The 72089-nt window shown below is 37.4% G+C and overlaps 3 protein-coding genes, 2 non-coding genes and 1 pseudogene across 5 annotated transcripts; 2 read left to right on the top strand and 4 right to left on the bottom strand.

Moving 5' to 3' along the window:
• Positions 1-9592: 9592 nt before the first annotated feature.
• Positions 9593-9696, bottom strand: LOC148581232 (small nucleolar RNA R71). Its single transcript, XR_015899710.1, has one exon. It is a non-coding gene; the product is annotated as a small nucleolar RNA R71 (small nucleolar RNA).
• Positions 9697-16396: 6700 nt separating this feature from the next.
• On the bottom strand, positions 16397-17220 carry LOC107620820 (uncharacterized). The gene is made up of 3 exons (XM_016322933.1): positions 16930-17220; positions 16753-16831; positions 16397-16671 (listed from the first exon to the last, which is right to left on the bottom strand). The coding sequence occupies exons 1-3, from the start codon at positions 17218-17220 to the stop codon at positions 16397-16399; spliced, it is 645 nt and encodes a 214-aa protein (XP_016178419.1).
• Positions 17221-41715: 24495 nt separating this feature from the next.
• Positions 41716-43432, top strand: LOC107623279 (uncharacterized). Its single transcript, XM_016325481.3, has 2 exons — positions 41716-41906; positions 42581-43432. The coding sequence occupies exon 2, from the start codon at positions 42648-42650 to the stop codon at positions 43083-43085; it is 438 nt and encodes a 145-aa protein (XP_016180967.1). The 5' UTR covers positions 41716-41906; positions 42581-42647; the 3' UTR covers positions 43086-43432.
• Positions 43433-44710: 1278 nt separating this feature from the next.
• TRNAT-AGU (transfer RNA threonine (anticodon AGU)) lies at positions 44711-44784 on the bottom strand. Its single transcript has one exon. It is a non-coding gene; the product is annotated as a tRNA-Thr (tRNA).
• Positions 44785-47664: 2880 nt separating this feature from the next.
• LOC110267761 (PR5-like receptor kinase) lies at positions 47665-48482 on the top strand (annotated as a pseudogene).
• LOC107624301 (DNA-binding protein BIN4-like) lies at positions 48191-50933 on the bottom strand. Its single transcript, XM_021113560.2, has 8 exons — positions 50872-50933; positions 50674-50728; positions 50419-50536; positions 49874-49920; positions 49704-49730; positions 49404-49479; positions 49169-49302; positions 48191-49073 (listed from the first exon to the last, which is right to left on the bottom strand). Coding segments are annotated over exons 1-8 (573 nt in total). The 5' UTR covers positions 50874-50933; the 3' UTR covers positions 48191-48959.
• Between the last annotated feature and the right edge of the window lie 21156 nt (positions 50934-72089).

The following is a 72089-nucleotide window of genomic DNA, read 5'->3' as shown; positions in this document are numbered from 1 at the left end:
AACTCAAACAGAAGACTCAAAGAAAAATTAAAAATTAATAACGAAAAATAGTATTTTTGAAAGGAAAATAGCAGATGCAATTCTAGTGACTCTAAACCAACAAAAATAAATTATTCCTAATCTAAGCAACAAAATAAACTGTCAGTTGTCCAAACTCGAACAATCCCCGGCAACGGTGCCAAAAACTTGGTGCACGAATTGTAAATCACACTTTTCACAACTCGTACCACTAACCAGCAAGTGCATTGGGTCGTCCAAGTAATACCTTACGTGAGTAAGGGTCGATCCCACAGAGATTGTCGGCTTGAAGCAAGCTATGGTTATTTTATAATTCTTAGTCAGGAAATCAATGATAAGAGTGATTATATTTATGAAGAGTAAAAAGCATAAATTAAATAGTACTTGTTATGCAGTATTGGAGAACAAATTGAGGTTTTGGAGATGCTCTGTCTTCTGAATCTCTACTTTCCTACTGTCTTCTTCTTCACGCACGCAGGTCTCCTTCCATGGCAAGCTGTATGTTGGTGGATCATCGTTGTCAATGGCTACCATCCGTCCTCTCAGTGAAAATGGTCCAAATGCGCTGTCACCACACGGCTAATCATCTGTTGATTCTCACTCATGTTGGAATAGGATCCATTGATCCTTTTGCGTCTGTCACTACGCCCAGCACTTGTGAGTTTGAAGCTCGTCACAGTCATCCCATCCCAGATCCTACTCGGAATACCACAGACAAGGTTTAGACTTTCCAGATCTCAGGAATGGCCGCCAATAATCCTAGCCTATACCACGAAGACCCTGATCATGAACCAAGAGGCTAAGAGATACACACTCAATCTAAGGTAGAACGGACGTGGTTGTCAGGCACATGTTCATAGGTTGAGAATGATGATGAGTGGCACGGATCATCACATTCATCACGGTTAAGTACAAGCGAGTATCTTAGAATAGAAACAAGCGTGATTGAATAGAAAACAGAAGTAATTGCATTAATTCATCGAGACATAGCAGAGTTCCTCACCCCCAACCATGGGGTTTATAGACTCATGCCGTCAGAAATACAATATGAAATGTGTAAAATGTCATGAGGTGCAAAATAAATCTCTAAAAGTTGTTTAAATACTAAACTAGTAACCTAGGTTTACAGAAAATGAGTAAACTACGATAGATAGTGTAGAAATCCACTTCCGGGGCCCACTTGGTGTGTGCTGGAGCTGAGACTTGAGCTTTACATGTGCCTAGGCTGTTTCTGGAGTTAAACGCTAGGTTGTAACCTGTTTTGGGCGTTTAACTCCAACTTGTAACCTGTTTCTAGTGTTTAACGCCAGAATGGAACATGAAACTGGCGTTAAACGCCAGTTTACGTCGTTTATCTTTGAGCAAAGTATGAACTATTATATATTGCTGGAAAGCCCTAGATGTCGACTTTCGAACGCAATTAAGGGCGTGCCAGTTGGATTTCTGTAGCTCCAGAAAATCCATTTCGAGTGCAGAGAGGTCAAAATCCAACAGCATCTGCAGTCCTTTTTCAGCCTCTGAATCAGATTTTGCTCAAGTCCCTCAATTTCAGCCAGAAATTACCTGAAATCACAGAAAAACACACAAACTCATAGTAAAGTCCAGAAATGTGATTTTTATTTAAAAAATAATAAAAATATACTAAAAACTATGTAAAAATAATGCCAAAAAGCGTATAAATTATCCGCTCATCAGTAACCCTCAAAAATACATGCTCACCCACTTCAAATTCCAATGGTTTCCTTCTTTGATCTGTATAACTTTTCTGTTGGCTTTGTGCAGTCAAGATTCTAGTTCTAATCTATTTAACCTTCTCAATGGTCTCGGCTACCCGATCCGGACCCAACACACTTACTCACCGGCTTCATGTCAACACAGTGGAGATTGGCACTTCCGTCCATACAAAGCCTCATACGGATCCATTCCGATACTAGCATGAAAGCTGTTGTTGTACCCAAATTCTACCAATGGCATGTATTGGTCCCAACTTCCCAGTTCATCCAACACACGCCCTTAGCATATCTTTTAACGTCTGAATAGTCCTTTCCAACTGTCCATTCGTTTGCGGATGATATGCCATGCTGAGACATAGTCTCGTACCGAAAGCTCTTTGAAAAGCTCCCCAAAATCTTGATGTGAATTGGGGATCACGGTCTGACACTATGCTCGACGGCACCCCGAGCAACCTCACAATCTCCTTGATGTACAACCTTGCCAATTCCTCCAATGAATAGTTCACTCGGATAGGCAGAAAATGAGCGAATTTGGTTAAGTGATCCACGATCATCCAAACTGCATCAAATCCTGACCTAGTCCTCGGCAAACCGATCACAAAATCCATTACGATTCCTTCCCACTTCCACTGAGGAATCTCAAGTGGTTGTAACATTCCCGATGGTCTCTGATGCTCTATCTTCACCTTATGACACGTCAAACACTTAGATACAATTGTAGCTACATCATTTTTCATCCCAGGTCACAAGAACATCTTCTTTAAATCATGTTACATCTTCGTACTTTCTGGGTGAATAGAAAATCCGCTACTATGAGCTTTTGCAATAATTCTTGCCTCAAACTTTCGACATCCGGCATACAAATCCTTCCCTTATACCTCCATATCCCTTCACCGTCCTTAGTGAACTCTCCATGCCTCTCTTTACTAATGGGTTGAAACATCTTCTGAAGTTCTTGTTTATCTTGTTGATCCCTCTGAATTCCTGACTTAAAAGTACTTGAAATGCACAATTGGTTCAAACAGGCTTGTCCGTCAACTTCACCAATATCCAACTTGAGTTCTGCAAACTTATCTACTAACTCCTCTTCCTTGATCCTCATCCAAGCAACAGTCAAAGACTTTCTGCTCAAAGCGCCTACTACCACATTAGCCTTCCCAGGGTGATAACTCAGTTCAAAATCATAATCCTTCAGTAGCTCCATCCACCTCCTCTGACGCACATTGAGGTCTTTCTGATCAAAGATGTACTTAAGACTCTTATGATTAGAAAAGACTCTAAACTTCACTCCGTACAAGTAATGTGTCCAGATCTTTAACACAAACACAACCACTGCTAATTCCAAGTCATGAGTTGGGTAATTCACCTCATGTGCTCTTAGTTGACATGAAGCATAAGCCACCACATTCCGGTGCTACATTAACACAACCCAAACCCTTCAATGAAGTATCATAGTACACTTCAAGCGGCTTGTGCGGTTCCAACAGAATCAAAATAGGCGCTGAAGTTAATTTCTCCCTCAAGGTTTAAAAGCTTTCCTCACTGGTGTACGGAATTGTGATCACACTTTTCACAACTCCGGTACAACTAACCAGCAAGTGCACTGGGTCTTCCAAGTAATAAAACCTTACGCGAGTAAGGGTCGATCCCACAGAGATTGTCGGCTTGAAGCAAGCTATGGTCATCCTGTAAATCTTAGTCAGGCGGATTCAATTGGTCATGAATTTTGATAATTGAAAGATAAATAAAATGTAAATTAAAATAAAGATACTTATGTAATTCATTGGTGGGAATTTCAGATAAGCATTTGGAGATGCTTTGTTGCTTCTGAACCTCTGCTTTCCTATTGTCTTCATCCAATCATGCGTGCTCCGTTCCATGGCAAGCTGTATGTTGGTGGATCACTGTTGTCAATGGCTACCATCCGTCCTCTCGGATGAAAAATACCAGGTATGGTTTCTGCACGGCTAATCAACTGTCGAATTTCTTGTCTCGGATGAAAAATACCAGGCATAGCTACCGCACGGCTAATCATCTGTCGGTTCCCACTTGTATCGGAATAGGATCTCTCTATCCTTTTGCACACTGTCACTGCGCCCAACATTCGTGAGTTTGAAGCTTGTCACAGTCATCCCATCCCAGATCCTACTCGGAATACCACAGACAAGGTTTAGACTTTCCGAATCTCAGGAATGCTGCCAATTGGTTCTAGCCTCTACCACGAAGGTTCTAATCTCACGGATTCGAATGCTCTGTTGTCAGGAGAGGCAAGTCAAATCTGTGGATCAGAGACCCAAGAGACTATACTCCGGCTGTCGTCCAATGACTACGTTGAACATCATGTAGACCGCTTGTGGTTGTCAGGCACGCAGATCTTGGCTAAGCGAGTAACGAAGATAGTGGGTGATTGGGTCACCCCTTCATTATGACTTAACTGAACTAAGTACGAGAGTATATCTTGGAGAAGAAGTAAGCGTGAATTGAAAGAGAAATAATAGTACTTGCATTAATTCATGAAGAACAGCAGAGCTCCACACCTTAATCTATGAGGTGTAGAAACTCCATCGTAGAAAATACATAAGAGAAAAAGGTCTAGGCATGGCTGAATGGCCAGCCTCCCAAATGTAACATAAAAGTCCACAGATCGATAAAACAATAGGAAAGACTAATATTTATACTAAACTAGTTACTAAGGATTACAGAAATTGAGTAACTAAGTGCAAAGAGTGCAGAAATCCACTTCCGGGGTCCACTTTGTGTGTGCTTGGGCTGAGCATTGAGCTTTACACGAGCATAGGCCTTTTCTAGAGTTAAACGCCAGCTTGGATGCCAGTTTGGGCGTTTAACTCCAATTCTGGTGCCAGTTCCAGCGTTTTACGCCAGAAAAGGGTCTCTAACTGGCGTTTAAACGCCAGTTTGGCCATCAAATCTCAGGTAAAGTATGGACTATTATACATTTCTGGAAAGCCCAAGATGTCTAATTTCCAACGCAATTGAGAGTGCACCAATTGGGCTTCTGTAACTCTAGAAAATCTACTTCGAGTGCAGGAAGGTCAGAATCCAACAGCATCTGCAGTCTTTTCTCAGCCTCTGAATCAGACTTTTTCTCAGGTCCCTCAATTTCAGCCAGAAAATACCTGAAATTACAAAAAATACACAAACTCATAGTAAAGTTCAGAAATGTGATTTTTGCATAAGAACTAATAAAAATATAATAAAAAGTAACTAAAACATACTAAAAACTACCTAAAAACAATGCCAAAAAGCATATAAATTATCCGCTCATCACTCACACTCTGCCGTCCACACAAACGGTGTCTCTTTCCTTGTTAACTTAGTCATTGATAGTGCAATTTGTGAAAACCCGTGAATGAACCTTCTGTAATACCCGGCTAACCCCAAGAAACTCCTAACCTCAGTCACTGACGTCGGTTATTCCCATTCCATCACTGCCTCCACTTTTGAAGGATCCACTGATATTCCACCCTTCCTCACTACGTGACCTAAGAATTTCACCTCTTCCTTCCAGAACCCACACTTAGATAATTTCACATACAATTTCCTCTCCTTCAAAACTTGTAGTACGATTCTCAGATGTTCTTCATGCTCCTTTGCCATCTTTGAGTAAACTAAAATGTCATCTATGAATACTACCACGAATTTGTCCAAAAAGGAACGAAACACTCGATTCATGTAATCCATGAACACAGCAGGTGCATTTGTCAACCCAAAGGACATCACCGTAAACTCGTAGTGTCCATAGCGCGTCCTAAACGCAATTTTCGGAATGTCATCCTCCTTCACCCTTATCTAATGGTAACCGGATCTTAAATCAATTTTTGAAAACACTCCAGCTCCTTGCAACTGATCCATTAAGTCATCTATCCTCGGCAACAGATACTTGTTCTTCACAGTCACTTTGTTCAACTGTCGGTAATCTACATAGAGTCGCATTCTGATGAGCGGATAATTTATACGCTTTTTGGCATTGTTTTTAGTATGTTTTTAGTAGAATCTAGTTACTTTTAGGGATGTTTTTATTAGTTTTTATGTTAAATTCACATTTCTGGACTTTACTATGAGTTTGTGTGTTTTTCTGTGATTTTAGGTATTTTCTGGCTGAAATTGAGGGACTTGAGCAAAAATCAGATTTAGAGGTTGAAGAAGGACTGCTGATGCTGTTGAATTCTGACCTTCCTGCACTCAAAGTGGATTTTCTGGAGCTACAGAACTCAAGATTGCGCGCTTCGAATTGCGTTGGAAAGTAGACATCCAGGGCTTTCCAGCAATGTATAATAGTCCATACTTTGAACGAGTTTAGATGACGTAAAAGGGCGTTGAACGCCAGTTCTACGCTGCTGTCTGGAGTTAAACGCCAGAAACAAGTCACAAACCAGAGTTGAACGCCAGAAATATGTTACAACCTGGTGTTCAACTCCAGAAAGAGCCTCTGCACGTGTAACATTCAAGCTCAGTCCAAGCACACACCAAGTGGGCCCCGGAAGTGGATTTATGCATCAATTACTTACTTCTGTAAACCCTAGTAGCTAGTTTATTATAAATAGGACTTTTTACTATTGTATTAGACATCTTTGAACATCTTTGGATGCCTGGTTCTTAGATCAGAGGGGCTGGCCATTCGGCCATGCCTGGACCTTTCACCTATGTATTTTCAACGGTAGAGTTTCTACACTCCATAGATTAAGGTGTGGAGCTCTGCTGTTCCTCAAGAATTAATGCAAAGTACTACTATTTTTCTATTCAATTCAATTTATTCCGCTTCTAAGATATTCATTCGCACTTCAACCTGAATGTGATGAACGTGACAATCATCATCATTCCCTTTGAACGCGTGCCTGACAACCACTTCCGTTCTACCTTAGATTGAATGAGTATCTCTTGGATCTCTTAATCAGAATCTTCGTGGTATAAGCTAGATTGATGGCGGCATTCATGAGAGTCCGGAAAGTCTAAACCTTGTCTGTGGTATTCCGAGTAGGACTCTGGGATTGAATGACTGTGACGAACTTCAAACTCGCGAGTGCTGGGCGTAGTGACAGACGCAAAAGGAGGGTGAATCCTATTCCAGTATGATCGAGAACCTCAGATGATTAGCCGTGCTGTGACAGAGCATTTGGACCATTTTCACAAGAGGATGGGACGCAGCCATTGACAAGGGTGATGCCTCCAGACGATTAGCCATGCAGTGGCAGCGCATCGGACCATTTTCCAGAGAGGATCAAAAGTAGCCATTGACAAAGGTGATGTCCTTACATAAAGCCAGCCATGGAAAGGAGTAGGATTGATTGGATGAAGACAGCAGGAAAGCAGAGGTTCAGAGGAACGAAAGCATCTCTATGCGCTTATCTGAAATTCTCACCAATGATTTACATAAGTATTTCTATCCTTATTATATATTTTCGAAAACTCCATAACTATTTTATATCCGCCTAACTGAGATCTACAAGGTGACCATAGCTTGCTTCATACCAACAATCTCCGTGGGATCGACCCTTACTCACGTAAGGTTTATTACTTGGACGACCCAGTGCACTTGCTGGTTAGTTGTATCGAAGTTGTGAATGAAAAACAATTTATTAAGACGTGCGTACAGAATTTTTGGCGCCGTTGCCTGAGATCACAATTTCGTGCACCAAGTTTTTGGCGCCGTTGCCGGGGATTGTTCGAGTTTGGACAACTGACGGTTCATCTTGTTGCTCAGATTAGGTAATTTTCTTTTTGTTTTATTTTCAAAAATTTTTTTCGAAAAAAAAATATATTTTCAAAAATTTTTCAAAAATCTTTCAAAAATTTCTCCTTTGTTTTCGAAAAAATTTTAAAATAAAAATGTTTTCAAAAATATATTTTTCTTCAGAATTTTTAAGAATGAATTCTAGTGTTTCATGAAGCATGTTGAAGCCTGACTAGCTGTAAAGTCATGTCTAATTCTTTTGGATAGGGAATGTCAGGCGTGTCATGTCTGAGTTACATACTAAAGCTTGGCTGGCTATTAAGCCATGCCTGACCCTTTGATTGGAGCTTTAGACTAAAGAGCATAAGATTCCTGGAATTCATGTTAAAAATTTTGGAATCCTTATTTTTCTTTTTCAAAATGATTTTCGAAAAAATTTAAAGAAAATACAAAAATATCATAAAATCATAAAAATCAAAAATATTTTTTGTGTTTCTTATTTGAGTCTTGAGTCAACTTCAAGTTTGGTGTCAATTGCATACTCATCTTGCATTTTTCGAAAATTGCATTCATGCATTGCATTCATCATGATCTTCAAGTTGTTCTTGATAAAACCTTCTTGATTGATCTTCATATTATATTGTTTTGTATTGTATGATGTTTTCAATATGCATTCTTGAATTCTTAGTGCCTAAGCATTAAAGATTTCTAAGTTTAGTGTCTTGCATGTTTTCTTTGCATTAAAAATTTTTCAAAAATATGTTTTTGATGTTCATCATGATCTTCAAAGTGTTCTTGGTGTTCATCTTGACATTCATAGCATTTTTGCATGCATTCATTGTTTTGATCCAAAATTTTCATGCATTGCATCATTTTCATGTTTTTTCTCTCTCATCATTAAAAATTCAAAAATCAAAAAAATATCTTTCCCTTTTTCACTCATAAATTTCGAAAATTTGAGTTGACTTTTTCAAAACTTTTTAAAATCTAGTTGTTTCTTATGAGTCAAATCAAATTTTCAATTTAAAAATCTTATCTTTTTCAAAATCTTTTTCAAAAATCAAATCTTTTTCAAAACTAATTTCAATCATATCTTTTCAAAAATATCTTCTTATCTTATCTTTTTCAAAATTTGATTTTAAAATATCTTTTCTAACTTCTCATCTTCTTATCTTTTCAAAATTGATTTTCAAATTTGTTTTAACTAACTAACTAACTTTTTATTTGTTTCTTATCTTTTTCAAAACTACCTAACTAACTCTCTCTCTCTAATTTTCGAAAATATCTTCCCTCTTTTTCAAAAATTCTTTTTAATTAACTAATTATTTTAATTTTCGAAAATTACTAACCTTTTTCAAAAACTATTTTCGAAAATCACTAACCCTTTTTCAAAAATAATTTTCGAAAATCCTTCTCCCTCATCTCCTTCTAATTATTTATTCATCTACTAACACTTCTCTTCATCTCACATCACTGCTCCTATCCTTACCTTTGTGTTTGGATTCTTCATTCTTCTTCACCCCTATTCCTTTTCTTCTTCTACTAACAATAAGGAACCTCTTTACTGTGACATAGAGGATTCCTCTTCTTTTCTTGTTCTCTTCTCTTTCTTATGAGTAGGAACAAGGAAAAAGGCATTCTTGTTGAAGCTGATCCAGAACCTGAAAGGACTCTGAAGAGGAAACTAAGAGAAGCTAAATTACAACAATCCAGAGACAACCTTATTGAAAATTTTGAACAAGTAAAGGAGATGGTAGCCGAACCCAACAACAATAATGCAAGGAGAATGCTTGGTGACTTTATTGCACCAAATTCCAATTTATATGGAAGAAGCATCTCCATTCCTGCCATTGGAGCAAACAACTTTGAGCTGAAACCTCAATTAGTTTCTCTGATGTAGCAAAACTGCAAGTTTCATGGACTTCCATCTGAAGATCCTTTTCAGTTCTTAACTGAATTCTTGCAGATATGTGATACTGTTAAGACTAATGGAGTAGATCCTGAAGTCTACAGGCTCATGCTTTTCCCTTTTGCTGTAAGAGACAGAGCTAGAGTGTGATTGGACTCTCAACCCAGAGATAGCCTGAACTCTTGGGATAAACTGGTCACGGCTTTCTTAGCCAAGTTCTTTCCTCCTCAAAAGCTGAGCAAGCTTAGAATGGATGTTCATACCTTCAGACAGAAGGAAGGTGAATCCCTCTATGAAGCTTGGGAGAGATACAAGCAACTGACCAAAAAGTGTCCTTCTGACATGCTGTTAGAATGGACCATCCTGGATATATTCTATGATGGTCTGTCTGAACTAGCTAAGATGTCATTGGATAATTCTGCAGGTGGATCCATTCACCTAAAGAAAACGCCTGCAGAAGCTCAAGAACTCATTGACATGGTTGCTAATAACCAGTTCATGTACACTTCTGAGAGGAATCCTGTGAGTAATGGGATGCCTCAGAAGAAGGGAGTTCTTGAAATTGATACTCTGAATGCCATATTGGCTCAGAACAAAATATTGACTCAGCAAATCAATATGATTTCTCAGAGTCTGAATGGAATGCAAGCTGCATCCAACAGTACTCAAGAGGCATCTTCTGAAGAAGAAGCTTATGATCCTGAAAACCCTACAATAGCAGAGGTAAATTATATGGGTGAACCTTATGGAAACACCTATAACCCATCATGGAGAAATCATCCAAATTTCTCATGGAAGGATCAAAAGCCTCAACAAGGCTTTAATAATGGTGGAAGAAACAGGTTTAACAATAGTAAACCTTTTCCATCATCCACTCAGCAACAGACAGAGAACTCTGAACAAAATACCTCTAATTTAGCAAACTTAGTCTCTGATCTATCTAAGGCCACTGTGAGTTTCATGAATGAAACAAGGTCATCCATTAGAAATTTGGAGGCACAAGTGGGCCAGCTGAGTAAAAGGATCACTGAACTCCCTCCTAGTACTCTCCCAAGCAATACAGAAGAAAATCCAAAAGGAGAGTGCAAGGCCATTGAATTAATCACCATGGCCGAACCTGTGAAGGAAAGAGAGGACGTGAATCCCAAGGAGGAAGACCTCCTGGGACGTCCAGTGATCAATAAGGAGCTTCCCTTTGAGGAACCAAAGGGATCTGAGACTCATCTAGAGACCATAGAGATTCCATTGAACCTCCTTATGCCATTCATGAGCTCTGATGAGTATTCATCTTCTGAAGAGAATGAGGATGTTACTGAAGAGCAAGCTGCCAAGTTTCTTGGTGCAATCATGAAGCTGAATGCCAAATTATTTGGTATTGAGACTTGGGAAGATGAACCTCCCTTGTTCACCAATGAACTAAGTGATCTGGATCAACTGACATTGCCTCAGAAGAAACAGGATCCTAGAAAGTTCGTAATACCTTGTACCATAGGCAACATGATCTTTGAAAAGGCTCTGTGTGACCTTGGTTCAGGGATAAACCTCATGCCCCTCTCTGTAATAGAGAAACTGGGAATCTATGGGGTGCAAGCCACTAAAATCTCATTAGAGATGGCAGAAAATTCAAGAAAACAGGCTTATGGACAAGTAGAGGACGTGTTAGTAAAGGTTGAAGGCCTTTACATCCCTGCTGATTTCATAGTCCTAGACACTGGGAAGGATGAGGATGAATTCATCATCCTTGGAAGACCCTTCCTAGCCACAGCAAGAGCTGTGATTGATGTGGACAGAGGAGAATTGATCCTTCAATTAAATGAGGACAACCTTGTGTTTAAAACTCAAGGATCTCTCTCTGTACCCATGGAGAGGAAGCACAGTAAGCTTCTCTCATTGCAGAGTCAACCAGAGCCCCCACAGTCAAACTCTAAGTTTGGTCTTGGGAGGCCACAACCAAACTCTAAGTTTGGTGTTGAACTCCCATATCCAAACTCTAAGTTTGGTGTTGGAGAGTCTCAACAATGCTCTGAACACCTGTGAGGCTCCATGAGAGCCCACTGTCAAGCTATTGACATTAAAGAAGCGCTTGTTGGGAGGCAACCCAATTTTTATCTAATTTCTATTTTTATTGTTTTTCATGTTTTATTAGGTTCATGATCATGTGGAGTCACAAAATAAATATAAAAATTGAAAACGGAATAAAAAACAGCAGAAGAAAAATCACACCCTGGAGGAAGACCTTACTGGTGTTTAAACGCCAGTAAGAAGCATCTGGCTGGCGTTCAACGCCAGAACAGAGCATGGTTCTGGCGCTGAACGCCCAAAATGGGTAGCATCTGGGCGTTTGAACGCCAGAATTGCACCCTGGAGAAGAGCTGGGCGCTGAACGCCCAGAACAAGCATGGTTCTGGCGTTCAACGCCAGAAATGGGCAACAAATGGGCGTTCAACGCCCAGAACAAGCACCAATCTGGTGCTGAACGCCCAGAGTTGTATGCAAGGGCATTTTGCATGCCCAATTTGGTGCAAGGTTGTAAATCCTTGAACACCTCAGGATCTGTGGACCCCACAGGATCACCTCAGGATCTGTGGACCCCACAGGATCCCCACCTACCTCCACTCACTTCTTCTCACCCCTCTTTCACATAATCCCATAAACACTCTTCCCCAAAACTCTTCACCAATCACCTCAATCTCTCTTCCCTATCACCACTTCACCACTCACATCCATCCACTCTTCCCCATAAACCTACCTCATAAACTCCACCTATCTTCAAAATTCAAAATCAATTTCCCACTCAAACCCACCCTTATGGCCGAACCTTACCCCCCTCCCTTCCCTATATATAGCCCTCAATTCTTCCTCATTTTCACACAACACAACCCTCTCTTCTCTTCTTGGCCGAATACACCACTCCCCCCTCTCCTCCATATTTTTTCTTCTTCTTCATCTATTCTTTCTTTTCTTGCTCGAGGGCGAGCAATATTCTAAGTTTGGTGTGGTAAAAGCATAAGCTTTTTGTTTTTCCATTACCATTGATGGCACCTAAGACCGGAGAATCCTCTAGAAAAGGGAAAGGGAAGACAAAAGCTTCCACCTCCGAGTCATGGGAGATGGAAAGATTCATCTCCAAAGCTCATCAAGACCACTTCTATGATGTTGTGGCCAAGAAGAAGGTGATCCCTGAGGTCCCTTTCAAGCTCAAGAAGAATGAGTATCCGGAGATCCGACATGAAATCCAAAGAAGAGGTTGGGAAGTTCTAACAAAACCCATCCAACAAGTCGGCATCCTAATGGTTCAAGAGTTCTATGCCAATGCATGGATCACTAGGAACCATGATCAAAGTAAGAACCCGGACCCAAAGAATTATCTCACCATGGTTCAGGGGAAATACTTAGATTTTAGTCCAGAAAATGTGAGGTTGGCGTTTAACTTGCCTATGATGCAAGGAGATGCACACCCCTACACTAGAAGGGTCAACTTTAATCAAAGGTTGGACCAAGTCCTCATGGACATATGTGTGGAAGGAGCTCAATGGAAGATTGACTCCAAAGGCAAGCCGGTTCAACTAAGAAGACTGGACCTCAAGCCTGCAGCTAGAGGATGGTTAGAGTTCATACAACGCTCCATCATCCCCACTAGCAACTGATCCGAAGTTACTGTGGATCGGGCCATCATGATTCATAGCATCATAATTGGAGAGGAAGTAGAAGTTCATGAAGTCATCTCCCTTGAACTCTACAAAATAGCCGAAAAATCCTCCCCCATGGCAAGGCTAGATTTTCCTCATCTTATTTGCCATCTCTGTTACTCAGCTGGAGCTTTCATAGAAGGAGACATTCCCATTGAGGAAGAGAAGCCCATCACCAAGAAAAGGATGGAGCAAGCAAGAGAGCCCATTCATGGAGCTCAAGAGGCGCATGAAGCTCATCACCATGAGATCCCAGAGATGCCTCCAATGCATTTCCCTCCACAAAACTATTGGGAGCAAATCAACACCTCCCTAGGAGAATTAAGTTCCAACATGGGATAACTAAGGGTGGAACATCAAGAGCACTCCATCATCCTTCATGAAATTAGAGAAGATCAAAAAGCAATGAGGGAGGAGCAACAAAGACAAGGAAGAGACATAGAAGAGCAAAAGGACATCATTGGTTCCTCAAGAAGGAAACGCCACCATCACTAAGGTGGACTCATTCCTTGTTCTTACACTCTCTGTTTTTCGTTTTCTATGTTAAGTGCTTATCTATGTTTGTGTCTTATTACATGATCATTAGTAGTTAGTAACTATGTCTTAAAGTTATGAATGTTCTATGAATCCATCACCTCTCTTAAATGAAAACTGTTTTAATTCAAAAGAACAAGAAGTACATGAGTTTTGAACTTATCCTTGAACTTAGTTTAATTATATTGATGTGGTGACAATGCTTCTTATTTTCTGAATGTATGCTTGAACAGTGCATATGTCTTTTGAAGTTGTTGTTCATGAATGTTAAATATGTTGGCTCTTGAAAGAATGATGACAAGGAGACATGTTATTTGATAATCTGAAAAATCATGAAAATGATTCTTGAAGCAAGAAAAAGCAGCAAAGAACAAAGCTTGCAAAAAAAAAAATATAGGCGAAAAAAAAATAGAAAGAAAAAGAAAAAGCAAGCAGAAAAAGCCAAAAGCTCTTAAAACCAAGAGGCAAGAGCAAAAAGCCAATAACCCTTAAAACCAAAAGGCAAGGGCAAATAAAAAGGATCCCAAGGCTTTGAGCATCAGTGGATAGGAGGGCCTACAGGAATAACATCCTGGTCTAAGCGGCTAAACCAAGCTGTCCCTAACCATGTGCTTGTGGCGTGAAGGTGTCAAGTGAAAACTTGAGACTGAGCGGTTAAAGTTAAGGTCCAAAGCAAAAAAAAAAAAGAGTGTGCTTAAGAACCCTGGACACCTCTAATTGGGGACTTTAGCAAAGATGAGTCACAATCTGAAAAGGTTCACCCAATTATGTGTCTGTGGCATTTATGTATCCGGTGGTAATACTGAAAAACAAAGTGCTTAGGGCCACGGCCAAGACTCATAAAATAGTTGTGTTCAAGAATCATCATACTGAACTAGGAGAATCAAAAACACCATCTGAACTCTGAGTTCCTATAGAAGCCAATCATTCTGATCTTCAATGGATAAAGTGAGATGCCAAAACTATTCAAGAGGCAAAAAGCTACAAGTCCCGCTCATCTGATTGGAGCTATGTTTCATTGATAGTTTGGAATTTATAGTATATTCTCTTCTTTTTATCCTATTTGATTTTCAGTTGCTTGGGGACAAGCAACAATTTAAGTTTGGTGTTGTGATGAGCGGATAATTTATACGCTTTTTGGCATTATTTTTAGTATGTTTTTAGTAGAATCTAGTTACTTTTAGGGATGTTTTTATTAGTTTTTATGTTAAATTCACATTTCTGGACTTTAATATGAGTTTGTGTGTTTTTCTGTGATTTCAGGTATTTTTTGGCTGAAATTGAGGGACTTGAGCAAAAATCAGATTCAGAGGTTGAAGAAGGACTGCTGATGCTGTTGGATTCTGACCTCCCTGCACTCAAAGTGGATTTTCTGGAGCTACAGAACTCAAAATGGTGCGCTTCCAATTGCGTTGGAAAGTAGACATCCAGGGCTTTCCAGAAATATATAATAGTCCATACTTTGAACGAGTTTAGACGACGTAAAAGGGCGTTGAACGCCAGTTCTACGCTGCTGTCTGGAGTTAAACGCCAAAACAAGTCACAAACCAGAGTTGAACGCCAGAAATACGTTACAACCTGGCGTTCAACTCCAGAAAGAGCCTCTGCACGTGTAACATTCAAGTTCAGCCCAAGCACACACCAAGTGGGCCCCAGAAGTGGATTTATGCATCAATTACTTACATCTGTAAACCCTAGTAGCTAGTTTATTATAAATAGGACTTTTTACTATTGTATTAGACATCTTTGAACATCTTTGGACGCCTGGTTCTTAGATCAGAGGGACTGGCCATTCGGCCATGCCTGGACCTTTCACCTATGTATTTTCAACGGTAGAGTTTCTACACTCCATAGATTAAGGTGTGGTGCTCTGCTGTTCCTCAAGAATTAATGCAAAGTACTACTGTTTTTCTATTCAATTCAATTTATTCCGCTTCTAAGATATTCATTCGAACTTCAACCTGAATGTGATGAACGTGACAATCATCATCATTCCCTATGAACGCGTGCCTGACAACCACTTCCGTTCTACCTTAGATTGAATGAGTATCTCTTGGATCTCTTAATCAGAATCTTCGTGGTATAAGCTAGATTGATGGCAACATTCATGAGAGTCCGAAAAGTCTAAACCTTGTCTGTGGTATTCCGAGTAGGACTCTGGGATTGAATGACTGTGACAAACTTCAAACTCGCGAGTGCTGGGCGTAGTGACAGACGCAAAAGGAGGGTGAATCCTATTCCAGTATGATCGAGAACCTCAGATGATTAGCCGTGCTGTGACAGAGCATTTGGACCATTTTCACAAGAGGATGGGATGCAGCCATTGACAAGGGTGATGCCTCCAGACGATTAGCCATGCAGTGACAGCGCATCAGACCATTTTCCAGAGAGGATCAAAAGTAGCCATTGACAAAGGTGATGTCCTTACATAAAGCCAGCCATGGAAAAGAGTAGGATTGATTGGATGAAGACAGCAGGAAAGCAGAGGTTCAGAGGAACGAAAGCATCTCTATGCGCTTATCTGAAATTCTCACCAATGATTTACATAAGTATTTATATCCTTATTTTATTATATATTTTCGAAAACTCCATAACTATTTTATATCCGCCTGACTGAGATCTACAAGGTGACCATAGCTTGCTTCATACCAACAATCTCCGTGGGATCGACCCTTACTCACGTAAGGTTTATTACTTGGATGACCCAGTGCACTTGCTGGTTAGTTGTATCGAAGTTGTGAATGAAAAACGATTTATTAAGACGTGCGTACAGAGTTTTTGGTGCCGTTGCCTGAGATCACAATTTCGTGCACCACATTCCTCAATCCTTCTTCTTCAGCAATAAAAATGGCGCTCTCCATAAACACACACTCAGTCGAATCAACCTCTTGTTCAGAAGCTCTTCTAATTGAGTCTTAAGTTTAACCAGTTCTATCAGATCCATTCGGTACGGCGCAATTGAGACTGGTCCGGCTCCTGGCACCAAGGTAATGGCAAATTCAATCTCCCTTTGAGGAGGGAAATCGGGAATATCTTCCAGGAACACTTCTGGAAATTTTCTAACTACCAGAATTTGATCTAACCTCTGTTCATCACCTAACACATTCGCAGCCAAAAGTATATAACCCTAACACTCTTCCCCACTACAATTCACCAAAACAGAGTTCATGTAATAACCCTCAGCTATCACTGCTCCTCCTTCTCCTTCCGACATAAACCGAATCGATCGCTCAAAGCAATCCAATAATACCCGGTACTTTGAAAACCAATCAAACCCAAAATCATTTCCAACCGAACCATTGGAAAACAAATTAAATCATGAACAAATTCTTTATCCTCCACCTTGAAAGATACCTCCCTACAACCTGATCTTGTCACAACTGTCTGATACGGAGAATGCACATGCAAATCGAAAGCTAATTCTGACATATTCAGCCATAGTTCCTCAACTTTATCAAATGCAATAAACGAATGCGAGGTTCCAGTATCATAAAATGCAACAATTATTTTCTCACCAAATAAACAGTTACCTCTCATCAAAGGATCTGCCTTAGTAGCATCACTGGCGTTCACAATAAACACCCGATCTTGTTGTTGATTCCAACCTACATTCGGAACCTTCCCACGAGGGCAGTCCTTCGCCATGTGTCCAGGCAACCCACATGTAAAGCATCCACCTATACCCAACTTGCACGAATCATAAGGATGAAAACGCCCGCAACGACTACAAATTAAATTTGGCAAAGTCTTACTCTATTTACCTCTTCCTTTGGCTTGCTGGTACTGATCTAGGCGTTCCTCTTAAAGCCCCCTTGATCTTGAGGTACATGTCCTCCCCTCTTGAAGTTCTGAGCTCTTGGTTGAAAGTACTTTCCACGCATATGGTTGTTCTTTCCCCCACGAGTATTTCTTGATGATGCCACTTTCTTTGCACATTCCTCAACAACCCTCGTCTTGTTCACAAGCTCGGAAAAGATCCAAATCTCCAAACGAGTCACAATAGTCATAATGTTATCCTTCAAATATTCTTGGTACTTAATGCACTTCCAACTCTCATAGAACTACGGAGCACCTTGACACACCCTAGAGAACCTACAGAGTTTCTCAAACCTACTAGTGTATTTGGCCACAGACAATGAGCCTTGCTTTAGCTGCATAAGCTCCAACTCTTTGGCTTCCCTCACTAACTCCGGGAAATACTTCCTACAAAATGCCATTTGAAACACATCCCAAGGAATATCTGCATTCGGAAGTCGCAGAAACTGGCACTCTCCTTGCCACCAATGTTGTGCCTCTCCTAATAGTTGATAGGCCGCAAACTCTACGTATTGGTTAGCCGGGACATGTTGAGCTTGTAGTGCACGCTCCATAGCTCGGAACCAATTGTCTACTTCAGTGGAGTTGGTTGAACTTCTAAAAGTCGGTGGATGAACTTTTAGAAACGAAGCCAAAGTTATCGGAGCACCTTCTAAGTTATTACTATCTCCTTTTCCATTTCATTTCCATCCCCATTTTTGTTTCTATTTCCCGCCGGTTGACCTGTCCTTTCCACGGCTTGCATAATCGTAGCAGTGTTGGCTTGCATAGTACTTGCCAAATTGGTCATAGCCACCATAAACTCGGCATGGTTGTCGGCCGGTCGGTAATTCTCAATTCCTTCCCATGTACGAGTACGACCTCGTCTGCGAGTAGCCATTAGGGTTCCTGTCTACACCAAACAGTCGATATCAAGGTGATCAATATCAATATCAAATGCCTAGTGCTTCAATTATCCCAGAAAGGTACTCACAAATAAGCATGTTATACATATATCAAACAGATAACCTAAATAGTATGAAAGAAAAAGACACAGAGTATGCAATGAAGCACAATCGGTCCATCCCACAGGCTCATGAGGATGAACCGCTCTGATACCACTAAATGTAACACCCTAATTACCTTAAGCCTTACCTCATGCCGTAAAGCAAAAGATAAAAGGTCACAATAATACTAAGGCTTATACAGTAATATATATAGAAAGAAATAGTAATTCTAGAAGCCCGATGAAGGAATAAGCTCAGAAATAGAGTTCTAAAAGCGCAAAACGTTCACATGAAGCTAAAAGCATAAAGGCACAAGATATAAATATAATATAATAAGGTATACATAGATATAAGAGTATAATAATCATAAGATACTAGCCTCAGCCCGCGGAGTTTAGGCCGACTAGTTATATACAGACATAAAGAGTTTTGAAAGTAAAAACAGAATACAACATATCTCTCTCAAAGTAAGCCTCTAAGGCAAATATAAATACAAAAGTGAGAGTACTAAACAAAATATTCAAAATGAATCCAAAATGGGATAGAGATCCTCCGCTCTATCACCATCACATAACTCACCGAGGTAAGTTATGATCTGCATCTGAAAAATAATAACAGAATATGGTATGAGAACCGGAGGTTCTCAGTATGGTAACAGTGCCCAATAATGTAAGATATAAGACTCCCGAACGCCAGCGGCAATCCTAGAACTTCATATCAATCATAAATATTCAAGCTTATAAAACATATAAAAAAATTCTTAAACAGGTCAACTAACTTAGAGAATTTTTAACTATCAGTTTACCGCTGTCCCAGAGCCTTCACCAGCCTAACCTTCATGCGATCCCATCGCCAACGCCTTCCGAACCTTCTCAATCCCAGTAGAAAACACAAATAATAAAAGCAGAAGTAAAACACAAGTATAATCATGTATATCAAGTAATTCAAGAAACAAATAAGCATGTTATACAATTAGGCAAACAATGCAAGTCGGCAAAGCAAGCAAACATATAGAATATGCACATGATGAATGCCTGTCCTATTTAGCTGTGATATCACATTGTTGGTTCAACTGCCAACCTGACACATTCCCTGGGAATATTGCCTTTCGGTCACGAATAAAAGTAGGATCCCCCCACGGATATAGTGCCGGGCACACTACTCCCGAAAGGATGAGAGCGGGATACTCTGCCATAGACCTCACATCTCAACATAAGCGGGATTAACCATTGTCCTTATGCCACCGTCGCGACCTCGACAAGTGGAATTAACCACCATCATTGTCAGGCGCATAGCATCACAACAATATCAGTAACTTTTCAAAAATCATTTTCAGTACTCAGTAAAGACATCATTCCACTCCAAGTCCTAGACTCGTCTCAAACATTATCAATTCATAATTCTATAATTCATTATATCAATCGTCATTACAGTAACCCACCATCTCTCTCAATTAATCCATCTTCAGTACTCCAGAAATCTAAGTCTCCATCTTCTAAAATTCGTACTGAAATTCATCTATTTAAGTCTCTAACTCATTTTAAGTAGTATTAGGACCTTAGCACTAGATAGTATTTTTAAACGACAATTAAAGAATATTTAGAAAGCTAGAGAACCTTTGAAAACGAAGAAAAATAATTTTTCAGCAAAACAGGGATCTCGTGTACGCAAGCCCCTGTCTCACATATGCATGCAGTTAAAAATGGGTGGTTACGTATGCAACTCCCTGCTCATGTATGCGAGTGTCCCAACCCGAATGGGTTGCTCGCGTCGCGTGTTAAAGTTCGCGTATGCAAGGGTTAAAACTCTTATCGTTCGCGTACACATGCAGTGCCCGCATACGTGAGATGCTCAACCCGAATAGAATGGCCGCATCGCGTACACTGTGTAGCGTACGCAACCTTTACCAGACTTAGAAATTTTCAAATCTTCAGAATTTCAGTTTTAAACACCGAACTTTAAACGTTCATGACTTCCTCTACAAATAACCATTTTTCTCAAACTTTATATCAATTTAAAGCTCGATGAATCATCTTTAATTTAAAGCAATTTTCAACCAATTTCAAAAATAGAGGCTCAAGGTATAATCTACCAAATTTCACCAAAAACTGATTCTTACCAAAAGTTAACTAGGTTCTCAACTTCCAAAATTCATAATCAAAACCAATTATCCTACAACCAAAACAGTTCCAATGGTCGTAAATGATGTTCTTATATCTTTCAATTCATTCTACAACCTATCCATACACATTTTCACCATTTTCACTAAAAAATTCCTACTTACACACCTTCAAATTTTTAATAAATTACAACTCAACCTTAATTCAAAATCCTCAACATTCATCAACATCAACAAGCATCCAAACCCAATATCACTACTCAATATTGTCATTATTCAACTTCAATCTCAATAACCAATAACAATATCACAATTCATTAAAATCATCACAAGCGTCAATAATCATAATCCACTATTAACAATTCAAACCTATCCTATGGTCCACTAGCCTAAGTGTCCAAAAATATTACATATTACATATTACACATAGAAAACCGAAACCATACCTTAGCCGATTTTTAATATGCACAATACACCAAAATTTGACCGAACCAAGCTTCCACAAGTTTCCAAGTTCAATCAAGCCATTATACACAATCCAAAAGCTCCAATAATCATAAATTCCAAGCTATACACAATTAATTCATCCTAATTAATACCTAGGGTTTACCAAAATCATAAATCCATAAGGGTTTAAGATATTCTTACCTTACCCAATAGTTTTGGAGCAAAACCTAATAGCAACCAAGTGCTAGAGTGTACCTAAACACCCAAAATCACAAGAATCTCTCAAAAACCAAACCTAAAATTTTGAATTTCATAGAGATGAAAACTGGGCCAGAATTTTCTAAAATCTTACCACAATATCTAGCTAGAAGTGATGGACTCAGCGAGAGTTTCGCATAGCCACAAACGGCACGCAAATCGGAGCATCCTAACTCGAGATATGATCAAATGAATGATGAAGTGAATATTGTTTTCTCTCTTCCCTCACCCTTCTCTTTTCAGCTGCTAGGTTTAAGTGTTATGATGGTATGAGGCTGAAATGGGTTCATTAATGAACTTATATATGTTGGGTTTGGGTTTAACTTGGACCCGGTCCAACCCGTTAGTATTTTTGGCCCGTTGGGCCAAACCTTTATAATTAGTGTCTGGTTTTCAACTTTAAATGTTCTTATAGGTTTTTCTATAGTTTTTACTACTCTCACATAGTGCCGGACAGTTTTAAACTAGTACTGTCGGTTAATTTACCAGTACGTATTTTTACGTAATTTTCTGAAAATTACATTTTTTAACTCAGAAAAATCTATTGAGTCCAAAAATCATATTTAAATTTTCTAATTAATATTCTAAATTTTTGGATCCTATTTTGGGGAATTAAATTAATTAACTAAGAAGTTAATTAATCGTGATTCTTACAAAGGTCGTATGATTGTATCTATTATCTATCACAATTTTAACATTATATGTGTCATTGTTTAATATTTATCATCAATGTTGTATTATCTCTACCAAGTCACAACTCATAGACTTTTTTATATAAATCAATAAATAAAATATATTTATTCCCTAAATATGCAGGGATCAAAAGTGTTCTGAAAATACACATGGCCATTACAAAATGGGTTTTGCCTCGAGCTCAATGATGGGACCCACAAAACGGTGCTGACATGGCAGAGCCATTCTACCCCCACTCAGTGAGCACGAATTGGGTCAATGGAGCCAGACACTACTGGTGCCCACGAAATGGGCAATTAAAGGGGGACAGGCACGAAATAGGATCCAATTCATAGGTACTAAGCATGAAATGGATTAGTATGGTATACCGCATGCGAAATGGGTTCCAGATTTGTTTCTTTGTGCCACTTACTGCATCATGATGCTGAGCAATTGCTAAAGCTTCTGCTAGTGAATTATTATTTGGTCCAGATGCATTCCTTCCTTTGAAAAATTTTAATTGCCTTGTCTTGCTGCCTAAATGTCAACAAGAAAGTAACAGATGTTCTAAGAAAGAAGTGTGGGAGAGCTCACAAGGATGACAACAAACTAACTTATAGGTAAAAAAATGAGCATAAGATTTTACCTAATAGTAACCACTCATCATTATCACATAACCCTTTAAAGCTGGCCTACTTGTAAAATAGCTAATTTAATATACATTACGGAGTCTTATTCTTAAGTCATAAAATAGGGATGACAAGGTATTACAACCTCTAAAATAAAATTTAGTACGTATAGTAGTGTGAAAAAGGATTATAACTAGGAGCTTTTGAAGAAAAAGGGTAAAACAAAATCGTAATTCGAAAAGTGCAACACTCCGATCGATAACATAACGTAACGGATAAAAAATAAGCTAACGCTAGAATATATACATAAGAGTGCCAAAAATAAAAATATCAAAACTCAAGATCCGGTTGCGAAGATAACCGGTCTGAGCATATAAGTATATACATGTATATATAAAGTAAGGAACCCAAAAGAAACCCAAAAGACGAATTACAAAACCTGTTCTCCAAAATAACCTCTAGGAGGTTTCAACACAGTATGTATTATTTAGTGGAGATAATAAGTATCTAAGCAAAACATAAACCAAAAGAAAGTCCCGAGAACCAAAGATCTTCGCTAATCCAGAAGTCTCCAGCATGCCTCAGCGAGGAGCCTCACGACCTGCATCTGAAAACCACAAAATCCGCATGCCGGTTCTCAGTATGGTAACAGTGCCCACATATCTAACATGTAATGTCCTGGAAAAGCCGAAGGCAATCCTAGAACTTTCAACAGATAATTTTAAAGCTTATAAATAGACTAAACCATAAATGGCAACTAAGGATCTTCAGTCTATCTATTACTTCCCTTTCCAAATCTTTCAGACCTCCCAACCACCAGCAGTAATATAATATCGCGAGTAAATAACCATTTCTGACCATGAAAGATTTGGACGCTGAAAAAACTAACCATGAAAAATTGAAACTAAAGTTATACCCATATAAGATAAGTTTTGTTCGACAAAAATAACCAATTATTAAATTTTTGTTCATAATTCTGTATATACCCCTTACTTTTTATCTTCTTTTATCTCTACACCCAATCTCTAACCCTAACAATTTAATCCCGCTCTCTTCTCCTCTGCTTCTACCCTCCAACCTTCTCCGCTGTCACAATCTCCTTCCACCACCATTATCGCCTCCAACCCCCTTTCTCTCACCATTGTGTTCTTTCTCTCTCTGTCTCGGACAACACTCTCTCTATCTTGAAGGGCATCAACAATTACAACACAGAAACACAGAACCCTCTTCCCTCTCTGTCTCTCCACACAAAAATCTCACATACAAATCACATACATGGTATGCAAAGTCACTTTCTTTTTCTCTCTAGTAATATTCTCTCCAATAAAATATGCCACCTTTCCTTCTTCTTCTTTAGGGTTCTGGGTTGTGGAGCTCTCAAAAATTAATGCCCCACTTCACATACCCTTCTCTTCTCACCATTCTCATATATCTCATAATTCAAACCCCAATACCATTAAAGGATCAATCTTTTTTATTTTTTGGTATGTTTACTTCCCCCTTTTTTTTATACCCATCTGTTATTCGCTTATTCCTCTTTGAATTTTTAGTATATATGTTTTCGTGCCTTTTTAGATTTTTACAAAAAAGGAAATTTTTTTTTCAATTTAGCTTGTGTTTGGATTTTGAAGATTTTTCCATTTAGCCTGTGAGGACTGAGGAAGGTCTTCAATATTGTAGAGGAGGTGGTTGGAGAGGAGGGGTGAGGAAGGAAATGGAGTGGTGGTGGTGTTGGAGTTGGTGATGGTTGAAGAAAAAATGAGGTGAGGAGGATGGAGAGAATGGTGGTGGTGGAATGGGGTTGTGACGACGGAGAAAGTTGGAGGGTAGAGACAGAGGAGGAGGGAGCTGGATTAAATTGTTAGGGTTAGAGATTGGGTGTAGAGATAAAAGATGATAAAAAATTAGGGGTATTTACGGAATTATAAATAAAAATTTAATAATTGGTTATTTTTGTCGAACAAAACTAATCTTATATGGGTATAACTTTAATTTTAATTTTTCATGGTCAGTTTTGTCAGCGTCCAAATCTTTCATGGTCAGAAATGGTTATTTACTCATAATATCGCAAACACAGTTATATTAGACAAGGAGATATACAAATAGGAAACAGATACAGCATTTAGACAATTAGCAAGTAATATGCTGTCAAATAGGCATTCCAAACAATTCACATAATATGCATATGATGTATGCTTGTCCTAATGGCTGATGAGTCTCATCTGTCGGTTATAAAGCCAACCCGACAAGTCCTGGTAGCTAACCATTGGACTGTCCCTCTGTCGTGCATCCCCAACTCGAGTTATACTCAACATAAATCATAATTCATATCCAACACCCTCACTGGTGTATATTCACGGGGGCGAGCTCATACAAAACTTTTACAGTGTCTGGCCACACTTACGACATAGGGTCAGCAGAGTATCGAGTCTCCACCTGGAGCACGTGTTGGCTAGCCACTGCTTTCACCCAGGGAAACTCGTATATTAGATAGTGGAAGTGCAACATTCACATTTCATTCAATAAGCATATATACAATCATACTCAGCCATAATTCAATAATGGCTCCGCCATAATTCGGCAATAACCCAGCCATCCGGCTACAGCCAATTTATTAACAAATACAGCCCTTCGACTCATGGCACATAAAACACTTCCACCACCATCCTCCGTATCTTATACAATCATCTTTGATCATCATTGATCATTAATTCTTCCCTTTCTTCATTCACAAGTTACCACATTTCCTAGCTCCTTTTCCATAGCTAGGCATATCATAATAATTTAAGACAAAAGGGGAGAGATCGGAGGCTTAGAAGTATGAAATTTGACTTTGAAAACTCAAAAATTAACATTGGGGTGAAAACGGGGTCACGCGTGCGCGTCGCCCACGCGCATGCGTGGAATGCCAAAAAGTACAGTGACATGTATGCATCGTCCACGCGTACGCGTAGATGAGAGAAAAGTCAAGTGACGCCTGCGCGTCAGCCACGCGTACGCGTGGGTGAGTTTTGTGCCCCACGCACAAAACCAGTGCAACTCCCGCACAACTCTCGAAAAATCTGGCTGGGCAATTGAATCAGCCCATCGACGCGTACGCGTGGGTGGTGAATATTTGAAAATGACGTGTGCGCGTCGGCCACGCTTACGCGTGGGAGTGCGTTCTGCCAAAAATATTACTAAGTTAAAAAGCTGCAGAATTCACTATTTCAAACCCCAATCTTTCGATGGGCATAACTTGTCCGTTTCAAATCATTTTTCACGCGTTCTTCGAATGGCATAAACATCCCGGATCCAATTTCATTTCTAAATAAGTTTGGCACAAATCGAGGATCCGGAGTCCAAGTTATGCTCCGTGAAAGTATGCCCAAAAATCACATTTTCATACAAAATCACAAAGTGCCATTTTCAAAACAAACTAATTTCAACCCTTTTCGAAACCAACCAAAACATACCAAAAATCAACCTCAAGCCTCCTCAACTCATACATTAACATTTTTATCAAGACCACAAACCACCATCCTATCATTTTAACCTATCTCACTCAAATCACTCAATTTCAAACACATTTTCATGTCATATATTCTTCCTCATCCCAATTTCCAACAACACCATTTCCAATCAACCATTATTACATATAATCAATATTATCCTCACCATCAACATAGTTTCACCCACAAATTCAACCTCAACCAATCATCAAGCATATATCAAAACATGCATATCACTCATGCATCATACCATCAAGCATCAATATTCATAATCACGTATATGACCACACAATATATCTCAACCATTCAACAACATCACAATTCAATTCCTATCTTAGGGTCTCTAGCCTAAGTTTTCACACCATATTACATTTTAGATACAGAAAACCGAGACCATACCTTAGCCGATTTCTCCGCTCAATTCGGAACACTTCCAAATCACTTTTCTACAAGCTCTCAAGGCTTCAACACCTCCAAGAACATATTTTTAGCATACCAAAGCCCTTTCTCCAAGCTTTCCAAAATCTCAATCAAGCTCCAATATTCACATACACACTACCTAAGCCACAATTATCATACCCAAACACAACAACTCAATACCCAACATCATAAACCAACAAATCCACTAGGGTTGAGAATCTTACTACACCCAAGGATCAAGGAGACAAGATTAATCCTCTCCTTCAAGCTAGTTGGGTCCTATAACATCAAAGAACCCAAAATCTCAACACTTTTCACCCAAAAATTCGAATTTAAGGCTGAGAAAACTGGACTAAAATTGTGGCTTACCTCAAGAACAAAGTAGTGGTTTTGTAGAGCTCATCGCGGTAAACGCATGGCCACAAACGGTGCGGCAATCGGAGCTCCGGATCAAAAGTTATGGTGGTTTGAAGATCAAATAAGGGTAGAACTTTGGAAGTGTTCTTCCCCCTTTTTCTTTCATTTCAGCGTGAGTGAGGGTTTAGGGAGGAGAGAGAGTGTTGTTGTTAGGGTTTTAGGTTTGGTTTGGTTGGGTCAATGGCCCAATATAGGTCCGGTTGGTCCGGTTTAGCCTGTTCGGTCTAATCTTGGACCGATTTCTATAAAACTAGTATCGAAATTCTCGTTTCAATCTCCTCTATCATATTAAGCCATAAAAATCACATTTTTGGCTTTCTAGAATAAATTCTAATTTATGGATTAATTAGCCATTAATTAACCGGGTTTTACATAAAGTCTACTTATCTTTGTATAAGGATGATAATTGAAAATTGTTAAATAACAAGGTAACTAGATATGTAACTATTTGATAGTTTTTACATATTATCTTTTACATGAACACAATTTTATCTTAGTAGTCACATTGTTTCAATAAATTAAGTGTGATGGAAAATTTGTACCAAGAAGTTGTGAGAATAATAAGTGTTCATACTTTGCTTCAAATCACATTCAGACCCAAAATAAATAAAACCCAATCAAGAGATGTTACCGATTGACACTTGCCCGACCTTATAGAAGTCAGACGCCGCAGCATCAATTTAGCCCCACTTATCTAAATAAGTAACTAATTCTTAAAATATCTCTTCTACTCTTCTAGAAAGAAAATCTTAACAACCTCCCTAATAAAAAGGAAATGACTACTGATAAACCTATATTTCATGAGTTCTTTTTTGCTTAATTTGAGTGATTTATACAATCCTTCACCTACTTATTCACATTAATTACATGGTTTTACTTTTCCTTCCTTATTATGTGATGTAAATGAAAAACATGTTTCCTAAGCTTTAAAATTAATTAATTTAATTACCTTTATTTCCATTCGATGCCGTGATCAGTGTGTTGAGTAGTTTCAGATTTTCTAAGGCAGAATGACTTAAAGGACGGAAAAGGAAACATACAAAAATGGAAGGAGGAAGCAAAACGGAGCTTTAAAGAAACTGGTATCCACGCAATCGCATGGATGACGCGATCGCGTGCCAAGCACGAATCAGCAGCGACGCGCATGACGCGGTCGCATGACTGACACGACCGCGTGGCAAGGAAAAGCTCCTAATGACGCGACCGCATGACCCACGCGGACGCGTGACAGAGGCCACGTATCAGAATTTACAGAATGCGCCCCCAGCAATTTCTGAAGCCCTTTTTGGCGCAGATCCAAGTACAGACAGCATAGACCAGAGGTTATAAAGTGTGGGAATGCACCCATTCAGAGAGAGCTCGCATATTTTACTTTTCAATGATTTAGATTTAGTTGAGAGGGAGATCTTCTCCTCTCTCTCTTTTAGGATTAGGATTTAGGATTTCTTCTTGCTTTAAGAGTGACTCTCAATCCAGGTTTTATATTTCTTTGTTTTAGCTTCCTTTTACTTTTATTTATTCCAGCACTTGAATTAATCATTGAATTTATGAATTTCTTCCATGTTGCAGACTGTTATTTGAATTAATAATATTTGAGGTATTTTCAGTTTATGATTGTTCTCTTTGATTTAAGTTACCATTGCTTCCCATCTAAGGATATTTTTATTATTCCAGCAATTTTACTTTTTCCCCTTTTGGTCCTGGTTAAGAATTCAGTAACTCAACAGTTATTAAACTCAATATAATTGATAATCGTTATCTTGCTAATTGAGCTGAACTTAAGTAATCCCAACCTTTTCTCAGGAAATAAATAGGATTCAAAGGTCAATTTAATTAGTCCCTTGACTTTCCATTGCCCCAGTACAGGTTGATCAAGTGGAGTTTAGATTCAACTTTCATTATAGTTGAGAGAGATAACTACGTTGGACCTCCAATTTCTCTTACCTTGCCAAAAGTCTACTTTACAGTATTTATTTATTTTAATTGCCATTTATTTTACTTGTCATTCAAATTACTTGCTTCTCATCTTCTAAATCCCGGTTACAACCTTTATAGCCAATATTAAGAACATACTTCATCGCAGTTCCTTGAGAAGACGACCCGAGGTTCGAATACTCGGTTAACAACTTTTAAAGGGGTTTGTTACTTGTGACACCCAAAACATTTGTACGAAGGGATTTTTGTCAGTTTAGAGACTATATCTACAACGCAACTATTTCTATGAATCTCTTTACTACTCGCAAAAATCCCAACATCAAAATGGCGCCGTTGCCGGGGAACTGCTAACATGTGCCTTATTATTGGTTATTGTAAATATTTTTCTTTTGCTTGTTTATTTATTTTTGTTTTTCCTTTTTATCTTTAATTACTACTATGAACTCTCACCCCTCTCGCTTTGAGTTTGGTTCTAATATTGTTAAAGGAAATAGAAGTTACAGCAGGAATGTGCATCAAGGTCAGACCAATCAAGGATAGTTGGGACCAAGAGGATCTAATCAACCCTTTTGGCAGCAACACCCTCCGAGATATCCTGGACAAAGACCATTCTACAGTGCATACTCAGCTGAAAGACATGGTGGACAACCTTGTAACTACCAACAAGTCCCACCCCGTGCATATAAACCATCCTTTCAACATAATCTCGAACCACCACGCTCACAAGCTTCTCTTCACCATTCGCCACCATATGATCCATCCTTACCCCAATACCAATTCAATCACCCCCAATCACCACCACTTTCCTTTGTAGCATGTCCAAGTCCAGCAACCCGAGAAGCAGAGGATCGCCTAAGGAAAACAGTAATTAAATTTCAAACAACCGTTAAACAACTGGAGCAAGCAATGATTAAATGGGCTTCTAGGCGCTCAAATACACAAGGATTAGCCACAGTCCCATGTGGACAACTCAACGAAGAGCAGAGCATGAAGGAAATGCCAGAAACTCCAGTGGACAAGACAGAGCATGAATTTGTACTAGAACAATTAGAAGAAGCTGTCATTGTTCAAGAAGAAGAGTTGGTTGAAGACCTAGGAGATGCTGAACTTCCATGGGAATCCAGAATTGAGGAAAACTCCGTCCAGGATGCTACAGTTGATGCTAAGGAGGATATTTCTCCAAGGCAAGTCGTTTATGAAGAATCAGACGGAATAATCCAAGAAGCAATTTTCCTTGATGATGATAGTCACAAGTCTAGCTCTCTTAGTGATGAATTTGCATCCGCAAGTGAATTCTCTGAGATCGAAGAATCTTCCCCAAGTGAATATGAAGATGATGCAGAGGTAGATTTATCTCAACCTCCAATCTATGACTCAAGTGATGAGGAAGACATAGAAGACTTTGACCAGGACACAGATACAATTGAAGACCTTTGCAAAGAAGTGGAAGAATTCACAGAAGAGCACAAGGAAATGGAACTTGCAGAACCACCAAAAACACCTATCCCAAGGCCATTACCACCTAATACAAGCTTCAAGTGGGTACAATCCTTAACTTATAACTTTACTTATTCACTTGAATATGGTTTGCTTGAAACAGATGGCCAGCTTAGAGCTCTCTGCGGCTTTAAGAGTAAGAGGGAAATGGCTCGTACTCAGAGCTGGTGCACAAGGTTCAACAAGGTTCCACGCTTCACTTCGAAGTACACGGATTGGTATCATGCTCAATTGCATGGATCACGGAGAACGTTTGGTCACCACAGTGAGATTCTACTTTTTGAACCGCCCGGATGGAGACATGTAGATCAAGACAGAGGCGGATTTAAAAGCAAGGCTTGGAATCCTGGACTCTATCCTGACATTCATCATCCCGGGAGCCTAACAATACATTTGAAGCTGTTTAGAAGCTTTGCATACCTAGTTTGGGACCCCGGAGGCTATTGGCATTCCAAGCACTAGTGGAGATTTTTGGACGAATTTAAATATAAGCCACCATAACAGGATACTCCCCCAATGTCCAACTTAAGGACTTTAACTAAAAGTGCTAGGTGGGAGACAACCCACCATGGTATGGTCGCTTCTTTTTCAATTTATTTCTTGTTAATTACTTCCATTTTTCCTTTTTCATTTTAATTTATCAAACCTGGAATCATGGATAGCATTCGTGTTAATCATTGCATTCTGCATTTTTCATGCATATAAAAAAAAAGGGGTGCACGACGCGAACGCATGCCCCATGCGATCGCGTCATATTGCGAGAAACAACATCCGCACGACCGCGTGACCCACGCGGCCACGTGATATATATATCGGCGTAAGGATCCAACGAACAGAAAGTTGGGCTGGAATCGTGCGGCCCTTGTGCGTTTCGCACAAATTGGCCCATGCGATCGCATGCCCCATGCGATCGCGTCACTTGTACAATACCAATCCCACGCGACCGCGTGAGCGACGCGATCGCGTCGCATGGATTGCACATCACCCCAAAAGGAGACAGAGAGTTGCGCTAAAACGGCGCTGGAGTCGTGCGTTTAGCACAAATTCCAGCAACGCGATCGCACGACCCACGCGATCGCGTCACCCTTCTTTCACCCCTCTCATGCGATCGCGCGCCCCACGTGATCGCGTCACTCCCATTTTCACCCCAACCACGCGATCGCGTGCCCCACGCGGCCGCGTGGATTCGAAAGTATAACCCTTCTAGCCACGCGAATCCTATCAGTCGCGCAGCCCCCCCACCCCTAACCCTCTTCTCCCTCTCTGCTTCCTCTCCCCCCAACCACCACCCAGCACCACCCAGCCGCCACTACGCCACCACCCAGACGCCACCGCCACGCCGAACGCCGCCGCCGCAACCCCTTCCCCTCCCTTCTTCTCCCTTCTTCCTGTCTCCTCCCCTCTCCACCACTGCCCTCCGCGACCACCGCCCCCCCACCGCTGGCCACCCAGCCTCAACCCCCCCTTTCTCCGCCACCCACCCGCATACCCCCCTTCTTCTATCACTAACCCTAAACCCTTCCTCCGCCACTGCCCCCTCAGCCGCCACCGCGACACCGTGCCCCGCCACCGCGCCGGACGCCGCCGCAGCCACCTTCTTCCCCGTTCCACCCCTCCCACCTACCAGGTTCCGCAAAACGCAACCCCCTTTATTCGTTCGTCGTTTTTTTATAATTTTTTCCATTTCTGTTCATCATTAGGATAGATAGATATGCATGCTGTAGTGGATTTTTAGTTTGTTAGGTAGCTTAGGCTGTGGTTAGTGGATCTAGGTCTGTTTACTTGCACTGTTCCTGTTTATATTTTATCATAACTGCAATTCTGCTGTTCCTGTGACCTCATTCATATGCTATGATTTCTTGCAATTGCTGCTTGTTACTCCAAAATTTTCCTGTTTCTATACATTACTGGTAACTGCAGCAAGTTTTTAATTCATATGAACTGCTATGATTGCTGTTTATTTTCCGGGACAATCCAATTTTAGCCGGAATGCTGCCCAAATTTTTAAAATTGTTTTCATTCATGTTTTGGTTTGGCATTTCTGAACTCTGTTTTACTCTGCTTTACCCAAATTATTTCATGAATGCTATGGCAGACTTTCTTATCCTCTTTAATTTCCTGGTTCATAAACTGCATTTGTGATTCACTGATTCCAATTTTTGCTTTCTTTATTTCTATTCGAATCAGCATCACCCTGTTTTCCTTGTTCGATTATGAGTACTTCTATTCTTACCTGTGAATCCTTGTTATATGAAATTTTTCTATGCCACTTACTTTAACCCGCACTTTACTAACTCACTAATTTTAATTTACTAATTTCTTTTTCAAATTCTAACCATACTAACCCTTTTAATCTCTTTTCTGATTATTTTCACTTTCCTCTAACTTTCTAACCATGGCATATTGTTTATTTTTCCATTTAACATAAATTCAATCACATTTCAATTACTCATTTTCCTTATTCTATTTCTCCCTTGGTGCTTTGAGTTTTCTTTGTTTAATTGCCTAATTGCTTTCCTATTTTTATCCATATCCTGATTTTCTGTTTTTCAGGATGTCTGCCTCACAAAGGAAAGGAAAAGGCAAAGCTACTGGCAAGCGCAAGAGAGGAGATTCCTCCCAGTCCATCATTGCTCTAATGCACGATTCTTCATGGCGGGAGAAGAACTTCACACAGCAGAAAAAAGCTGACCAGCTGCTCCCTGCGAATGACCCTGTAAAATTTGCAAACCGATACTGTGAGCTGAAGTACCCGGCTTTTGCAAACTCCAGAAATCTATACCTGGAGCGAACTTTGAAGATTCCAGAAGCACTCCAGTAGTACACCACTGAGAAAATCAAGCAAAGGGACTGGTTCTTTCTGGAAAGAACACTGACAGAGGTCAATTCATCTTGGGTACGGGAATTCTACTGCAACTACTATCTCACTACCCTAGATGCAGTGAACCTGAGAGGAAAACAAATTCTGGTCACTGAAGAGGCGTTAGAGGACATTCTCCGGTTCCCAGCCAAGTCCGATCAGCCTGATGGTTATTCAAAGGCTGAGGAGGACATGCGTCAGATGAAGTTTGATTGGGATACCGTGAAGGCACGGATAGCTCTCGACCCGACAGTTCCTTGGGAGATGGGTCAGGATACTACCATGCCTAGAGGGATCAAGAGAGCATACTTAAACGATGAGGCTCGGTTATGGCATCAGATCTTGAGTAATTATGTGATGTCGAGTACTCACGAGACGGAGATCCCGGCTGCTATGATCACCCTCCTTTGGTGTGTGCTGGAGGGTAAGGACCTTTATTTGCCACGTTTCATTCGGTATTATATGGCCAGGGTCCACGTCCGAGGCACCCTCCCCTTTCCATATCTAGTTACACAGCTTGGCCGTCGAGCTGACGTGCCATGGGAGGCTGCCGATGAGAGACCACCAGCGGCGGATTGCAGGAAGATCATTCCGCACAGCCGGAACTTCTTAGCCTTGGGCCACAGACCACCACCATTCACTGCTACTGATGAGTCAGCCCCACCGTCTGCTAGACCCTCTTCCTCCACTGCTGCACCACCTACCCCTGCTACCACCATTGCACCTCCACCTGCCACAGAGTCCGTCTATCATCTGGTGCACCGTTTGTTCCGACGATTTGACCAGATAGAGTGTCGCAACAAGCGGCGCTATGAGCACCTAAAGCTGATGATACGATCCGGCGACATCTCCTCTGAGCCCGACACACCGTCCGAGGCATCTGAGGAGGAGGCGGATGCGCCCGAGGCAGAGACCCATCCCCAGGAGGCAGCACCAGCCGCACCACAGGCAGCGGTCCCACATCAGATTGAGGCTGCAGATCTTGAGATCCCAATCCAGTCAGCACCTCCTCCACAGCAGCCAGACCCTCAGCCCACCACCACCACTGAGACTCCAGCTACCATCCCTCCCAGTGATGACACTCCTTCACACCCGGCTTGATTGAGCATCGAGGACGATGCTTCCTTTTAAGTGTGGGGAGGTCGCCATCTCTGGCGTTTATTTTGGTGAACCACTACATCTTTTTTCTTTTATTTTGGATATTTTTTCTGTATTTTTCTCTTTTTCTTTTTACTGTTATTTTGAGTACTTATACATTGCTTTTATGTATTTTTACTCTATTTTCTGCATTTTGCATCTTTAGTTCACATTTTAGCCATTTAGTTTATTTAGTTATTTAGTTTAGTTTGCAATTCTAATTTATTAGTGGATTAATTAGTATAGCTTACCCTTTTTAGCATAAGATAGTATAGTTTAAATTGAAAAATATAAAAAGGAAGTAAGCTAGGAAATTGAACATATCAGATTTAAATCCACAAAACTTGTATATAGCATTACATGATGTAGTTAAGCTGACAACATTTCATCAAGGAGGAACATTAAAACTTTAAAAGCCACCCTAAATAATTTTTTTTATGAGAATAATGGGAATTTTTAACTAAACCTGCATACAATATATAAATGATATATGATGCTTGAGTTAGAGAACACACAGCCTGTGAGTCTTGAGCTTAAATTGTATGGTTGCATTCAAACCATAATTTCATTTCTGTGTGTTACATTTCTTTTTATTCTGATGTTCTTTACTTTGCTTTAATCTATATGTCCAATTATAGAATATAGAATAGATACATACCAAGAGAATGATTGAGGCCATTATTTGATTTTAGCTCACTTACCCCAAATTAGCCTACCTTTTACATCACCCTTGTTAGCTCCCTTGAGCTTTTTAAAACCCCTTTATTCTATTTAGCCAAATTACTAGCCTTAAGCAGAAAAACAAAAGAAAATCCCAAGTGAATCCTTGGTTAGCTTAAGATAAAAAAAAAATCATGAATAGAGTTAAATGTGGGAAACCTTTTGGGAACATAGATGATAGAAACAAAAAGGTAGAGAAGTTAAAAGAAATAAAATAAATTTGGGAAGCATGTTCATGAGAAAATCAAAGTGCTTTAATTGCCATGTGCCTTGAAAAAAAAAGAGTTATTTTTCAGCATTTAATAAAAGGGGATACAAAAGAAATTCTCCAATGCCAAATAAAAGCAATGCACATGGAATAGAAAAAGCAAAAAGTGAAACACGAGCATGTAACAATAAGTGGAATAATATGGGAAATTAGGTAAAGAAATTTTTGTTTTACTAAATATGTATGTTAGGTGAGATCTTAGTCTAATTAAGGATTCACTTATTAGCTCACTTGACCCTATACATAAATCCTTACCTTTACCTTGACCCCATTACAACCTCAATTAAAGACCTCATGACTTTTTGGTGTGACTATATTTTATAATTGTTGATTGGTTAAATAAAAAACAAAGCCATAGAAATTAAGAATAAAAAGAAAAATAGAGTGAATAAACCCAATAAACACTGAGTGACTAGAGAGTAAACACAAAATCCAGTGAGGGTTCTATAACTCATCAACATATATCTGTGCTTATATTTACTAATTGTTTTGCAAGTTTGTACAATGCTTTCTTTCCCATCTCATTTGCTAAAATGCTTTATTATTTAAGGGTTGGCTATATATATATATATATATATATATATATATATATATATATATATATACATGACTCCTTGAGAATGTGAATTAACTTGACTACATGTAAGCTTTATATATGAGTGAATAATTTAGAGTTGCATGATGCATCATTCATTTAGGTAGTTGCATTTAAATTAGGTTGCATTGCATGACATTCCATCACTTTAACCTTAATTATTTACCTTGGATTTATCATGAGGACATGCTAGTGTTTAAGTATGGGGAGGTTGATAAACCCATATTTCATGAGTTCTTTTGTGCTTAATTTGAGTGATTTATACAATCCTTCACCTACTTATTCACATTAATTACATGGTTTTACTTTCCCTTCCTTATTATGTGATGTAAATGAAAAACATGTTTCCTAAGCTTTAAAATTAATTAATTTATATACCTTTATTTCCATTCGATGTCGTGATCAGTGTGTTGAGTAGTTTCAGATTTTCTAAGGCAGAATGACTTAAAGGACGGAAAAGGAAACATACAAAAATGGAAGGAGGAAGCAAAACGGAGCTTTAAGGAAACTGGTATCCATGCGATCGCATGGATGACGCGATCGCGTGCCAAGCACGAATCAGCAGCGACGCGGCCGCATGACTGACGCGACCGCGCGCCTTAAGCAGAACGCGCATGACGCGGTCGCATGACTGACGCGACCGCGTGGCAAGGAAAAGCTCCAAATGACGCGACCGCGTGACCCACGCGGACGCGTGACAGAGGTCACATATCAGAATTTACAGAATGCGCCCCCAGCGATTTCTGAAGCCCTTTTTGGCCCAGATCCAAGTACAGACAGCATAGACCAGAGGTTATAAAGTGTGGAAATGCACCCATTCAGAGAGAGCTCGCATATTTTACTTTTCAATGATTTAGATTTAGTTGAGAGGGAGATCTTCCCATCTCTCTCTTTTAGGATTAGGATTTAGAATTTCTTCTTGCTTTACGAGTGACTCTCAATCCAGGTTTTATGTTTCTTTGTTTTAGCTTCCTTTTACTTTTATTTATTCCAGCACTTGAATTAATCATTGAATTTATGAATTTCTCCCATGTTGCAGACTGTTATTTGAATTAATAATATTTGAGGTATTTTCAGTTTATGATTGTTCTCTTTGATTTAAGGTACCATTGCTTCCCATCTAAGGATATTTTTATTATTCCAGCAATTTTACTTTTTTCCCTTTTGGTCCTGGTTAAGAATTCAGTAACTCAACAGTTATTAAACTCAACATAATTGATAATCGTTATCTTGCTAATTGAGCTGAACTTAAGTAATTCCAACCTTTTCTCAGGAAATAAATAGGATTCAAAGGTCAATTTAATTAGTCCCTTGACTTTCCGTTGCCCCAGTACAGGTTGATCAAGTGGAGTTTAGATTCAACTTTCATTATAGTTGAGAGAGATAACTATGTTGGACCTCCAATTTCTCTTACCTTGCTAAAAGTCTGCTTTACAGTATTTATTTATTTTAATTGCCATTTATTTTACTTGTCATTCAAATTACTTGCTTCTCATCTTCTAAACCCCGATTACAACCTTTATAGCCAATAATAAGAACATACTTCATCGCAGTTCCTTGAGAAGACGACCCGAGGTTCGAATACTCGGTTAACAATTTTTAAAGGGGTTTGTTACTTGTGACACCCAAAACGTTTGTACGAAGGGATTTTTGTCAGTTTAGAGACTATATCTACAACGACGCAACTGTTTCTATGAATCTCTTTACTACTCGCAAAAATCCCAACGTCAACTACCCACCACCAAAGGTATAACTACTCTAAGAAGTAGTTATTGATCCTACATCTACATTTATAAATACCTTGAAATCTTTAGGTATACTTCAAACCTAATTTACTAAAAATCTGTCTAAGATTCTTGCTAACTTAAGCACCGGAATTTCTTGCAGGTACTACTCCATCTTCATCAAGACGTCGGACGGTGGCACCCTAGCAGCGAAAGACGTTAGACAAACTACCCAAAAGCATTTTAGACCTCACGTTCAAGTCCAAAGCAACCCAATTTTAGGTAACACTCGGAACAATAATAATTGTCATGATACCACTTTTTTCGTAAGTTTAAACTGATAAGAAGAGGAAACAATATGAATGGTTATATCTCTAATACACTTTTTAAGCAAAATTCTATTTTGGGTTTGCTTGATTTTTACATAATTTTTTTTATTTGTTTTATGCTATTTTTTTTTTCTTTTGGACTATAATAAGGAGCGAACTCTAGACCTTTCGAACATAGAGCTCTGATATTATATTATGATACCACTTTTTTCATAAGCTTAAGTTGATAAAAAGAAATAATATTAATAGTTATATCTCAAATAATAATAGATAAAAATATAACTGTGATTCCATGAGACAAGAAACATAGCAGAGTGACTGAGTGAGCATAAAAAACATAACAGAGTGTTACTGCCAGGTTAGATCACACTATATATACTATGAACAAGAAAAATTACAAGAAATTTATAAAGTCCTTAACATTGGAGAAATTGAAGTTGTTATGAAATTCGTCGTGTAACTAATAACTTTCAAAAACTTTTGGCACAAGTAATGCGTTTCGCAATATAACAAGAACAAAACAAGGACAATAGTGCTACTGATACAATTCTTTGTACAAACAAAATTTTGTATGGTCTTAGAGTTCACAAATGTATAACTGCATATTATATTAAATTTTTAATAATGACTGAAAAATGTACTGTTTTACTGTTACATGATGATTTAGGTTATTATGGCCAAAATCTATCAGATAAATAAACTAATTATTGTCAGTTCTATTTTTTTCGCAGGCAAAACCTGTTTTAGTACAAAAAATTCTCACGGATAATGAATGAAGTAAAAAAAATAAAACAAAATAAGAAATTTAGTTCATAGGTAAAGCAAAAACCATGGTGAAATGGATCAACCATCGTTAGAAAGATTGAGAGAGAAATTAAGTAATTGTTTAATGTTGATTATTAGATGATACATTGTGATTTCTGACTTACAAATGTGTTTGGGTATTTGATTTATAATATGGAAGCCAGCAAACAGCTTGGTCTCTAGCTCTAAGTTTGGCAATATGGTCAGTATTTTCGTCTTTATGTTTAATGTTTTATCGAACTAAGTACTAACTACTAAGTAGAGAGCAGCAAGCATAAGATTTTATTTATTAGATACGTTGAAAATTCTTGTTGAAAGCATATATTGTTAATACTTAATACTCAATATTGACGTCGTCATGATCATTATTGCTAATAGTTAGTGTTTTGTTGTGTATCTCACTCAAAACTGAACGTACGTATTTTTTCTGCACTCTTTTTTTTTACACTACCTTTAAGATAGAGAAAATAAAAATTAGGTAAAATAAAAAAATAAATTAAATACATAAAAATATAAAATCATATCAAAATTAAATTCGATCAAGTAAAAAATTTGTAAAACTGAATTTACTCATTTCAAATCATAATATTCAAACATTTTAAAAGTTAAATCAACATTTTAACCATTATAATGTTCTCAAACATACTACTATATATATATTTCTATATTTTACTATTCATATTAAACCAAGATTTCAAACTCTAGCACAATTTAAGGAGAGACTAACGAAAATTTTCTTTGTGCTAAACTTGAGTTGCAATAATATATGCTATCTGATAGTCCATTTATCCCTAACTCTAATTAACCTAGTTCAACGAACTCAACTAATCCAAATTTATGGTTTCTTTTTTGGACTGGGCGTGGGTCGGACCAACCCGACCTACACCAACACACTCACTACACAACCTGGATGGGTCAACCCTTCTCCCCCTCTCCCAAAAATAAAAAACTAACAAATTAATCATCCTAACCACTTATGCCTCTCTCTCACTTAACAGGATTCCTATACGTGACTTTTCTTGTAACGATTGTTCTTGATCCTTAGTCATGAGAACATTTGGTGAACGGCAAGAGCATGGATCGCTAATATTCTTTCACTTTGGCGTTAGGTGGCGAAGCTAATACCCATCACTGGCACTGCAAGGAGCGATTCTGATTCTGCGCGGACGGCGACCTGTCGGAAGAAGAAGAGCAGCGATGCACTGCTTCAACAACAGATTACAAATCTCTGGTTCATGCCAACTGCGGTAGAAAAATAGAATTACATAACCTTCAATACTTGAGGTTGGAGGGAGCCTCCAATCCTCCATCGACTTGATCCGTAGCAGAACAAAAGCAAGGTGAATAAATTTATGGTTGACAACTCTAATAAATTAGATCAGGGGAGACTACAATTTTTCATTGGATATTTTTGGACATCTAACTAGTAATTAGGTAATATGGGCTTATCTCGAAAGGAAGAAGATACCACAAAATTCCAAAATTCAAAAAGACCAGTATGACCTTCAAGCAAAACTGAAAAGACTGGTACGACGAAAAAGCATGACAGTGGTAGTTAGACGTGTCAAGTATGAATAGGAGAGAATATGATCTTCGCGCACTCGTTTAGGACTGGCAATAGGTAAGGTAGGGTAGGGTTTGGATCCTACGCTAACCCTACCCGCGGGTTGAAATTCTATTAAAACTCTATTTTACCCTACCTGCGGGTTGAGAATCTCTCAACCTTAACCTTACCCGTATCCTAAAATTCTAAATCCTACCCTACCCTATCATATCCTATTCTACCTGCAGAAATATCAATTTTTTTCTAAACAAATATAAAATTCAATCATTCCAAATTTTATACATATTAATAAAATACAAAATAAAAAATTAATACTTTAAATTACTAAATCAACTAACTAGTTTAGTGATTACTTACTTATTACCAAATCATTACATAAAGAAAAATATAGATTCAACTTATACTTCCTTCACTATTTACCTACTTTTTATAAAATATATATTATATATAGAATACGAGTAGAATATATCCTAAACCTGTATCCTACCCTACACCCCAACCGATCTCTACTAAATATGTATTATATCTGTATTTCTTTCTCCTCTCCCCCCAAATCCATTACTTTTGGAACATTGAAATGTGTGAAAGCAAGGCGCACATGAGAGAGAGAAAAGAGAGCCGTTGGTACACGTGACAAACAAGCCATAATAATAAAAGTTAAGTGATCTAAATTAATCGTTTAAATAACATGACTTTAAAAAAATGTATTAAGGTTATTCGTCAATTTTTTTTTATAAAAATATATAAAATTTAAGTGCTAATATATTTATTAAATTAAAATATATTTTAAAATTATAATAATTTTCACATATATTTTTATAACACATGTTATAAAATTTTTGTATTTGATTATTTATTTAAAAATAATGTTAAGAAGTAATTTTTTTCGATTAATATTAATTATATTTTAAAATTTTTAATTCTAAAATAAAATTTTAATTCTGAATTATAAATTATAAATACTAAATTTTAAAAAAGATATTTGATTAATATTTATGCAGATAAATTTAAGGTTTTTGGTCATAGTTATCATATCTACTTTATTTTACTCATTCTTTAAAGAACAATTTTGGTGTAGTTTTTTCTTTCCAAACATTTAGCTCCATAGTTCATAATTTTTTTAAAAAAAAAGTAGAAATTTTTAAAATTAAAAAATGTTGACTAATTTTAACAGATTGATTTCTATATTCTTTATTCAAATAAAAATAATAATTTTAAAATGAAGATGGGTTTAATGCGATGCGAAACCAACGTTCCGCAAGGTTATCCAGAAATAAATTGTAGTGGTAGGTGACCACTGAAGGAAGTAAAATTACATTTGGGTCCATCTTTCATTTATCATAGTAACGTGCATTTGGGATTTTATTTTAGCGTGAGTTTTGTCGTATATGGGAAGCGTCAACCCCACAAGTGTAAAGGTAAGCGGAATGAGCTACGAGCATTTATTCAACGCCAAGTTTCTATAAATGTAATCCCACAAGTCTTCCGCTTCTTCCATTTATCTAATTTAACGTTCTTTCTTTCTTTCTTTCTTTCTTTATTAGCTTAGGTTCTTCCGAGAGCGTGAGTGAGATTTTAGGTTTGTTCTTTGTTCTTTATAGGCACTAAAGAGGAAGAAGACTCTATAGCTGAAGAAAGAGCATGTGAGTGAAATTTTCCTCTGCTCTCTTTCTCTCTCTCTCTTTCTCTCCCTCTCTCTGTGATTAGGTTGGTGCAATTAATTTAATTCATGTTATTTCCATGCGCGTTATTGTTATGGTGTAATAATTAAGCATGCAGCATGCATTTGTTAGAACGAGAAAGTAAGATTAATATACGCTTGTATTAGCGGGTGCTGAATTGTTTGGTTTTGAAGGTGATGGCATGTTGGATTCTTAATAGAGCGCGTGCTAATTACCGTGTTATCCATTGTTTAGGATTTCAACATTTTCACGGTTTAGATCTGTCTTCTCCGTATATAATTAATTAATTATGAAAGCTCTCCATTTTAATATTATTTGTCATCTAATGATCTAATTAAACAATAATTACTAAAGTCGGATTCTAGATTTAGGTTTTATAATAATCCGTTCTGTTTTTGAAACTCGATCTTTCTATTGTGATAGGTGATAGGACTTTGAGTTGAATTCCATTATTTTTCAAATGTAGAAGAATAGGAATAATAGATTATTGAAAGTCCTTGTAGAAGAAAAGGTTAAGTGAAATCACTAAACGGGATAATTAAAGGTTACTTATTGGAAAGTGTAAATCCTTAGGTATCTTTCCCACTTGAGTATGACTGAAATCTGTGTTGTTGTGGTGGCTGTGTGACCTGCAGAGGATTTGGGCAAGGCATTGAAGTTGAAGTGTGGAAGAGTTCTTAAGAGGTTATTTCCACTAAAGGAATGGAGGTATATGGCAAATCTATGGTTGCAGCTCCTGCAAATGTTATTTATATGTCGAGTATTTTGGGCCGTGATGGACCAAATCCTGTGCATAAGTGCGACTGGAAATGTGAAAACGAAAATGTTTGCGGGAACATGTATCGCTGCAGGCTAACAGGGCTAACTCACATCTGTGATAAAAACTGTAACCAGAGAATTTTGTATGATAACCACAGCTCGCTTTGTAGAGCAAGTGGTCAAATTTTCCCCCTTACACCAGCAGAGGAACAAGCAGTGAGGGGTGTTCGAAGAAAGCTCGATGCAGAAAATTCATCTTCTGATGGCTGTGGTTTTAAGCGTAGACGAGATACACAATTCCATACTTCTCCTTTCGAGAGATCTTTTTCTGCTGTCAGTCCTATCTGCAGCCAAGTTGGAGATGGCATGGATATGAGCTAGATATATATTTCCTTCTTTTTTGGATCTTTTTTTCTTTTTCCCTTTTACTATCAGATGAGTATCAATAACAGCACTTGAATAAATGGACTACCTATTGGTGGACAACATGTATGTCCATCTACTTTGAGAACTCCTTATATTTCCAGTAATAATGTAATGTGGCACTTAAAAGTAGCTTGACTGTTTAGTATTCAGATGACTTTAGTTTCTTGCTCACCTTGTTGGGAAGCAGACATTTAGCTACAAGATGAAACTCAGACTTTATGATGCCTGGATTTGATTTAGGACCTGAAATGATGTACTATGTATCAGCATTCATCAATTTTCTTAACTGTAACCCTTTTCTAGCTGGCTGTTTTGTAGTTTCTAGCAAATATCTAATTGCAATGCATAACTTTCCAAGAGTTGGTGTGTTAATTACTAATACTACTGCTGTGAGTTGCACTATTTTATTTTAGATCTTATTTATCTTAATTCCATTAGAATAGTGCACCATTGGCAGTCATGTCCATTAGGCTGATAATTCTAATCAGGGTTATTTTGATAACCTTGATCAATGCAGGTAAGGTTCCTTATATGCTCAAAATAGTCAAGTATGAAGTATGTGAAAAACACTATTCTTTTTTTTCCTTCCTGAATGTCTTCCTACTTTTGCAGACTCACAAGAGATGAAATAGCTTACATTTTTAAAATTATCATTCTATTATCTTTTCTTTACATCCTCTGATTAATTGCTGGCTGTTTGAGTTTAATGTAACTTGTGCAGGTTCAGAAGCATGTACTATCAAGGAGCTTTATAAACATTTGTATTGCAGATAAATATAGAATTGGTTTATACTAGAAAATGAAATATTGATACCTATCTGCTTATTTTCTAGATGTAGGAACAAGCATTGCCATTTATGCTAAAGTTTGCATCTACTGGAGTTTGGGTAGGAGGATGGTTATGGGGTTGTGAAGAATCTTGAGATTCCACAGGTGCTCCAGATAGGAAGTGACAGACAGATGGTTACGATGTCCTCGCTTTGCAAGTTTTAATGAATCTGTTAAGATTTGAAAACTTGGAAAGTATAGACCCAGTTACATGTTAAATGAGACCACATTTCTTCATCCCCCCAAGTCAGATTATCATCTATTGGGTGTGACATTTATTGGGCGAAAAGAGGACTTGATCAATGCAGACCTAGTTATTTGCAAGTATGAGCACATTGTATATATCAAACTTGCATTTTCTCTGTACATTTGAGTATTGGAAAAGATTTACCCTGTATTTGAGCCTTAGGATATTTTCTTGAAGTTTTTCATTGTCGTCTGGGCAAATTCAACTTTGTATTGAATGATATTATGTATTTTGAAAATTTGATGCCATAAATTTGTAATGGTAACCATGGCTGTTGCTTTTACTCTTATCATTTTTGCAACAAACCATTAATGTTAATTAGTGGAACATTTAGAACAGTTGAGTTTCACTTGTGTATACAAATTATTCTTGTGTTATAAAGATAAAAAATTTATTAAGCCAAGGAAGCCAAAGCAAGTTGCCATTCAGAATAAATCTAAAAAAGCAAAAAGGTATACCTAAATAACAAATATTGAATCCATCATAGACCAAAGATAGGAAAAATTACTCTTGTTGAGAGTCGAACTCAAAACCTCCCACTTACTAAACGGGTGCTCTAACCAACTGAGCTACGAGAGCTTATTGGTACTTTGGTTTTGCAAATCTTATTTAATATCTTGATGGATTTTGAACATTTGCTTTGGAATGGCATATAATTTGTTTCATGAATAAATTTAAGGACAAGTTACATAATTAAAATGAATTGATTTGAAATTTATCCAATTGCAACTTTTTGAAATCTAAGAGATGTTTGCAATTTTTTTTATTCTATATAAATTGCTATTGACTATAGGGGTTTAACTTGAACGTAATCCGCTATATGTTAGGACGAATTATGTAAGAGAATGTGTTAAGCAGAAATCGCTACTAGCTATAGCGGTTTATGAAAAAACATTGGTATGTACAATCTGTGGGAGACTCTAACAGTTTACGTGAAGCTGGTTATTCTCAGGTAGATTCTAATGTGTAAAATTTTTGATAATCTCTAGATGTGACGGAATTGACATTTGGATCTTCTTCCACTATAAATATAAATAGTAAGATTAAATTGACTAATTCTATTTTAAATCAACTTATCACTATTAAAATTAGTTAATTATTATATATATATGCACACTACATGTGACATATATTGGTATAACAAGCAATTAAGATATAAGAATGTTTGAAATAATAAAATAATTCTAATTGAAAATTAGAATTAGTAACATAATCAGAAAATAAATTACTATTATTATTATTATTATTATTATTATTATTATTATTATTATTATTATTATTATTATTATGTCAAATTATAGTGAGTTAAGAAATAATACTAAATAATTATCTTGTGATGATGATTTATATGGAGCTTGAATAAACAAAGTAACTAACTATTATAATGATGTTTATCATTCTACACTAAATATGTATATTTTAAAAAAAATAATAATAAAATTATTATAAAATATTTAAGCAAATTATTTTATATTTCATTTATTTGTAAATTTTTTTTATCGCAAAAGACATGCACAAATATATCACTATTATACAATACTTCTTTTTTTACCTAATCTGTTTGACTTTATTTTTATCTGTGTGTATATTAATATGAGATCAGATCTCATTCGCACATTCATACGATCAAATTGTGAATTTCAGGTAAATTTTTGTATATTCTAAGAATCCACAGAATATAAATAAATAGGTAAATATTCTTTTTATGTTTTATTTTAACTAATAATTATCACATATGTTGTATTATTTTATTTTTATTATTTAAAAAAAGTATATTTAATAATATTTTAGGAGTTAAAAGAGTGAAAAAAAAAGAAATTTTATTAATTTTTTAATAAAAATAAATTTTTTAAAATATTTTATATTTTGTAAATATATCCGAGTTACAAATGTGTGGATCAGATCCAAACTAAAAAAACCGTAGATAATGGATCTGATCCGATGATTTTAGCGTAGATTAAATCAAAATTTTGATGATTTGATTCACATTGACCCCTATTTGCATCTAATACAATTTTTATCTATTTAGTAAATCCTCTTTTTACCTTAAATTGTCAAAAATAGTATTTTAATTTATGTTCTATTAATTGGATCTCTGAATATCTCCACTTCTTTTCAATTGCCTTGCTTTTGTATTTATAAAGAAACCAGATTTACATAGACCACTAGAGCCTCCCATTACGCGCATACCAATACTCAACATCTTTTTCTATGTAATCCGCGCTAGTCTGTAGCGGATTACGTTTAAATTAAAATCGCTGCAGGTAGTAGCGGTTTACAAAGAGTAAAAGAAATTGCAAACATGTCCTCCAAAAAGTTGCAATTAGATAAATTCTAAACCAATTCATTTTAATTATGTAACTTGTCCTAAATTTAATAGATAAAATTACATACAAAATAAATTCATAAAAATTCTCATTTTATTTTTACTTCTCAATCAAATATCACTTAGAAAAATAGATTTCTTCCAGGCAAGCTTTTAAATTTGTTTATAATAAGTTTGCGCAAAATTTACCACCAAAACTCCAAATTTTCTCGAAAAATTTAAAATATACAAGATCGTCTCAGGGAGGATTCTCTCGCAGCCTTAGTCTTCGCGGTGCATAATTGCTTAATTTGCATACTCGAGGTTAAGGGAGGTTGAGGTCAATTTCTATTTTCACCATTGAAAAGTAATTTTGCTTCACTTAAGACCTTGGTAAAAGTCAAAGTTTTATTTCTACCTTTGGACTTGGAAACACATCGAATAATCCATGCAAATTCTTACAAGGCTCAACCTACCTAGGGAGTTCTATACACGATTCTACGAGGACATGATTTCCAAAAGTTTGTAAAATTTCCCATGCAACAGCAAAAGCAAAGAATTGCTTCCAACAGAGGCCATCCACAATAAAAGAAATGCGAAATCCATAATATTGGTTTAAGCAACGTAACGGTTTAGTTCTACATTGCATCACGGATACGGTAATACCATACAATTACCTCTTTCAACATCCTTATATATATCAAATCTGGGGGCATTGACTACTCCCTTTCTCGCACCAATCCCCTCTAGGTACCCCCTTAGGTCTCAACTTTTACTACCAAATATAATCCTTCAAATACACAACTATGGCACCCTGGCCTAGTTTTCTTATTCTCTTTACATTTTTCTCTAACACTTTCTCTTACACATTCACCATAATCAACAACTGCCCTCATACTATATAGCCTGGTACACTTGCTGGTTCAGGGAGCCCTAAACTATCAACGACTGATTCCAGTTGGACTCAGGCCAAAGTGTCAGACTAACCACGGTACCAGGATGGTCGGGACGAATATGGGCAAGGACGGGTTGCAAATTTGATGTCACAGGTGCTGGCAAATGCCTAACTGGTGACTGTGGGGGAAAACTGGAATGTGATGGAAATGGTGCTGCACCTCCTACCTCACTGTTTGAGATAACACTCGACGGAGCCAATGGACAAAGATTTCTACGATGTCAGCATGGTAGATGGCTACAATTTGCCGTTAGTGGCTCTACCACGAGGTGTATCTGGTGGAGCCTGTAATGCTACATGATGCGTGACTGATATCAACAGAGGTAAGAGTTCAAAAGTACATAAAGAAAATAAACTATACAGCTGAAAGCTAACATGTACCTTATAGAATTATAAAAAAATGCAATGGTATAGGTTGCCCTAGAGAACTTCAAGTGCTCGGTGAAGACGAAAACCAGCGTGGTGTAGTAGGGTGCAGAAGTGCTTGTGAGGCATTCAAGTCGGATCGGTACTGCTGCACTGGACAATATGCTAACCCAAAGAGTTGCCAGCCTACATTTTATTCAACTATCTTCAAGAAGGCGTGTCCTAGAGCTTATAGTTATGCATTTGATGATGGAACCAGAACTTTCACTTGCAAAGCTAGTGAATATGAGATTGTTTTTTGTCCCTATAGGTTTACAACTATGCATCATCTTCCACAACTGTGATTTGTTTCCCTTCTCTTTTTGTTTATTGCCACATTTTCATGATAAACCCATCCAATAACTAAAATTTTACAATACAATTTACAACACAGGATGAAAAACCAAAATCATACACCACCACCTAGACATCCCAAGCGTAAGCAAGTTACTTCCTCATCAAATACTCTCTTGCCCTTACCAGCGCCTATCGTTCTCTTGATTCTCGATCTTCTTTCTCAGTGTTTCTAAGACACGAACATTATTGATATGGAATGACAAGAAACTCCAGGAGTGCTTCTCAAAAGAGGGAGAAAAGAATCCCTGCTTGTGAGATTGAAATGAACAAGCAAGAATAATATTAGCAATTAGCGAACAAGATTTACAATCTTGCAAGACATTCTTTGGAGGGGAACAAGCATAGTCAATGTAATCAGGAAAATTAGAATCTTGAAATTCATTCTCCCATGTTTGGCAGAAATTTAGTTAACAAAGTAATATTTCAAAAATTATATTAGCCAGCTAATACAAGTAAACTAAAAGCAGAGATAACAAATAATAATTCAATGGAAAAGAAACTACAATGTGAGTATTATGGAAACAGGAACATGTAAGAAGGATTTGATAAGAACTCATTCACCAATCATAAAAGTATCCAATTCTTCTGGGGTGGATTTGTTGATAAGACCTCCAATGGCAGCTGTTTTAATGTTATTATCTCTGACATGGGCAAAGTATTTCATCAACTAGTACTTTTAACCCAAGGATTGAGTATAGGTTTACAACATATACAATGGAACACTTCTTCGACTCAATTCTTCGTCTTTGCCTTCTTAGAATTTGGAGCTTTTTTTGGAGCTATTTTCTTTACTGTCTTAGGTTGTGGTTTTCCTCCAGTACTTCTACCTCTTTTCTTTTCAGCACCCTGTATCCAAATCTTATACAATTTAGTATGTATGCAGCAGCATTTTCATTTATAAAGGGAGAATCTGAAACCAAGAAAACTTTATAGGAACTTACTATTTTCTTGTCACCCTTCCCTTTGGATTTACTGTGAGTTTGTTCCTTAGCATGCTCATTTTGATCAGTTTGGGTGCCCTTCGGCATCTTGCCAGCTTCCTCATCTGAATCAAAGGCAAAACCATCTAGTGTCCCTTCTCATATGAAAGGTTAAGATATGAGTAAAGGAGTTTATTCATAATATAAAGGAAAAACTACCAGAAATAAAAGCCTCAATTTGGTAGATGCAAATAACCTTCAACCATAGTTTCAGCTTCATATACATTAGATTGTGGCTCCAACTGTATGAAGTCATTCATAATGGCCTCTATCTGATGAAGAAATATTAAGAATAGCATCAAAATATCAATTAAACATAATGACAGCAAATATTTATCATAATCCTTGTCAGGGATGATACTGATGAATAACATAAATAAAAAGTAGAAGAGAAACCTTGACGATGAATACAGATTTATAACTTAGGATAGTAGTAATTGCGTCAAACAATTTTCAATATGCGAGTAAATACGAAAATATCAGATAATCAACAGACCTTTACCTCGGACTGTCCAAAGCTAACCTGAACAAATAACAAGCTCGTATCAGTATTTGAAAAATACGAGCAGGAAAGGTTTGATATAACTCGATCATGAAGGTAACTAGCCACAAGGACATTATAAATAAAAATTTTAAATGCAGATTACATCCAACTTAATTACTTACCACACAAAATGTCCGGCAAGGAACTATAGATGTTTTGTATATAGTTTCTGAAATGATGCCAACAATACAAACAATCAGATATAGTTTGTCACTGCCTAAAACTAACACAGAAAACGGAATATACTTATAATGAACATATTATAAAGGCATATAACTTAGGTAAGGAATGAAAATATATGACGAGATGTTTTTTCCTTTTTTTTTTTCTCTTTTTTTAAGCTAAAAACTGAGGTAATATTTATGATCATGTTTATTTAAATAAAAAAATACAATATGTCATTAAGAAGAAAAGAAAGTACTGTGCTTATGATTCCGATATTCCTATTTTTAAAATACGAAGTATGAGTCCTTTTGTATTTTGGGAACTCCACACGTAATAATTTTGCCTTAAGAAGTAAGTCAACATTACTAAACTGTACTGTTTTTCTTCACATACTCATGCTACAATATTGTGATTAAAAAAATATTTGTCCATGTCTTCATATTGATGAAACACACTGATTTCCTTAGAAATCAGAAAATATATGAGCTAAAACAAAAAGTACCTTTCAAGTCTAACTGCATTTCCTGATCTCTGGATGCAGAATCTGAAATTATAACCCGGCCTACAGCTCCCACATCACCACTGAGATCTATGGAGTCACCTTGGCACTCAACAAGAGCCTGCAAAACCAAAGCTCCTCCTCAGGTACCCTTTCCATTCTCATGAATTAAGAAGAGAACATAACAACATGGCCCTTCCAATTACAAAACACAACATACAACAAAGAAAAATCCATAACATATAGTTGCTATCCAACCTTTGTGTGTTGAACTTTCTCAGAAAGCACCAAAAGGCAGCCTTGAAGAGGAGACCTGCAAATTATAAATAGCACGCAAAATCAGGATGCTGGACTAGATAACAAGATAGCTTATGATGGCTATTACTTATTTCAGTTTCAAAGTCATGGGAGTGTGGTGAGTCATTATAATTAATTAATTATTGTAGTCATTCTTACATTTGTCTTAATGAGCTTTTCACAAGTTTCTTCCTCCTCAGCCTCCAGATCTCCACCACTACCTGTCCCATTTGTAGATACCACAAGCATATGGTCAGAAATCCATAAAAAGAGAATGGAGTGATATCTTACAACTTATATTCCCATACTAACCCATTTCATACCTCTCTCCTTTGCACTGCCCTTTGTTTTCTTCCCTTTCACTGGTGAATGATCTTCTTCTACCTGAATTGGTTTCTGAGAAGACTTTCCTTTTGAACCCTTTCTGCATGGAGACTTTCCATCATTGCCAAGGATAATTTTATCCTTAGCTTCTTCACTAATCAATTGAGGTATTTGTTGCTGAGAAGCTTTCCACCTGATTGTTACGAATTTCCTTTTTGGGGCTACGATCAAGGCACGACTCAGAATCTGATGACAGATTCAAAATTCGATAAACAGATTCCTATGCAAAAACATTTGACTAATCAGCAACCAGAAAGCAATCGCAGCCAAGCGTTAGCAAGCCAAACACATTTTTCTTATAAAATACAAGGGAAAATTTGCTTCCTTTTTTCTGGTGATATATTATTCTTAATCCTTTACCTATCCAACCCTGCAATGCTCATATTGGTGTTGTAGTAGGCAACAGAATTATTCTAAGGACGAGAAAAAATGGTATACTGGTTAGATATTCTATGCTTGATGGATTAAAATCCTCTTGATGTTCAAGGATGAAATATCAATAGCTTCTCTAAAACTACTGATCCCATGTAAGAATTAATGGGGCAAGGTTCTTACTTTACGCTCGAAATGCATGTCATTGTTTGAATCAATGCCAATCTTCCTTTCCTCTATGTCTCCTGCATCATAAGAGACCAAACGACAATTCAATAAAGAAGCAAATTGTAAAATAATTGTTGCATGCTATCACTAGATAGAAACAAAGCCTGCTATGTTAATGATATCATGTTTTTAGGGGGGAAATAAAACTATATGCAGATTGGTTTTAAATTAGAAGTACAAAAAAAAGCTCCAATGTGTGTAAGTCATGGGTCTTTTGTGTTTAATTGATTCCAAAAAAAATTCCCCTAGATTTTACTTATATTGAGAATAAAATTTGGGAAATTTTAGAAATATAGAGAAGGCATCAAACCGGGAGACTGACGTTGGGATTTTTGACAGTAAAGAATTTTATAAAAATAGTCGCATTGTAGATATAGTCTCTAAACCAACAGAAATCCCTTCGTACAAACGTTTTTGGTTGTCACAAGTAACAAACCCCTTTGAAATTGATAACCGAGTATTTAAACCTCGGGTCGTCTTCTCAAGGAATTGCAGGGAGGTGTTCTTATTATTGGTTATGAAAAAGTGTGTTTTAGGGTTTTGGATTAAGGTAAAAAGTTAGTTGAATGACAAGAAAGATAAAATAATAATAAAAATAAACTTTTGGCAAGGTATGAAGAACTGGAAGTCCTATTCTAGTTATCCTTATCAATTGTGATGAGAATTGGATTTTTCTCCCACTTTGTTAACCTCTAACTATGAAGGTAAGTTAAGTGGATGAATTAATTTCGATTCCTCGAGTCCTAGTCTTTCCTTGGGAAAGGCTAGAGTTATTGGAACTCGAATTAATTCTTGAAGAATTCTAATTTTCAATCAACAATGAGTTTGATAACTCAAGAGTCACCAATTAATCAACCAAAGCCAAAAGGAAAAATCTAAATTATTTATATAAATAAAAGAAAGCAATCATAAATCAGAAATACCTCAAATAATATTAATTAAGAAAATCATAACATGAATGTAGCATAAGCCAAATAGGCAACATAACTAATATAAGCATTAAAATATCTGAACGTAAGAGATAAATATAAATTAAAAGAACATTGAACCTGGGATTGAGAGTCACTCCTAAAACTAAGAGAAGTCCTAAATCCTAATCCTAAGAGAGAGGAGAGAACCTCTCTCTCTAGAAACTACATCTAAATCCTAAAATTGTGAATTTTTTTGAGCCTTCTTATGAATGGATGCATTCCCCCACTTTATAGCCTCTAATATGTGTTTTCTGGGCTGCAAACTGGATCAAAAACAGCCCAGAAATCGCCCCCAGCGTATTCTGGTACGTACAGGTCGCAGAAAAGTGACGCGGAGGCGTTGTCCACTCGTCCGCGCGGGTTGCGTTCCTGCCAGGTCACGCGTCCACGTGATCCACGCGTTCGCGTCACCTGGCGTCGGGCAGCTATGGCAAATTATATATCAAATCAAAGTCCCAGACATTAGCTTTCTAACGCAACTGAAACCGCGTCGTTTGGACCTATGTAGCTAAAGTTATAGCCGTTTGAGTGCGAAGAGGTCAGGCTGGACAGCTTAGCAGTTTCTCCAACTTCTTGTATTTCTTCCATTTTTGCATGCTTCCTTTCCATCCTCTGAGTCATTCCTGCCCTGTAATCTCTGAAATCACTTAACACACATATCAAGACATCTAATGGTAATAAGAGAGGATTAAACATAGGAAACTTAAGGCCAAAGAAGCATGTTTTCAATCAAAGCACATAATTAGGAAGGCAAATGTAAAACCATGCAAATAGTATGAATAAGTGGGTAAAGAGTTGATAAAAACCACTCAATTGAGCACAAGATAAATCATGAAATAGTGGTTTATCAACTTCCCCACACTTAAACATTAGCATGTCCTCATGCTAAGCTCAAGAGAAGCTATAAAGAATGAAGAGGAATGATAGAATGTATGAAATGCAACCTATGAATGAATGCAACTACATGCAAAATGTTTCTACCTACTTGGTTAAAAGTAAATAAGCTCTTCAAGACAAACATAAATCAGATTTCACTAATTCAAATCATACAATAAAAAGCAAGTAAACTTGTAAGAAGATAGCTCATGAAAGCAGGGAATATTGAATTAAGCACTGAACCCTTACTGGTAGTGTATATCACTCTAATCTCTCAAGTGTCTAGGGTTAATCACTCTACTCTTCTCTAGTCATGCTTTCTAAAACTTTATTCTTCAGCTAACCAATCAACAAAAATTTAATGTACCAATGCAGACATCATGAGGTCTTTTCAAGGTTGTAATGGGGCTAAGGTAAGGGTGAGGGTATATATATGGCTAAGTGAGCTAAAAATTGAATCTTTGACTAACCAAGCTCTCAACTAACATACATACACTCTATATATTCTAATTCATGCCTAGCTACCCAAAATTCCCACTTTTGTATGATTCCCATACTCATGTACCAAAAATTTGATATTTCTTTACTTTTATCACATGTGCATTGATTTTTTTTTATTAACTTAGCATTGGGGTAATTTTGTCCCCTTATTTATTTACTTATTTATTGAATATTTTTGGATTTTTTTATTTTATTTTTTTTTTGTAGATAAATAAACATAACTTATCAAATGCACATGGATTTTCTATTATTTTCCTATTTTGGTTTTTCATGAGTAGGCTCCCAAATTCCCAATATTCAAATAAATTAGAAATATGTTACATTCCCTTATTAACCCATGTTCCCACAGTTTTCCCACACTTAGTTGATGCACAATCCCTACCTTAAGCTAACCAAAGATTCAATTGGGATATTTAATTATTTTTCTACTTAAGGCTAGAGATGTGGTAAAATACAGAACAAATGGGGATTAAAAGGCTCAAAGTAGCTTAACAGGGTGATTTAAAGGGTAGGCTTATTTGGGATAAGTGAGCTAAAATCAAACAATGGCCTCAATCATATGCGAGCATGTAAATACACTAAATAATAGACATATAGATTGAAACAAAATATAGGTTACAATCATAGAGAAGGAAACACACAGGAATAAAATATTTATGGTTAAATAATGTAACCATATAAATAAGCTCAAATCTCACAGGTTGTGTATTCTTTAGCTTAAAAACCATGTTCCAAATACAACTTCAAACAAATTTAACACATAAAAATTTAAATTTTTTTTATTTAAATTAGTAAAATTTTTCAAAAATAGGATCTTAAGAAGAAACTTATTATTTTAACCAAGCAGTAACTAAATGCATAAAATCAAATAAACATGCAATTAAGCATGCAAATGCAACAACTAACAAGGAAAATAAACCATTGGTGTTAAGATAGAAGAGTAACTAACCCATGGAGATCAGTATCGACCTCCACACACTTAAAGATTGCACCGTCCTCGGTGCATGCTGAGATGTGCAAGTGGACGAGTTGTGCCAACTGATGCTTTTCTTCAAGGATTGTGCAGATGGACTTGTTTGTCTCTCCCATGTAACGTCTTCCGGTTCTCTTCCTGGTGGCCATCCTGAAAGAAAAAGGGAAGAAAAGTAATCCAAAAATAAAGATAAAAAATAAAAGATGGGTGTTAATGCCAGATAATAAGGGTCTCAATTGCATGGTAGCTACAACATGCAAATGAGAAAACAATAGAAGCTATGGCATACCAATGGTGCAGAATTTGCAATAAAGGAGAGGGGAATGTGGGTAATGTAAGATAGTATAAGTTCATATCAATGCAAGAGAAGTACGAGTTTCATAAAAGATTAGCATTGATTTAAATAATGTTACCCAATCAGAATAAAACAAGTTACTAAGCACCCAAAATATTTCAAGAGAAGATGCAACAGTGAAATAAGAAAATTCAACACCAAAGAAAAAAATAATAAATTTAGAAAAAAAAATAAAAATATGCACTAAATTAAAATGCAATGAATGAAATATTCAAATAAATTAAAATAAAATAAAAAGAAAAAATAAGAAGAATGAGAAATGAAAGAAGGGAAGAAGAAGTAAATAAGAAAGGAGGGAGGAAAAATTAGAATTGGGGAAGAAAAGATAAGATTTTGGCTGATATGGATAAGCTGTGCGGTGCAAGCGACGCGGACGCGTGGGGAACGCGGTCGCGTGAGTTGCGCTTTAAGTTAATCGACGCGGTCGCGTGACACGTTTTATGCTACTGGCGCGAGGGCAGCCTCGCGCTCGCACAACTCTCTGTTCAAAATATTATTTTGCCAAATTTTGGGTGGCGCGATCGCGTGGATGGCCATTTTTGGAAAACGACGCGGCCGCGTGGGGCATTCGTTCGTGTCGGAAGGCTTGGGCTTCCAGCACGAGTCCAGCCCAATTCCAGCTCAACTTTCGGCCATACACCCTTGTTACGTCGATTTTTATGGCACGCGGTCGCGTGGGGCACGTGGTCGCGTGGGAGGCCAAAGTTCCCACATAACGCGGTTGCATGAGCGACGCGGTCGCGTGGGGTCAAATTATGCTAAAGGCGCACCTCCAGCCACGCTCTCGCATGACTCTCTATTCAATTCTTTTCTTCCCAACGTACTAGTGACGCGGACGCGTCAGCGACGCTGCCGCGTCGCGTGCGTGCTTTTTTTTTATAATGCAAAATTCAATGATAATATGAATATTATGCAAAACTTCAGGTTCAATAAAATAAAATAAAATTCAAAAATAAACAAAACTAAATAAAATTAAAATTAAAAAAGGAATGATCATACCATGGTGGGTTGTCTCCCACCTAACACTTTTAGTTAAAGTCCTTAAGTTGGACATTTGGTGAGCTTCCTGTTATGGTGGTTTATGCTTGTACTGATCAAGGAATCCCCACCAATGTTTGTACTTCTAATAGCCTCCAGGGTCCCAAACTAGGCATGTAAAGCCCTTAAGAAGCTTCAAACAGATTCTTAGGCTCCCGGGATGACAAATGTCAGAACAGATTCCAAGATCCCAAACTTTACATTTACACCCGTTTTTGTCTCGATCTGCATTTTTCCAGCCGGGTGAAAGGTGATCTGAATTCTCACTGCAGCGACCAAACAGCTTCCTAGACCCATTCAGTTGAGCTTTACACCAACCTTTGCATTTAAACTTAAAGCTTCCAACCATAATGAACCTTGTAGGACAATTCTTACCACTGGCCATCTTCCGCTTACTCTTAATGTCACAAAGAGCTCTAAGTTGACCATCCGTCTCCAGTAGCCCATATTCAAGTGGAATTAGAAAGCTAAGGGATATGAATTTTACCCACTTGAATGTTGTGAAGGATGATGGAAACTTAGGGGGAGGTATTTTTAATGAAATTACAAGCTCCACTCCCTTGTGCTCTTCTCTGATAATTACCACCTCTTTGCAAGCTTCTTCAATTTCAACCTCTTCCTCTTGGTAGCTTTCTTCCAATTCAATCTCCTCTTCATTGCTTTCCAAGGGCATGGGAGGTTGTGCTTCTTCTTCTTGAATCTCCATCTCTTGATCAACCTCTTCCAAGTCTTCAACTATGATATGCCTTGGAGGTTGTACACCCTCCTCAGCATCAATTTCAAACGTCTTGGAAGGGGGTTCTATGACTGGACTTTCCCATGGAGGTTCTGCATCTCCTAAGTCTTGAACCACTTCTTCTTCTTCAATAATTCCGGCTTCCTCCACTTGTTCCAGTACAAAGTCATGCTCCGTACTGTTCACTGGAGTTTCTAGTATCTCCTTCATGCTACGTTCTTCATTAGATTGTCCACATGAAGCCATGGGGGTTCCTTGAGTGTCCGAACGTCGGGAAGCTAATTGATTTATCGCTTGCTCCAATTGACGAATGGTTGCCTGAAATCGATCCACTGTTTCCTTGAAACGATCCTTTGTCTCTTGATGCACTCGGCTTTCATAAACAGGATCATAGTGCTCTTGGATTGATGGATATGGAGATAGTGAATATTGAAGTGGTGGTTCTTGTGAGTAATTGGGTTGGAATTGGGGTGGTTCTATATACGGTTCATATGGCTCATAAGGTGGTTGGTATGGTGGTTGAGGGTTAGGGTCATATGGAGGTGAATGGCAGAAAGGGGCTTGTGAGTTTGGTGGTCCAAAGTTATGTTGAGGAGAGGGTTCATAGGCGTATGGTGGTGGTTGTTGATAATCAAAGTGCTCACCATAGCCATTGCCTTGATATGCATCACAGAATGGTTGTTGACAGTCCATTGGAGGTGGTTGTTGCCATGAGGGTTGATCAAATCCTTGTGGCTCCTCCCATCTTTGATTGTTCCAACCTTGATGCCTGTTCTCATTGTAATTTCTTCTTCCTGCAACATAATTGTAACCAGACTCATAGCCAAAGGGGTGAGAGAAAATAAAAAAAAAACTAAAAAGAAAATATTTTGAAAAAGAAATGATTTTTAAAAAAAAAATTGAATTTTGAAAAATAAGATAAGATAAGATAAAAGTTTTAAAATAAAAATCTGAAATTTTTTTTAAATATTTACAATAACCAATAATAAGGCACACGTTTGCAATTCCCCGGCAACGGCGCCATTTTGATGTTGGGATTTTTGCCAGTAAAGAATTTTATAAAAACAGTCGCGTTGTAGATATAGTCTCTAAACCAACAGAAATCCCTTCGTACAAACGTTTTTAGTTGTCACAAGTAACAAACCCCTTTGAAATTGATAACCGAGTATTTAAACCTCGGGTCGTCTTCTCAAGGAATTGCAGGGAGGTGTTCTTATTATTGGTTATGAAAAAGTGTATTTTGAGGTTTTGGATTAAGGTAAAAAGTTAGTTGAATGACAAGAAAGATAAAATAATAATAAAAATAAACTCTTAGCAAGGTATGAAGAACTGGAAGTCCTATCCTAGTTATCCTTATCAATTGTGATGAGAATTGGATTTTTCTCCCACTTTGTTAACCTCTAACTATGAAGGTAAGTTAAGTGGATGAATTAATTTCGATTCCTCGAGTCCTAGTCTTTTCTTGGGAAAGGCTAGAGTTATTGGAACTCGAATTAATTCTTGAAAAATTCCAATTTTCAATCAACAATGAGTTTGATAACTCAAGAGTCACCAATTAATCAACCGAAGCCAAAAGAAAAAATCTAAATTATTTATATAAATAAAAGAAAGCACTTATAAATCTGAAATACCTCAAATGATATTAATTAAGAAAATCATAACATGAATGTAGCATAAGCCAAATAGGCAACATAACTAATATAAGCATTAAAATATCTGAAAGTAAGAGATAAATATAAAGTAAAAGAACATTGAACCTGGGATTGAGAGTCACTCCTAAAACTAAGAGAAGTCCTAAATCATAATCCTAAGAGAGAAGAGAGAACCTCTCTCTCTAGAAACTACATCTAAATTCTAAAATTGTGAATTTTTTTGAGCCTTCTTATGAATGGATGCATTTCCCCACTTTATAGCCTCTAATCTGTGTTTTCTGGGCCGCAAACTGGGTCAAAAACAGCCTAGAAATTGCCCCCAGCATATTCTGGTACGTACAGGTCGCGGAAAAGTGACGCGGAGGCGTCGTCCACGCGTCCGCGCGGGTTGCTTTCCTGCCAGGTCACGCGTCCGCGTGATCCACGCGTTCGCGTTGCCTGGCATCGAGGCAGCTATAGCAAATTATATATCAAATCGAAGCCTCGGACGTTAGCTTTCCAACGCAACTGAAACCGCGTCGTTTGGACCTATGTAGTTAAAGTTATAGCCGTTTGAGTGCGAAGAGGTCAAGCTGGACAGCTTAGCAGTTTCTCCAACTTCTTGTATTTCTTCCACTTTTGCATGCTTCCTTTCCATCCTCTGAGCCATTCCTGCCCTGTAATCTCTGAAATCACTTAACACACATATCAAGGCATCTAATGGTAATAAGAGAGGATTAAACATAAGGAACTTAAGGCCAAAGAAGCATATTTTCAATCAAAGCACATAATTAGGAAGGCAAATGTAAAACCATGCAAATAGTATGAATAAGTGGGTAAAGAGTTGATAAAAACCACTCAATTGAGCACAAGATAAACCATGAAATAGTGGTTTATCAACCTCCCCACACTTAAACATTAGCATGTCCTCATGCTAAACTCAATAGAAGCTATAAAGAATGAAGAGGAATGATAGAATGTATGAAATGCAACCTATGAATGAATGCAACTACATGCAAAATGTTTCTACCTACTTGGTTAAAAGTAAATAAGCTCTTCAAGACAAACATAAATCAGATTTCACTAATTCAAATCATACAATAAAAAGCAAGTAAAATTGTAAGAAGATAGCTCATGAAAGCAGGGAACATTGAATTAAGCACTGAACCCTTACTGGTAGTGTATATCACTCTAATCTCTCAAGTGTCTAAGGTTAATCACTCTACTCTTCTGTAGTCATGCTTTCTAAAACTTTGTTCTTCAGCTAACCAATCAACAAAAATTTAATGTACCAATGCAGACATCATGAGGTCTTTTCAAGGTTGTAATGGGGCTAAGGTAAGGGTGAGGGTATATATATGGCTAAGTGAGCTATAAATTGAATCTTTGACTAACCAAGCTCTCACCTAACATACATACACTCTATATATTCTAATTCATGCCTAGCTACCCAAAATTCCCACTTTTGTATGATTCCCATACCCATGTACCAAAATTTTGATATTTCTTTACTTTTATCACATGTGCATTGATTTTTTTTATTAACTTAGCATTGGGGTAAGTTTGTCCCCTTATTTATTTACTTATTTATTGAATATTTTTGGATTTTTTTCTTTTCTTCTTTTTTTTTTTGTAGAGAAATAAACATAACTTATCAAATGCACATGGATTTTCTATTATTTTTCTATTTTGGTTTTTCATGAGTAGGTTCTCAAATTCCCAATATTCAAATAAATTAGAAATATGTTACATTCCCTTATTAACCCATGTTCCCACAGTTTTCCCACACTTAGTTGATGCACAATCCCTATCTTAAGCTAACCAAAGATTCAATTGGGATATTTAATTATTTTTCTACTTAAGGCTAGTGTTGTGGTAAAATACAAAACAAATGGAGATTAAAAGGCTCAAAGTGGCTGACAAGGGTGATTTAAAGGGTGGGCTTATTTGGGATAAGTGAGCTAAAATCAAACAATGGGCTCAATCATATGCAAGCATGTAAATACACTAAATAATGGACATATAGATTGGAACAAAATATAGGTTACAATCATAGAGAAGGAAACACACAGGAATAAAATATTTATGGTTAAATAATGTAACCATATAAATAAGCTCAAATCTCACAGGTTGTGTGTTCTTTAGCTTAAAAACCATGTTCCAAATACAACTTCAAACAAATTTAACACATAAAAATTTAAATTTTTTTATTTAAATTAGTGAAATTTTTCAAAAATAGGATCTTAAGAAGAAACTTATTATTTTAACCAAGCAGTAACTAAATGCATAAAATCAAATAAACATGCAATTAAACATGCAAATGCAACAACTAACAAGAAAAATAAACCATTGGTGTTGAGATAGAAGAGTAACTAACCCATGGAGATCGGTATCGACCTCCCCACAATTAAAGATTGCACCGTCTTCGGTGCATGCTGAGATGTGCAGGTGGACGGGTTGTGCCAACTGATGCTTTTCTTCAAGGATTGTGCAGATGGACTTGTTTGTCTCTCCCATGTAACGTCTTCCGGTACTCTTCCTGGTGGCCATCCTGAAAGAAAAAAGGAAGAAAAGTAACCCAAAAATAAAGATAGAAAATAAAATATGGGTGTTAATGCCAGATAATAAGGGTCTCAATTGCATGGTAGCTACAACATGCAAATGAGAAAACAATAGAAGCCATGGCATACCAATGGTGCAGAATTTGCAACAAAGGAGAGGGGAATGTGGGTAATGCAAGATAGTATAAGTTCATATCAATGCAAGAGAAGTTCGAGTATCATAAAAGATTAGCATTGCTTTAAATAATGTTACCCAATCAGAATAAAACAAGTTACTAAGCACCCAAAATATTTCAAGAGAAGATGCAACAGTGAAATAAGAAAATTCAACACCAAAGAAAAAAATAATAAATTTAGAAAAGAAAATAAAAATATGCACTAAATTAAAATGCTATGAATGAAATATTCAAATAAATTAAAATAAAATAAAAAGAAAAAATAAGAAGAATGAGAAAGGAAAGAAGGGAAGAAGAAGTAAATAAGAAAGGAGGGAGGAAAAATTAGGATTGGGGAAGAAAAAATAAGATTTTGGCTGATATGGATAAGCTGTGCGGCGCAAGCGACACGGACGCGTGGGGCACGCAGTCGCGTGACTTGCGCTTGAAGTTAATCGACGCGGTCACGTGACACGTTTTATGCTATTGGCGCGAGGGCAGCCTCGCGCTCGCACAACTCTCTGTTCAAAATATTATTTTGCCAAATTTTGGGTGACGCGATCGCGTGGATGGCCATTTTTGGAAAACGACGTGGCCGCGTGGGGCACGCGTTCACGTCGGAAGGCTTGGGCTTCTAGCATGAGTCCAGCCCAATTCCAGCTCAACTTTCGGCCAAACACCCTTGTTACGTCGATTTTCATGGCATGCGGCCGCATGGGGCACGCGGTCGCGTGGGGTCAAATTATGCTAAAGGCGCACCTCCAGCCACGCTCTCGCGTGACTCTCTGTTCAATTCTTTTCTTCCCAACGCACTAGTGACGCGGACGCGTCAGCGACGCTGACGCATCGCGTGCGTGCTTTTTTTTTTATAATGCAGAATGCAATGATAATATGAATGTTATGCAAAACTTCAGGTTCAATAAAATAAAATAAAATTCAAAAATAAATAAAACTAAATAAAATTAAAATTGAAAAAGGAACGATCATACCATGGTGGGTTGTCTCCCACCTAGCACTTTTAGTTAAAGTCCTTAAGTTGAACATTTGGTGAGCTTCCTGTTATGGTGGTTTATGCTTGTACTGATCCAGGAATCCCCACCAATGTTTGTACTTCCAATAGCCTCCGGGGTCCCAAACTAGGCATGTAAAGCCCTTAAGAAGCTTCAAACAGATTCTTAGGCTCCCGGGATGACAAATGTCAGAACAGATTCCAGGATCCCAAACTTTACTTTTACACCCGTTTTTGTCTCGATCTGCATTTTTCCAGCGGGGTGAAAGGTGATCTGAATTCTCACTGCAGCGACCAAACAGCTTCCTAGACCCATTCAGTTGAGCTTTACACCAACCTTTGCGTTTAAACTTAAAGCTTCCAACCATAATGAACCTTGTAGGACAATTCTTACCACTGGCCATCTTCCGCTTACTCTTAATGTCACAAAGAGCTCTAAGTTGACCATCCGTCTCCAGTAGCCCATATTCAAGTGGAATTAGAAAGCTAAGGGATATGAATTTTACCCACTTGAATGTTGTGAAGGATGATGGCAACTTAGGGGGAGGTATTTTTAATGAAATTGCGAGCTCCACTCCCTTGTGCTCTTCTCTGATAATTACCACCTCTTTGCAAGCTTCTTCAATTTCAACCTCTTCCTCTTGGTAGCTTTCTTCCAATTCAATCTCCTCTTCATTGCTTTCCAAGGGCATGGGAGGTTGTGCTTCTTCTTCTTGAATCTCCATCTCTTGATCAACCTCTTCCAAATCTTCAACTGTGATATGCCTTGGAGGCTGTACACCCTCCTCAGCATCAATTTCAAACGTCTTGGAGGTTGTACACCCTCCTCACCATCATAAAGCTTTTTTCCTTTTGTAAAATTTGAGATAAAATTGTTATACTGTTAATTAAATGAAAAATAAGCTAACCAATTAACCATAATATATACTTGATTAAAATTACTGCAACAAAAAATGACCAACTTAAACTTCATATTCACAAAGAACATGTTTCATCTTTTAACAGAAAATAAAAAATACAGCAGCTCACAATTATATATGATATACAAGCTCAAATTGAACTTCCAATTCATCTGATTTCCAAACCCTAAATTTTAAGGATTAAATTATATACTTTCCACTTCATCTGATTTCTCAAAATAAACCTCCAATTCATAAGTGAGCTTTCTCAAAATTAAAAAGAATGGGTCGGAATGAAAGTGGTAAAAAATACAAACCTCAAAGGCTGAGACAGCTGGGGAGGCAGAGGCAGGGAAACACTGGATCAAGGAGGCTGGTGTGTGGAGCAGAAAGTCAGAGGCAGGGGACCGCTGGAGGCAAGGCAGGATCGCAGCAAGGCAGTGGCGCCGCAAAATACCGAGGCCAGGCACTCGCCACTCGGGCAGGCAGCAGCGCAGGCGTGCAGGCAGCGGAATGCAAGCTGTGCAGCGAACAAGCAACGCAGAGGGGGGTAGGAGAGGACTGGGAGGAGCAAGTAGGTACTTAGAGCTAAGAAAAGAGGCTAGTGATAGGCTGGTGGCACTTCGCAGGTCAGAGAGGAAGAGGGCTGAGGAACGAGTGAGACAGACAGTGCAATGCGAGATGGATGGGTGGGCGGGCCGGCGGGGCAGGTGAGTTCAAGCCTAAAGTTATACTTCACAAGCCACAAGTAAATCACCAACTGCGCGTCTCCCACAAAATTAACCATAACAAATGAAGACTTCATAACCGACTTAGATTAGGCTAGTAATAGCTTGAGGGTATTCATGAGTAGGATAAAATCAGATTTGTCTTAATCCAGATTTGTCTTAATTCAGATTTTTTTTTTGGTAAGTTTGGATTTTATTTACTTAGCATTGGGCTCTGTGAGGGACCGCGGTGAGGTGAATGACGCGGGCATGGTGACGCAGACCCAGAGGCACAACCATAGCAGCAGCAACACCACTACCGGTGGCAATGAAGACCGGATGATTTCTTCCCTTCTCTGTTACAATTTCATGGGAGAGAAGAAATGGGCTGGAGTTTGATAAAAATGAAAATGGGTTTGGGTTAGGGTTAGATTTTAAATTTAAGGGTATTATTGTAATTTTAAAAATTTCAGTCTCTACTTTTATTCTAAAACAAATAGGATATCAGTCTCTCAGTCTCAGTTTCTCAGTGTCTAACTCTCTTCCAAACGCTACCTTAGATTCATGCGCTTCTTCTTTTTCTTCTTCTTTACGCACACATATTTTTCTTCACACCTGATGCTACATCTTCTTCTTCTTCTCCTCTTTTTTAATTATTTTTCAATTTCATTACCATCGCCACCAACAGCACCTCCACCACCTCCTCCTCTTCCTTCTCATCCTCCTCCTCCTTTTCTTATTGGAATTTCTTTTTCTCCTCCTTTTCATCATTGTCGTTATCGTCATTGTTTTCTTCTATTACATATCTTCATTATCGTTATCATCATTATTGTTATCGTTATCATCGAATTTTTACATATTGATGATATTATCTGATCCAAAAATTGATTTGGATGTGTTTTTGATCAAAATTGATTTGGTCTGTGCTTGTTTTAAAACGAGTTTGTTTGTGTATCGTTATTATTAATTAATTTTGGTTCATTTGAAATTTAATTTTAGGTTCATTCTGGATGTAATTTTGGTTTATTTCTGAGTGAATTTATGATCATTTAGTTTTATTTTGTGTGCTTATTTTTTAATGTAATCATTAAGTAATTTTGGTTCATTCTGGATTTAAATAAGGTGCATTTGGTTTGTGCTTATTTTGAAATGAATTTATTTGTGTATCGTCATCATTAAGTAATTTCGGTTTATTCAGAATTTAATTATCTGTTCATTCTTGATGTAGTTTTGGTTCATTTCTAAGTAAATTAAGGCACATTTGGTCTAGTTGTTCTATACAATTCAAAACTTTTCCTCCTCACATCCTCTCTTAAGAGGAATAAAACCAAGAAAAAGAGAAGAAAAATTTAACAAAAAGAAAAAACATCAATAAAAAACTCCTAAAAATTTCTCATCATATTCTTCTTCTTCTTATCTTATTCATATTCTCCTTCTTGTTTTTTTTCTCATAATTCTTCTTGTTTTACTACCTTAACAATAATAAAAATATGAAAAAACCAAACAAAGAAGAAAAAATACATAATGCTGCAAAATTACTTGATAGATTTGGATGTGTTTTTGTTTATGATTCAATTTTGTTTGTGTGCTTGTTTTCGAACATAATCATTAAGTAATTTTAGTTCATTCTGGATTTAAATGAGGTGCACTTGGTCTGTGCTTGTTTTGAAACGAGTTTGTTTGGGTATCGTTATCATTAAGTAATTTTAATTCATTCGAAATTTAATTTTTGGTTCATTCTGGATGTAATTTCGGTTCATTTCTGAGTGAATTTATGATCATTCAATTTTGTTTGTGTGCTTATTTTTGAACGCAATCATTAAGTAATTTTGGTTCATTCTGAATTTAAATAATGTGCACTTGGTCTGTGCTTGTTTTGAAATGAGTTTGTTTGTGTATCGTAATCATTAAGTAATTTCGGTTCATTTGAAAATAATTTTAAGATTATTCTGGATGTAATTTTGATTCATTTTTGAGTGAATTAAAGTACATTTGGTCTCATTGTTCTGCACAATTCAAAACTCTTCCTCCTCACATCATCTCTTGAGAGGAATAAAACCAAAAAAAAGAGAAGAAAAATCAAACAAAAAAGAAGAAACAAGAATAAAAAATTTCTCAAAACACAAGAATAAAAAATTTCTCAAAACTCCTCATCATATTCTTCTTCTTCTTATCATGTTCATCTTCTCCTTCTTGTTTTTCCTTCTCATAATTCTTCTTGTTTTACCCTCTTAACAATAATAAAAACATGAAAAAATCAAATAAAGAAGAAGATATGCATAATGCTATAAAATCACTTAATGGATTTAGATGTATTTTTGTTCATGATTCAATTTTTTTCGTGTTCTTGTTTTCGAACATAATCATTAAGTAGTTTCGGTTTATTCTGAATTTATATAAGGTGTTGTGCGGTATTTCAAAATCACAAACTAGCCGGCAAGTGCATCGGGTCATACCAAGTAATACCTCATGTGAGTGAGGATCGATCCTACGAGGATTGATGGATTGAGCAATAATGGTCGAATGATTCCATAGTCAGGCAAACAGAAAGTGATTTTTTGGGGTTCAAAAGCATTAAACAGTACTTCAGAGAATAAGAAAGCAAATAGTGGATTAGATGTAGAAAATGAGAGAAAGTAGTTAAGGTATCGAAGATATTTATCATTCCGGATTAAGTTTTTTTTACCAACTAATTTAATCGTACAAGATTCATTTTATGGCAAACTGTTAGTGACTAAACCCTAATGTCTTAGTGATTTAGTCTCCCTTAACCTAGTTAACCGCCAATATCTTGGTCATTTAATTTTGATTAGAGGGTTAAGTTCAATTCTAATTTATAACCACAAAACCTTAATTACCCATATATAAAAGGATTATATGTCACGTATCCTGTTAAGTCCAAGTAATTAGCAATTTAGGAGGAATTTACTTTCAAACTATTGTTCAAGTGAGATAACTCTTCCAAGAATTACAAGAACGCATATATAATAAGGGTTATTCTCCCGATCTACCCAGATTCATAAAATAAAGAACGAAAGTAATCCTTGAAACTAAATCAATACATTAATTAAAATAGAAGAATAATAATCTTAATCCATAGCGATAAATAGAGATCCTAATCTTAACCAATGAGGTTTAGTGGCTCATGCTTCAAAGAAAAACTAGGGTTAAGAAAATGTGAAAGTGAGAAAGTGAGAAGATCCCCCCAAAGGGCAGAATCTTTTTTCTTTTTTATCTAACCTAATTTGATTTAGAACTAAAATAAAATAATAAATTCTAAAGCTAAAAGATTTTGTTTGTGATTAAAAATTACAAAAATAAAAGATAAAACAATAGTTAAAAGCTAAATCCAACTAAAGATGCTCTATTTGAAAAATGTGATCTAGATCCTTGGCACTAAATGCCAGAACCAGCGTTTAGCGCCCTTGTGAGAAGGAAGCTTCCCTTCGTCTCTGGCTTGCTGGTGCTAAACGTCAGGCTTGGCGTTTAGCGCCCTAGTAGGTAGCAAACTCCCTAATGCTACTGAATTGCTGGCGCTAAACGCCCAGGTCCGCGTTTAGTGCCAGCTTGGCAGAATTGAATTCTTCTTCTTTTCTTGCACACGAACTCTGCCAAACTGATCCGAACTTCACCTGAAATAATCAAAACACCAAAGCAACTCAAAGTAGCATCCAAAGAGGTTTAAAACACTAAATAAGATTAAAACTCCATAAATTTGTATCTAAAATAAATGGTAAATAAAGGAAAGATGCTCATGCATCACAACACTAAACTTGAACTGTTGCTTGTCCTAAGACACAAGTGTTCATTTAAGCTCATGTCCAATTACTGAGTGGGGTTAAAGACACTATGATTTTGAATAGGTTCGGCATCTCACTATCCTTTGAAACTCAGAAATGTTGATATCTCTCATAGCTAGAACCCGGATGATATTATGAATTCTCTTCTTCCTTATGCTCTGATTGATCCTTGAACATAACTTTTTCTTATCTTTTTCTTGGTGCTTTGTCCGTTGACCCTATCCGTGACTCTAAGTGTTTTGTCTCAAGCTTAGCTTGACAAAAGAATACCATAAGCACTTAACTAATGAACTCTTTGAGTTCTAATATTTCTTTTAATTTCTTTCAGTTAGCGGTGCTAAGAGCCTTTGGCATACTCTGTACTTGCATTTGGTCTCGACCATTAGTGATCTGTCTTAAGGGTTACTTGAGACATTCACTCGACAAGCATATGGCTAAGAAAAACCACTCTTTTGAGCTTTTAATCAAACTTGACCTTCCTAACCATTGATGCTCAAAGCCTTGGACCTTCCCTTTTATTTTTCTTTTTTCTCTTTGTGCTGTTTGTTTTGCTTCAAGGATCAATGTCTTACTTAGTTTAGAGAATCTATAATATTTTTCTAAGTTTCTGTACCTCAGAATCAAAGATAATACCACCACATTAGAGTAACCAGAATAAATCATAATATATAACTTAAGTCTCATGCATTTTTCTTTTGCTTTTTCAAGCTCAGTGAGCAATACAAGAGACATTTTTCAAAATAAACATAAAATATCAAAATAAATAACTAAACTAGAAAGTAATAAAATTCTACTAATGATCATGCAAAAGCTTTAAACAGAAAACAGGAAATAAGATAAATACTGAAGAACAGAAAAAAAAGAAAAGCAGATAATGAAACTCAACCACCTCAGTCCTGGTGGCTGCTGCTCCCTCCCGGGAATCCTCTCTAATGCCTCAGCTCATCCAAGTCTCTCCTCTAACTCTATTGTTCCTCGACTAGCTGATGAAGGAGGGCTGAGTGGTCCTGGTACTCTAACCTCAGCTGGTCAATAGAAGATGCCAGTTGTCCAATGGATGCCGTTAGGTGATCCCAGTAGTCACGAGGAGAAAAACAGTATCCCTGAGGCATCTCATGCTGCTCCTGCTGAGGAGGAAGAACTGGCTCCTGTGGTGATGTTTGTCCAAGCTCCCTAGCATATTCCATACCCCTCTTAGTAATCGGTCTGTCAACGGTAATAAGAGTGTCTCTATCAATACGGACGCGAGCAACCTCACATAAGCGAAAGATGAGGTGAGGGAAGGCTAATCTAGCAAAGGTGGAAGCCTTCACAGCTATGCTGTATATCTCCTGAGGGATCACATAGTGCACTTCCACCTCATTGCCGAGCATGATGCAGTAGATCATCACGGTTCGGTCAATAGTAACCTCAGATCGGTTACTCGTAGGGATGATGGAGCGCTGAATGAACTCCAACCAACCCTGAGCAACCGACTTCAGATCGTGCCTTCCCAACTGGTATGGCTGACCTTTAGCATCTCTCCTCCACTGTGCTCCGGAGAGGCATATATCAGTGAGGACCTGGTCTGGTCTCTAATCAATATTGACCCTCTTAGTGTAAGAGTGAGGGTCATCTCTGGATGGTGACAACTGAAGTATCTCCCTTACTCTTTCCAGACCGAACTCTAGGATTTCCTCTCGGACCATAGTGCGCCAAGTCTTGAACTCAGGATTCACATCCTTGATGTGCTTGTAGGTCACCCACGCATTAGCGTAGAACTCTCTAACCATCAGAACTCCAACCTCAGTCATAGGGTTGGCCAGAACTTCCCAAACCCTACTCAGAATTTTCTCTTTGATCTCCAGATACTTGTCCAGCTTCAGGTTAAATCGCACTTCTGGGATCACTTTCTTTTTGCTGACAATTTCATTATAGTGATCCTCATGAATCTTAGTTTGAAACTAGTTAACATCATATGGTATTGTGGTAGGAGCCTTCTCCTTTCTTTTCCTTGAAGGGGATTCTCCAAGTTTTTGTGCCATGTGAGGTAAGAAAAAGTGAAAAGTAGTGCGCCCCAACACCAAACTTAAAGTTTTTTTTCGTCCTCGAATAAATAAAAAGAGAACAAGAAGAAAGAGTGAAGAAAGAGAGGGAAGAGAAAGAAAATAGATGGATGGAAGGTGTAAAAGGGTAGAGGGGGTTGGGTTGGGTGTGGTCAAGGAACGAAAAATAAAAGTAGGAAAGATGAGAAAAGTGAATGTGAAGAGTGAAAGTAAGAAGAATAGAAAGGTGAAGAATGGAGAAGTGGTGAAAAGTGAAAAGGGAGGTGGTATTTATATATAGAGGGGGAGAAGGTTAGGGTTCGGTCATGGAAGGGGATTATGGGGTTAGGGAATTAAATTGGGTGGTTGGTTGGGTGATCTTGGGAAAGTGAGATGTGAAGAAATAAGATGCGATATGATATGATATGGGAATTTGAATGAGAGAATATGATTTGGTGGGTGAAAAACGTGATTTGATGGGTGAATAGGAGTAATGAGGAGAGAGAAAGGTTTCAATGATCAAAAGTGGAAGAAGGGGGGAGAGCACCGTTTTCAACGGTCAACAATATTCTTAAAATTTGAAATCAACGTTGCTGGCACTAAATGCCACTTCTAGCGTTTAGTGCCACGACGCTGTATTACGCATGCCATTATGAGCGTTTAGCGTCACTCCTGGCGTTAAATGCCATAATCATTTTTTTAGGGTGAGACTTGGCGCTAAACGTACAGTTGGCGTTTAGCGCCCTAAGGGGTATGGGCGCTGATGAGTCCATATTTTACGATATATTTTGGTTTGAATTGAGTGGATTTCATCACATAAACCCACATTTATTCATCCAAATAGCATGCTTTTGAGTTTTCTTCCTAAATTGTGCCTAAATGTGAAAACATGCCCTTTTGTGCTTAATTTAGTCTATTTTATTCACTTTAATCCCATTTGGTGCCTTGATGTATTTGTTAAGTGATTTTCAGGTTTCCAAGGCAAGTATGGGTTGAAGAAGTGAGGAAAAGAGCATGCAAAAGGGAAGAATTCAAGAAATGAAGGGTTTGGAAAGTTGCCAACCCTGACCTCTCTGTACTAAATTGGTCATAACTTGAGCTACAGAGGTCCAAATGAGGCGATTCTAGTGGCATTGGAAAGCTAATGTCCGGGGCTTCAAAATGATATGCAATTTGCTATAGTGGACATAAGTCTACCTGTGCATATGCACAGATACTTGTGCATCCGCACAGGTCAATTTTCAGCATGTGTGCGGACGCACGCGTCTGTGCGTCCGCACAGGTCCCTACATGTGAGCTCATTAATGCAAATCACTGGGGGCAAATTCTGGGCCTCCAAAACCCAATCCAACTCATTTTCTGAAGCTATTTAAGGCCAAAGTGAAGAGGAATGGAAGGGGGGCAATTAGGTTTAGTTTTTATTATATTTTCTCTTAGTTTCTAGAGAGAGAAGCTCCCCTCTCTCTCTCTCTCTAGAATTAGGTTTCTTTAGTTTAATTTCTTGTCATTTCTTCTTTTAATTCTTGTTTCTATTTACTTTTCCTTGTCATTTATTGTTATTGATTCTTTGCTCTTCTTCATTTCTCTTGTTATTTCTTTTATTTTGTTATTTTCATGTTATGAACACTTTTGCTATTTTAATTCCAATTAATACAATTTTATGTTTCCATGTCATTTATTGCTTTCTTTAGTTGTTATTGTCATTTTCTTGCTTTTGGTATTTTAGCATTTATTTTAATGTGTTTTAATATTATTTTATTCTCATGCACACCAAGTGTTTGATAAAATGCTTGGCTTAGTTTTTACATAGTTTTTCTTAACTCTTGACTTGAAATTGTTGACTTTGGTGTTCTTTGAGTCATTGATGTCCATTCTTATTTGATATATTAGAGTAGTTAGTTATTTGGTCTTGCTTGACTCTATGTGACCCCTTAGTGTTGACATAAGACTTAGGGATTGAAATTAACTATGCCTATTTGACTTATCTTCGATGTAAGATTGACTAAGTAGGATTAACTCTTCATAATCATCATATGTTTGTGGTCAATGACTAGGATAGGTAGCCTTAGCCTTCAATTACTTGCCAAGAGGTTTCTTGCATTTTAAGTTTCCTTTACTTGCATTTAATTGCTTTGACTTTTATTCCATTGAATTTTA

Source organism: Arachis ipaensis, chromosome B10 (assembly GCF_059453495.1).
Source record: "Arachis ipaensis isolate K30076 ecotype BB chromosome B10, ASM5945349v1, whole genome shotgun sequence".
NCBI lineage: Eukaryota > Viridiplantae > Streptophyta > Magnoliopsida > Fabales > Fabaceae > Arachis > Arachis ipaensis.
Note: the sequence above shows the minus strand (reverse complement) of the source record. Positions and strands in the feature narration are given on the sequence as shown.

Coding starts and splice junctions, on each gene's coding strand:
- LOC107620820 (XM_016322933.1), bottom strand. CDS start 17,220: ATGGCGAAGGACTGCCCTCGTGGGAAGGTTCCGAATGTAGGTTGGAAT. Junction 16,832..16,929: donor CAAGATCAGGTTGTAGGGAG/GTATCTTTCAAG, acceptor TGGTTTTCAAAG/TACCGGGTATTATTGGATTG. Junction 16,672..16,752: donor AGGAGCAGTGATAGCTGAGG/GTTATTACATGA, acceptor CGAATGTGTTAG/GTGATGAACAGAGGTTAGAT.
- LOC107623279 (XM_016325481.3), top strand. CDS start 42,648: ATGGAGGTATATGGCAAATCTATGGTTGCAGCTCCTGCAAATGTTATT.
- LOC107624301 (XM_021113560.2), bottom strand. Junction 49,731..49,873: donor CTTGCCGGACATTTTGTGTG/GTAAGTAATTAA, acceptor TTATTTGTTCAG/GTTAGCTTTGGACAGTCCGA. Junction 49,303..49,403: donor AGCTGAAACTATGGTTGAAG/GTTATTTGCATC, acceptor TCATATGAGAAG/GGACACTAGATGGTTTTGCC.